The 72,089-nt window shown below is 35.8% G+C and overlaps 2 protein-coding genes and 1 non-coding gene across 5 annotated transcripts; 1 reads left to right on the top strand and 2 right to left on the bottom strand.

Annotated features, from left to right (window-relative positions):
• Positions 1–6,158: 6,158 nt before the first annotated feature.
• LOC112799764 (AUGMIN subunit 4) lies at positions 6,159–15,374 on the bottom strand. Of its 2 annotated transcripts, none has more exons than XM_025841797.2 (14): positions 15,012–15,374; positions 14,054–14,279; positions 13,907–13,954; positions 13,335–13,460; positions 11,566–11,907; positions 11,344–11,443; positions 11,169–11,217; positions 10,437–10,530; positions 9,911–9,982; positions 9,767–9,825; positions 7,207–7,275; positions 7,072–7,123; positions 6,764–6,841; positions 6,159–6,494 (listed from the first exon to the last, which is right to left on the bottom strand). In XM_025841797.2, exons 2-14 carry the CDS (start codon positions 14,180–14,182, stop codon positions 6,417–6,419), a joined length of 1,296 nt encoding a protein of 431 aa, XP_025697582.1. In that variant the 5' UTR covers positions 14,183–14,279; positions 15,012–15,374; the 3' UTR covers positions 6,159–6,416. The 2 variants fall into 2 exon arrangements, with proteins under 2 accessions (XP_025697582.1, XP_025697588.1); XM_025841803.2 differs by having other exon boundaries at positions 14,054–14,244; positions 15,012–15,225.
• An 8,343-nt stretch (positions 15,375–23,717) lies between these two features.
• On the bottom strand, positions 23,718–23,824 carry LOC112716492 (small nucleolar RNA R71). The gene has a single exon (XR_003160372.1). It is a non-coding gene; the product is annotated as a small nucleolar RNA R71 (small nucleolar RNA).
• A 23,165-nt stretch (positions 23,825–46,989) lies between these two features.
• LOC112799749 (calcium and calcium/calmodulin-dependent serine/threonine-protein kinase) lies at positions 46,990–53,268 on the top strand. 2 transcript variants are annotated; one of them, XM_025841781.3, is made up of 8 exons: positions 46,990–47,423; positions 48,077–48,847; positions 49,459–49,513; positions 49,887–49,997; positions 50,910–51,142; positions 51,590–51,797; positions 52,557–52,616; positions 52,706–53,268. In XM_025841781.3, exons 2-8 carry the CDS (start codon positions 48,138–48,140, stop codon positions 52,880–52,882), a joined length of 1,554 nt encoding a protein of 517 aa, XP_025697566.1. In that variant the 5' UTR covers positions 46,990–47,423; positions 48,077–48,137; the 3' UTR covers positions 52,883–53,268. The 2 variants fall into 2 exon arrangements, with proteins under 2 accessions (XP_025697566.1, XP_025697573.1); XM_025841788.3 differs by having other exon boundaries at positions 47,056–47,423; positions 48,072–48,847.
• The last annotated feature ends 18,821 nt before the right edge of the window (positions 53,269–72,089 follow it).

Genomic DNA, 72,089 nt, shown 5'->3' with positions numbered 1-72,089 from the left:
CTTTGACGAATCATAACTTGAGCCTCAAAGCTTAAAATTTAATGAAACTTGTTTTAATTAAAGATGGCTTTGGAAGCTTTAAATTGATATAAAGTTTGCAGAAAATGGATTTTTGTAGAGGAAGTTATGACCGTTTAAAGTTTGGTTTTAAAATCTAAATTATGTGATGTTGCAGAATTTTATAATTTATGGTTTGTGTGCGCACGCACACTGCTGTGCGCGTGCTCTCATCAGTGGCAAAGTTTGACTTGTGCATACGCATAGCCTTGTGCGCACGCACACCCTGTGTATTTTTGAAAACGTGCGTACGCACACACTTGTGCGCACGCACACACAGGGAGGTGCTTACTGTTGGGAGCACTAGCACACTTTGGTGCGCACACACACCCTGTGAAATCTGCAAGTTGTGCGTACGCACAACCTCGTGCGCACGCACACGGTGGAAGGTGCATTCTGTTGAGGGTGTTCGTACGTATCTGTGCATGTACGTAGAATGGAAAATTTTACTCTCTGTGCGTACGCACACGACCCTGTTTTTCAATAAACTTATTGTTTTTAACTGTTTTACCTTTCCAGCAATCTTGTAAACTTCCGTGACACTTATATAAGACTCTTTAGCTTGTTTTTAGGTGTCATAATATAGAGAGGGCTCGAGATGAAATTAATTAGATATTTTCTTGTAAAAAGTTTAGAAAATGGAGACTTAGGTTTTTGGAGTACTGAGGACAGATTTGATTGAGTGAGGAGGCGGAGTATTGTGTTGATGATCACTGACTGTGAATTGTGGAAATTATGAATTGATGGTGGTTAAGACGAGTCTGGGAATTAGAATGGAATAATGGATCCCTGATATATTGAAAAATGATTTATGAGAACCATTGAATCACTGTTTTATACTGAGATTGTTGAGACACTATGCGCCTGGTAGGGACGGCAGTTAATCCCGCCTATCGAGGTCACGATGTAAGGGCAGTGGTTAGTCCCGCTTACGTTGAGATGTGACGTTCGTGGCAAGAGTACCCCGCTTGCATCCCTTCGGAATCACTATAGTGTGCAGGCATTGACATCCTGGACCGTGATCCGAGCACGATATCTTGGGGGTTCCTATTATGAGACCAAAGGGCAACATCTCCATAGAGATTTGTCGAGTTGGTAGTTCAACCGATAATGTGATATCACAGCCAATAGGACATGCATTCATCATGTGCATCTTCTATCTGTTTGTTTGTTTTGTCGACTTGAAATTGCTTGCCTAATTAAATAACATGATTAATTGCTTCTTGACTTTCTTGATATACATGCTATACTTGTGCTTTACTTGCATTGTTATTACTTGTGTTTTCTACAGGAATTGAGGAGGTTCGGAAGGCGGTGGCGATGGCGATGGGATCGCATGACGGTTAGGTAGGCGAAGGCTGTGGGACAACGAAGAATTGTTAGTTTAGAAGTTCCTTAAGTTAAATTACCCGTTTTTCATTGTGGTTTTAAAGTTAACGTTTTAATTTTTTTTCTTTTTATGTTTTAAGCTTGAATTTCATGATAGATATGAAGCTCCAAGATTGCCTCTGGTGTCCACGAGTCTTATATCTTACATCACTGGGCACTGTTCCATACTGAGAACCTCCGGTTCTCATTTCATACTCTGTTGTTATTTTTCAGATGCAGGTCACAACCCACCTCGGTGAGTTGCTAGACGGTGACAGAGCGGAGGATCTTCTCTATGTTTTGAAATCTTTTGATTACTTTTTTTTAGCTTTTCTCACTTTTGTATTTATTTTTTCAAGAGGCTTACTTTGAGAGAAAAATTTGTATGAGTTGTTACTTTCAAAACTCAGTTTATCTGTATATAGGGCGGCGGCTAGATTTCTTGTTACTATTATACTTTGATACATCTATATATATATATATATGTCGTGATATTTGTACGTATATCTTATGCCTCGCTTAGTGTAGTTTTGTGTGACAGTTTGCGCTTTTCAAACTCTATTTTTGAGTTTAATTCTTCATCGGGCTTCTAGAATTATTATTTCTATATATATATATATATATATATATATATATATATATATATATATATATATATATATATATAAAGAAATAATAAGGGTGTTACACTTACCATACCTATTCCGCATGAAATTATACAGTTTATTTGTTGTCTGAAATATCCTAGATCGACTGAGTTGGTGCCACAGTGGGAGTGGTGGCCTGCAGCAACAAAAAAATATACTGCAAGGAAAGACTATATATGGTTATTAGAGAAAACCTTGAATTGGAATGCCAATAGCAACCAGAACTAGTTGTGAAATACTAACATTCCGGAGAAGTTTAAATTCACTATGTGGCTTGGCTTACATGATGCTCTACCGACTGAGACCTTTCGATTCAAGCGGCATTTAGCTTCTTATATGTGTAAGAGATGTAATAAAGCGCAGGAAACAATGGAGCATTGCCTTAGAGACTGTGAACGATCAAAGGCAATTTGACATATGTTGGATCCTAGTATCCTGGACTCGACGGCTGGTACTGCTCTTGAAGAGTGGTTTCAGAAGGCCTTGGCTGGTCAGAATTACCGCCAAGGACTTACAGATTTACAGGAATCGAAACAATGCCTTTAGGTCTCTCCAAAATCGCCTATGTCGAGAACCATTGGCAGGCAACAGTTTTAAAATTAATTGTGATGCAAGCTTGTATCCGGATTCAAATTTAGCGGGGTTCGGGTGTATTAGTAGAGATTCTAAAGGAGGTTGGATCTCGGGCTGCTCTGGAAGCATTTTCCCTGGTCTATCATTATATGTGAATTATTTGCTGCTTGGAGGGGGTTGGTTTTAACTTGGGATTGCGTTTTGAGGGATATTATATGTGAAACGGATTGCTTTGACATTTTGTTCATCATGCATGATCTTACAAGTGGGTATTCATCTGAAATAACAGATTTAGTTCACAAGATTCAGAAACTTTTATCTCAGTCCTTAGCTTGTTTACGTTGAGTGGGTGTCTCGATAAGTAAATAGAGCTACAGATTGAATGGCTAGATATGGTGCCAAAAGTAACTCTAATCATATTGTTTGGTTTGAGTCTTGTGTTGATCTCTAACAAATCATCTGCTCGAATATAAGATAATTTTTGCTTTATTTCTTTGCATGTTTAAACACAAAACAGAAAAATGATATCTAATCCAATAAAAAGGGATCCAACTATACTGATTTCTCATTAATTATTAAAAACAATTAATTAAAAATCGATTCAATTTTAATAGAATAATCAAATTATAAAAGTATCATATGTATACTAAAAGATAATTATTATATATTTATATAAATATATAAAATATATATTATTTAATTTATTTTTAATATATATTTTATATTTTAATATATATATTTTATACAAATAATTAATTTAATTATTGATTTTTAATATATACATATGAATTGATAATACGGTTGACAGAATGATCTAAATCCACTTACTCCCCTACGTATAATATCCTACACAAATATGTTTTGGTTTCATAATAAATAATTAAATATCCTATAATAATATCTAAGTTTATTCTTTTCCCACCACTTTTTTTCCCTCCCCATCATGCAGATAACGATGACATGGATGAAAAATAAGTCGAATCATTTCCCTGAAGCTGACGTGTAGCTAAACTTACATGTTGCGCCCACACACGCATGTGTGCTCTGTACTCATACGACCCCTCAGCCGTACAATTCAACACGAGCATGGCATATCAGTATCAAATCATAGCAAAGCTAATTCAGAAACAAGTCACATTAACCAACAATTTCTCCTCATGTGATTACAACTACAACTGCAAGATACACAAACCATTAAATATAATTCATATATCTTAAATATACAATTAAACACACAAGTTGTGCAAATAGTCCAGATTTTTATCATTAAAGCCGTTGTTAAATAAATTAACCTTTCAATTTCGGGAATAAAAGTACTCACTTTTATCCTAAAATAAATAAAGCTGTGTTGAAACAAGAAAGACAGGAAGATTTGCATTTTAATGAGGCTTGCAAATGTGTTTTAAAGTAAATTTTAAGAATATCATAAAAAATCATTTATTAAAAGTTACTAGAAATTAAATTATTTTATATAAAAAATTTTGAAAAAAATTATTATTGTATTCTTAAAATATGTCTTTAGAAGTTAGAACACAAGATAATTAAATTCTTAATTTTATTTATTGAGAATGTTAATTAAAAAATATAAAAAAAAACTTAAAATCTCTACTTTGGAGTGGTAAATAATAATACAATAATATAACCCCTCTTCAATTTGGTTTTTTAAAATTCCAATCCCCAACTGTGATTTCTGTAGATAATTTCTTTTTCCCCAAAATTCAGTTTATTGGTCATTTCTATTGGACTGTCACTTTTCGAGATGATGATGTGGATGATGATGCTGATTTTGTTTATTAAGATGACAACATTTTAAATTGGAACCTTGTGTTTGAAACAATGGGAGACATGAGCCTACAATAAATACTTGAAGACAATAAAATAGAAAAAGAAAAGAACCTGCAACTACAGAGGTGGTGCAAAGGATGGACCAAGTGGATCTAAAGCTTCAAAAAAAAAAGGAAAAGGAAAGACAGTAATTGTGGAAGAGGAAGAAGAACCAAAATTTGAAGATGAAGAGGACTCTGAAAATAAAGAAGAACAAGAAGAGGAGATTCGATTCAATAATACCGAATCAGAGGATGATGAGGGGCAGGGGACACAATAATAATCGTGTTAATTTGGATAAATTTGATGAGAGCTTAAATAATGAATATAGATGATTTATAGTTTTTAATTTTTTATGTTTTATATCTTCTATTTTATGGCTTGATTATGACTTTTGAGTTATGCTTTGAACTTGATGTAAGTACGATTTTGGTTCCTAAAGTTTAGCGCCAGAATCGATTTCGTCCATCTTCTAATTTTAGATTTAAAATCGTCCTTAACGTTTTTTTTCGTATTAAAATCGTCATTTTAATTTTTTTTGGACAAAAATACCCTCATCACTACCAACATAATTACTTCCTCTACCACCACCATTCCCAACACCAACACCTCCGCCATAACCTCCACCAACACCACCACCAGCACCACCAGCACTACCACCAACGCCGCCGCCGTCCCCCTCCCCCCTAAACCCTTTCCCCCTCCCCCCTCCCTGCCTCCCCTCCCCGTTTTCCCTTCTCCGCACCCCCACCCCCACCCCGCGTCACCTCCCCCTCCCCGTTTTCCCTTCCCCCACCCCTCCCCCCTCCCCGTCTTCCCCTTCCCCACCCCGCGTCCCCTCCCCCTCCCCGTCTCCCCCTTTCCCAAATCAACAAATCAGAAACAGAAAGTAACAATAATATTCCACAAATCAACAACAACAACAACAACAATAATAATAATAATAATAATAATAATAAGGGAAGAAGAAGAAGAAGCGGCAGGCGACAGTGCGGCGGTGGGGTCGGCGAGGCAGCGGGGCAAAGGCGGAGGCGAGGCAGAGGTGGAGGCGACGGATCCAGCGGCGGTGGGAACAGCCGAGGCGACAGCGACAGCCGCCGGCGCCGTCCCCCCTCCCCCCTTTCCCCCTCCCCTTCCCCCTCCCCCTTCGTATACCCTTTGCGTCCCCCCTCCCCCCCCCCAAAACGCATTTTCCTTTTTTTTAATTATATATTTTTTTATTAAAGTTAAAGTAAGGGTAAATTTGGAATAAATTAAAAAATTTTATTAAAAAGGACGATTTTAAAATGAAGTGCAACATTAAGGACGATTTTAAGTCGAAAATTACATCAGGGACGGTTTCGATTCTGGCGCTAAACTTTAGGAATCAAAACAGTACTTACCCCTTATATTTATTTGCTAAATTTGCTATTATATTTTCTATATTAATTGGATGTTTTATGACTAGAAAATTAATTATATAAATAGATTTTATAATTTATTATATTTGCAATTTTTCTGTATGTTTTTTTTTTTATATCTATGTATATTTTTTAGGTAATCCGCCATTTTCTGTAACGCCATCCACTATAACTTTATAACGGATTTTTGGCTCACCGCCATCCGCAATCAAAAACTATGTTATGCCCGTGCTTATAGATTCTTAAGCAACCACTGAAGTATGAGAAACTAAAAGTGAACAAAGTGATCTAACGGTAAAAACATCATTGTCATTAAAGTACAAAAGTTGTGTTTCCCCTTTCTACAAAAATTGAGAGTCATTCCTGGGAAATGTTTAAAGCACACAAGTTGAAAATTGCACAAAATCTTTAGAAGATGTAAGACATCATTCTAAATCATCGGTGACAAGTAACAATCACTGCAGAGTCATAACCAAAGAATATACACTTTTTACCATTTACAGAAATCAAACCAACCACTGTTAAGAGGCCAAATGAATAAAAACTCCTAACTGGTGGTGTTATCTGGTAAATGTTTCAGATCCATTTCAACTTGGTGGATTGTCCATTGCATATTCTCCAATTTCTGCACAACACCAATCAGACAATTTAAACAATATCATCGCTAAGGAGTATTGATATGAATTTTAGCTCCTGCTTTCTCAGAGTTTCAATTTTGTTCAACAGACGTATATTTCTCCTACAATTTCTTATTTCTGCCCCAAATTTTGCGATATATATATATATATATATATATATATATATATATATATATATATATATATATATATATATATATCTTAATCTAAAAAATGTAAATATAAAATATCATAAATTTTTAGCAAAATAAATCACCTTTACAATGTCATGATACTGCCTTGCAATGTTGTCAAAGTGAGGATCAACACCTTGGTATTCACGCAAGCGTGTTACCTGGTAAAATTGCCAGAATATCAACCAACACAAATATGATGAACAACCACAACAATGGAGGAAAAGACAATCCATAAGAGTCATGAACATAATACTATATGACTACCATTTAGCTGCAATCACATTCTGAAACCATTTAAAAGGTATAATTAAAATGAGACCACAAGTTAGGTGTTTAATTTCCAAAATTTTCAACCATGGAACTGGAGACATAGGGAGTAGGAACATACTACTTTATTATACGCAATCGACGCTTCTTCAGTTGCCTCAACAAGATATTTCCTGAGATAAAAAATGGATAAAAAATAGTTGATTAATACTATATCAAGAACTGCTTATGAACTTACAGAGGTCATCATCTGTACCTTATCTTATGAAGCGCAGGTATAGAGTCCTTTGTATAAGTTTCAAGCAGGAGAATATGTTCCAGAACCCTGATATGTAATGGCAAATATATCTTTTATTAAACAAACAACTTTCTACCAATAATAAAAATAATGAAGTTTAATTTACTTTGGAAAACCTCTCCAGTTTCACTTAATTTTCAGTTAGATGGGTATCAATTAAACATTTCTAACCAATCCCGTATACTGTACAAATGTTTTTCATCAAGTACGTTTAGATTAAAAATAGTCATATACCTGCATTCTACGAAATTTTTTACAGTATTGGATCTTGATGACAATACTTTTTAAACTAGAGGGACCTGGTTCAGAAATGTTTGTAATATAAAAACATGGTATAAATATTTATCTATAGCTACTTAATAGAAAAATTTAAGGAAAATAGAGATTTGATTATAAACTTTAAATACAATAACCTATTTCAAAATTGGCTGAAATTATAAATACCTTCAAAATAATTAAACCAAAATATAATATGGAATACAAGGCAAACCAGCTATTCTGTTAATTGAAATTTATGTCATTTTTAACTTTTAATGTTTCAAAATATCTGTTCATGTACAATATTTAGCTAACTTTAATTTTTGAGAAATGTTAGTGATCCTTATTTATTTTGTTTATTTATTATCTTATATTTGAACCACTAAAAGTGTTAGCTCCCTAGCATTCCCATTATTTTTTTTGAGTATATACCCATTTTGGTCCTCAAAGAATTTCAGACTGGACACTTTAGTCCCCAACTAAAATTAATTACTCGATTGGTTCCTAACAATTAATTCCGTCAGTCACTTAGGTCCTTTACTCCGTTAATTCTAACGGAGGACAAAATAGCCCCTGACAACTCTAACAGGGGACAAAATGGTCCCTGACCTCCTCTGTTCGGAAACGACACTGTTCTCTCCCATTTCCATCATATCTCGCATAACACTAACAGTCTAACACTATAACTTCAAACTACACAATGCACACTCTATAAATTTAATGTCCACAAGAAAAAAAATTTTCAACTTATTCTCAACCAATTCATACTCAGGAAACTAATGCCTATGTCTCTCAACTAGTTGTCGTCTTCGATGGATCCCATGAATCCAGACAGCAAGTCTGATTTGTCAACGTCCTTCAGCTTCTTCGAACCAATGTTCAGTAATCACTTCAGTTTCCATATGAGCGGCAACGGTGACATTGCTCGTTGTAATATCTTGGATGCGAGGTCGAAGCTATCTGCCACCTTGGACTCCGGGAAAGAAGAAATGAAGCATTCGGTGTCTATTTCAAATGAAAATTTGCATATGATGTCGAAGGAGAATATTCTCATGATGTCCTAATGTCTAACAGTCTATATTGCTTGCTAGAGAGTGGAGAAAGGCGTGCCCTTGGAATAGTTGTGGAACTTGGTCTTGAGGATGTCGCGGACGTTGTCGGGGTTGGAGGTGATGTTATCAAAGACGTGCAAGTGGATGCTTTTGGTGGGTGAAGTGCAGAGGAGGTGGATGTACCAGTCACAAAGATTTAGGAAGTGTGTGGTCCATGACATGTTGAGGTAGGTGCAACACGTGTGACAATTACACCATGGCTTAATCTTGGAGCTAAAGAGGAGGAAGGAAGAGATGGAAAAGAAGATTGTGAAGGTGAAGAAAGAGAGTATGAATGTTAGCATTATGCAAGATATGATAAAAATTGGGGAAGAACAGTATCGTTTTCGAATAAAGGGATCAGGGATCATTTTGTCCCTTATTAGAGTTGTCAGAGATCATTTTGTCCCATATTAAGAGTTTTCAGGGACCATTTTGTCTTCCGTTAGAGTTGACAAAGCCAAGGACCTAAGTGACTGACGGAATTAATTGTTAGGGACCAATCGAGTAATTAATTTTAGTTGGGGACTAAAATGTCTAGTTTGAAATTCTTTGAGGACCAAAATGGGTATATACTCTTTTTTTTCATCCATTCATAACCCTTGTTCAACAACATGCACAACAGATTCTGTTGCGGTTGAATAGCATGCAAGAAGGTTCCAAGGCACATTGAGGCACAATGGTGACCGGCACAAAATGCAACCACCTGGTTTGGCTGTGCAGATGAAGGCGACCACAGGGTCATCATCCAGGAAACACACAACGAAAAGAGCCATTCATGGTGGACACTAGTGGAAACACAATGAATAGTGGCAGAACAGCAAGGTGCGGTGATGGGAGCACAAGGTGGAGTAGAGGCTACCAGAATAGTCACAGCAGGGGAAGCACCAAAAAGAATGTTGGAGAAGTCATCAAAGAAATAATGTGGTGAATAGCCAATCATGGAATTTTAAAAAGAGATCGAATAAGGAAATTTTATAGATGAAGACTAGGAAAAGCTGAATTTCAAATGACCCCTACCAAGAAAATAGAGTTGCAACTTGTCTTTTTACCAAATGACTCACTTCTGTGATTTTCTATTATCATCTTATCATTTCAAACCAAACCCTCAAAGCAAATTGATATTGGATAATCATGACATTGTAAAGGGCGTATTTCAAAAAACAAACCTCAATTTTGCACTCATGGTCTCACATCTTTTACAGAGCCACGTCTTCTGCAGCTCATCCTACAAATATATTGCCACATTGGGAAAAATCAAGATACAGCCTTAACTATCAAATCATGGATTTTATCATATTATAGTCACTCACATGTTTATGCTGATGATCCAACTTCAAATCCTTAACAAGTTTGATAAGCACTCCAAGTATCTGCTCTAAGACCTGACAGAGAATAATGTTGTTAGAACTGGTATCCAATTAGTACGGTAGAGAAATGAAAGAAAATCCACTGTATAGTGTACAACTCTAAGAAAACTTGAGAATTTCTCCTCCCCCAAAACACGCCTATTCACCAGACATAATCCCTCTCCACCTGATGAACTTCCTTCAATTCAACCCCAACTACTAACTAACTTTCCCGCTCAAACTGTGATAAATCAATGGGCTCATGTCAGTTGAAACCAACATCCACCCCTTTTTCTGTTTTGTCAAAAACAATTTTTTTTCAATATGTAATCATCATGAGCATTATGCCAAAAAGCAAATCTTAAACACTCATACACTCTCCCTTCCTCCCTCCCTCTATAATGCGTGTGTGCACACAGACTCAGTAGAGCTATGGAAAATGTATCTGTCTGCAAGAAAGATGGTGGTTGTAATAAATGCATGTGTGTACATTATAATATTCAGCAAATTTCCTATCTGCAGAATATAGATCATCTCGCAGTGCAGCTTCTTCTCTTTCAATCTCCTCAATCAACAGTTTGACCCTGGAAAAAGAAGTGATATGAAGAGCATGAAGTCATAATCATGGATATGTACAGTATGGAACTTACATATACTGAATCAAGCAATCAACATATTAATGTTATGTTACTCACTTCATATTAGAAATTTCATTCAAAGCATGAATGTTTCTGGTTAGCATAAGACATGAGTAATGGCAAATATAAGCTATGTGATCACCTAGAAACCTAAATGAAACAGATTATTTTTAAAGGGAATAAAAATCCTCTATATTTGTAGTGCTAGAGAAACCAAGACTTGCATAACATTGATACTTGTTACTCAGACCAACAGAAGTAAAACAAATATTGAGCATTGATCATTTCATTAACACAATACAATCATTACATAAAATGTGATTGATATCTAACTTCGTACAACTTCTTTAACAAGTATCTAGACATGACTTTGCGGGCCACTGTATAATGCCAAGGTCGACTGTCTATAAAAAAACTAGCATGTCCTAACTCTGATGACATACGATTCAAACAAGGGTTTAGCTATACTTGTAGGTCCAATATATAACAAATTGCTTTATCCCGTAAAAATGATGTTTTTTAGGTAAAAATCAATACAGCTTGCCAACTACTAAAAGAATTAAGGTAATTTAATGAGATCAGACCTTTCTGGAAGCCGAGAACTTGAACTTTGAATTCCTGATGATGAAGAATCTGAGTGAAGAGAAAAGGAAATCAGCTGCAAAAAAATCACATGCCGAACCACACACAAAAAAAAAATATATATATCAGTTAACCTCAATCCCTATATAAGATCAGTAATATGCTGGTCAAACTTACCATTGTCATCCAAAACAAAGGCATTGGACAATTTATCACATTTCAGTTTCAAGTGGGCCTCTATCTCACGTGAGAGTGACATGTGATATTCTGTCATATCCTAGAAAGCGTGTTTCATGTGTCAATAAGGAAAACATAACCAAGTGAATCACATCAAAATATAACCTATCATAGAAAGTCCTTGCTTAGAAGCTGATTTTCATATTTTGCTAACTAGCATACCACAGATAATGTTGTTTGTTGATGTTGAGTTTGCCGTAAATAAGCAGGTGTAATACCAAGAAAACGATTAGGTACACCACCAACTGCAGCTTCCCCTGAATCCATAGCAGCAAGGGAAGAATTAATCCCAGTAACTGAACTATTTGGAGTAGCATAATTAATCGAAGTTGTGCTTGAGTTGTTCGTGGTGCTGGTGTTGGTACTGTCAAGGGAGCTTCGAGACATTACACTCAATTTTTCAATATCCTCAGTATGGACTTCTCCATCCTTGGAGATAAGAGGTAGTCTCAACCTTTGGGCTGCTTCAGCCACAACCAATTGATGCTCCAAAGTCTCATAAACCTGATACAGATGGATATGTAACTTTTTTTGTTAACTCAATGAAACATATTCTATCATAACATGATAGAAAAATATAGAAATGTTTCTATAAGAGCTAAATAAGTCAAGGTTCAATTTGGTCTCTGAAAATGCACACACTCTTTATTTTAGTACTTTAAATAAATCAATTATTGAATCTCTAATATTCCACTAGTCATGTAATGTTGACCAATGGTGTGGCATACACCACATCATCAATCAACTACATGGAAAGCTATGTGACATGCTGACATGTCCTTTGATGTGACACCTCAGCAAAATATGACTGTTGACTAATCATATACTGGCCAAGGACTAAAATGATCTATGAAATATAACTTCAGTAGCAAATAGTTAATTTTGAAATTTCAAAGACTAAAATGAAGCACACTTATAATGTTAAGGTTCAAAGATATATTCTTAGGTTTATTAAAGCCAACTACCAAAGAAGCAAATCTTTACCATTGCCAAGCAAATATTAATCCACAGGAAACACATTATTTAAGCTAATTCCTCTGCTAACAATAATGAATAGTATCAATAAGCAGAAGATAGACCCACATCTCATTTACAAAAATTCAAAATATTAGACTCAGGCTTTATTTGCTAAACAAACTGAATCAAGTAAAAGACTACCAAATGAAGCTCACGAAGAGGTGGTATATCTATCTTCTATTCTTCTATTATATATAATGGGGATATGGGAGAGACTTTGTGCATAACTTTCTTCCTAAAATACCCTTCATTTTATATAATCTACAGCAAAGAATTTTTTTGGTTACACAAGACCTCTTGATTAGAGTGTAAGCCACTCACCATCTTAACTAATTCCACATTTGTTAATTTTACACACATTTAATAAATAAGTGGGTAGTGTCTATTAATACACTAGTTTATTGTAACTCTACATTCCAATTTCCAACAAAGAACATTGGTAACTAATGCCTGAAGACACTTTCCACCTCTAATAAATTCAAGAGTGATTTTCAATCTTACATAAATGTGGCATTGCAAATGGGATAAGGGATAAATAGCTACTAGTTGTTCCAAAATCCTCCATCTTCTGTTTAATTATATTGAGAGCTTAGACATTATAGCACCTATTTCCTCATTTACTTGTGAAAGAACCTCTTAGATTAGAGCTAGGTAATTTCATGAAGAACTCAATAGTATCTTTTGTTATCAATTTCATAATACCTAAATTAAAATCACAGTATCTTAATTATACTGATATTCAAATATCAACCCCTGTAGCCTATCATTTAAGTTATGATAAGAAAGGAGACAATTCATGTAACAAACGATTCCCATAAGGAACAATTTGGTAGAGTGCAACCGTTTTCTCTGTATACATAACGTAAAATATTACAGGACCAAAATTGACAGAGTTACAATTCTAATAGTTGTACCTGAGGGGAGTTCCTTAACCCAAGCTGAGGATAAAGACCGCCAGTATCTCGAAGTCCACCAAGGCTAGACATTGAAATGGCTTGCTGATACTCTTCCACCACAGCAATGGCCTCAGAATATATTGCCTGAAAGTGTAACCAACACACGGTATCAGAACCACATATCAGTAAACCCTAATGCATCCTCTCATGCTAACTTTTCTCATGATTATGACCATATCTTGCGGAAAAAGAGACAAGACAACCCTTCCAAGAGTTTGTGGATCACACCATCCAAACATTTAGACCCAAGTCAAAATTGGTTTTAGAAAAAATCTCAATAGCCAGAATTGTTTGCAAGAAATCGAGGACAGGAACAACATAGCAGAATTAATAACCTTTAAATGAATCAGATTGAATAGGTCATGCCACTATGTCATTCAACCACCACCAGAATTTCAAAAAACAGAAAAGAAAAATGAATATATTATAACAGCTTCATACTATTGCTATTTTTTAAAATCATTTTACAGATACAAATATCATAGAATATAGAACTAAAACCCTAATTCATTCTATAGAAAACACTTTACCATGGCTTCCAAGTAACGCAGTCTTTCCCTACACATTTCCTCTCTGGCCTGCAAATCCATTCAGCGAGTCAATACCAAAGTCAAACATTCGTCAAAATGGGTCAAAAAATGTTGAGTCCTTAGAGAGAGAAAAAGAGAGAGAGATACGAGTTGGAGATCGTTGTAGAGAGGCTTGGAGATGAGAGATCCATCAGGAGCCAAGCAATGGCGCTCCAGCTGATCAACGACCTGTGTCACATCAGCAGGGAGGTTCTGGCCGTGGAGCCCCTTCACCATTGATGAGTTCAAAACAGTGACGTTTTGGTGGAATCGTGGGCGCTGGCTGCTGCTGCTGCTGGCTGAGAGAGAGGGGGAATGGGTTTTTGGCAAGGTTCTGAGAACCGGACCGGCAAAAAATCATCAACAAATAATCACAAAACACTAAACCTTCACCCAGCAATTACAAACAAAGCCAGCAATTACAAACATTAGCACATTATAAAACATTCCAAAACACTAAACCTTCACCCAGCAAAACCAGAAATTACAAAAACAAAGCCATCAGTAAATTTGAACAAAAATTTCAGACTAAATCAGTAAGTTTGAAACAAAGGAGTTGGAAGAAGATGCTGATAAAATAAGTCAGCATCAACAGGAGGTGCAGTTACTACAGGAGAAGATTAAAGAACACTTTGAGGCTGGCTCTCATACAACTCTCACTGTGACAGAAATGGCAGAGAAGATTGATGAGCTGGTCAACAAAGTGGTCAGCTTAGAATCCGCTGTTTCCTCACAGTCAGCTCTTGTAGCGAGATGGAAAGCACAAACTGATGAACTTAATGCTCTTATTAAAGTTTTTGCCAAAAATTTTAGACTAAATCCAGCAATTACAAAACAGTAAAACACTAAATCAGACTAACAGAGCCAGCCATCCATAAATTTGAAAAAAACAAAATTTACAGCCATCACCAACCAGCAAATACAAGACAGATCCATCAGCAACAGGCAATTACAAAAGATTACAAGAAAAATGGAACAACCATGATTAAACAACAATTTCAGAACTTCAAATGAAGAAGAAGACCGAACATTCAGAAATTAAAAGGAAGAAGCGGAGGCCACTAACCTTCGACGGACGGCAACCGGCGACCCGACGGCGAGCTACTCCAAGCCACGAACAGAGAAGCCAACGAAGATGAAGACGACGTGTCGAGCTACCTGGGTTCTTCAAAACGGGGAATAGGAAGAAGCGGCGGCGCTGAGGACATGGGGACAGCGGCGGCAATGAAGGGCCACGGTTTTGCACCTTTGCTTTGCTTCAGAGGTCTCAGGGAGTGCACGAATTGGGGGAAGGGCGGGGGGGTTGGTTGGTTTGGTTCGCGAATGGTTCTGTATTTTAATTTTTTTTTTTTTTTTTACAAATAAACAAAATGGCATAGTTTTATTCGAATCGGTTACCAATCCGGTCCAACCGTCTGTTTTTGACCAGGCTTTAAATGGTGCTCTTTCTAACAGTTATAAATAAGAGACTAGATTTCGGTTAAATCTGTTCGACCGACAATTTCGACTCGATTTTCAAAATCATAGTTTTTGGCGACAGAGTCAGAGAGTGAGAGAGAAAAGGGTGGCGGTGGGGTTTTGTGGGTTATGTTTAGTCGTTTTCTATTATTTTTAAAAGGTTAATTTTTATATTTTATTTTAAAATTAGTATCAAAATTCTTATTTTAATTAGCTCTATCTTATTTTACTATAAAATTTACATTTTTAATTTTCTTTATTAAAATTTGATTTGTTAATTAATTATTCGCTAATTTTACGGAGTTTATAGTCGCCTTGTCCTATTTTAAAATAAATAGGGACCGAATTGGGTGTTTACTCAATATAATTCATTTTTTACGAAAGACATTAGCCAATATTTATATTTAATAATCTTATTTTTTTTTAATGGAGGGTTCCACTAAAAACTAATTTACTGCGTCTATCACTTCCTGCAAAATTGCTATACCAAACATAAATACAAAATGCCATATATCAATCATAGTTATCAAAATTATACCGGATCGGCCGATTCGACCAAATAATCAGTGAACTGAGAGTCTAGTCAGTTTGGTTTGTTATTTGGACCGTTCCTTTAATTAATTCGGTCAACAGTAGTCAAATTCGTTAAAAATCAAACGGTTCGTATCGAACCAAAAGCGATCAACTGTTGAATCCGCACCTCCACCAGTAAACGCACAACATGTGGAACACCGTAGGATATCAACTATGAAAAGCCTCCAAAAAGAAAGAGCTAGAAAAAGAAAAAACTTTAATAATATCATGTTGTCACCAAGTCAAATAACTTTTCGATATATATAACACTAATAATTATATATATGATATCAACATATTTGATTGCCACACATTTTTTTATATACTTTATATCTGCTCATAGTTATTATAGGCATCTTTTATATATATATATATATATATATATATATATATATATATATATATATATATATATATTATGTCCTATTATATTTTATATATAATTAAATTAAATTAAATTTAAATGAAGATTTATTTTTTTATATTCATATTTAATTATGACCGAATCAATCGGTTCAAATTGTGACTTATTAATTAAACTAATAACCCAATAACTCAGTTATATGATCGGATCAATTACCGGTTTGATTCTGATAACTATGATATTAATAGGAACTAGGAAGTCTAGCAAACACATTTTTATACATAAGGAATAATTTTAGCTTTTACACCATAATTTTGACTAATTAAAGTCATCAAATTGCAAATTCTAAGCAATCATAAAGAAGGTTAAATTCATAAAATTTAATAATTTATCTAAAATATCCATTTGTATTTATTTAGATCGAATATACAGATATGATGCAACACAATTATTATCCATACTTATAGGCAAAAAATTATTATCAAGTATTATTGAAAATAAATTTTCTTAATTTTTTTCAATTATTTTGTAAAGTATGATGTTTTATTATTCAACATTTTTTTATATAATGTTTTTAATCCCATTTAAAAATTATAAAATAAGAAATCACAATTTACAAAATAATTGAAAAAAATAGAAAGATCCATCTATTAGTTATATTTGTCCTAAAAGCAGTATTATCAAACCGAGCTCAACTTGATCGGTTGGACGGTCATTCGGATCTTAAACCAGGTTGAGCCACCAATTAGACCAGACATGCAGATGCAATAGACCAACTTTGACCCACTTCAACCCGGTTGGTTTTTAAAATTTGGACCGGATCAAGGTTTGTGTTTTTTGTTAATCTTTCTCCAAACTCAAAAAATAATGTTGCGTTTTGCTATTTACCCTGTAAGTCAAATGATTCCTCCCTCCCTCCCTACTGGCCTCATCCTCCCCCAATTTCTCAGTCTCTTCGACTGAGTCTCACTTCCCTCCTCCTTCCAGTCTCTCGTCATCCTTTGGTTCATTACTGTCATTGTCATAGGTGTGGGCATCCGTTTCTTCTTTTTTTTTCTGTCTTCATCCACTCGTACTTCTTACCTTTGTCTCACCATCTGTCGCCTCTGGATATCCTGGTTTGTTGTGACCGTCCTTTTCTCTGTCGTCGTCGTGCTTGGGCTGGTTGTCTGCCTCTCCTACTCCTCTGCTAGAAAGCTTTGGGTCCTGTGTATTGTGGTCAATCCAGTGAGCATTTTTTCTTTCTTTAGTATTTTTTTGAGTAAACACCCAACCCGGTCCCTATCCATTTCAAAATAGGATAAGGCAATCCCTCACCAAAAAATTAACCCACGCAGGTCCTTGTCTATGCATAAAATAACTCATCGCGCCCCCTCCCATGTATCCTCCGTCCATAGTTGACTAAAAAGTCTAATGTGGCACTTACCGGCGTTGATCTGGCAGTTAGTCCAAAGTTAAGTGCCAACCTGGATTAGAGTAAATGGACAGGGGTCGATTTGTCCCCCCTGTCACATTCATAAACGACGTCGTTGCTAGGTTAAGAAAGAGCAAAAGTTTACTTCATCTTTTCGTTCCCCAACCTTTGCACAAAGTATTCATAGTCTAAACAATAAGAAAACCCTAGGGGACCATGGTTGGAAGTGGAAAAAGTTGCGCATCCTCTAACCTGCGAGCTGGTGATAGTTGGAGTTATAGCATGAACTCTAATGAGAGTATTGTAGGTAGAAGGAAGAAGAGATGGGTCTCCCCAAAATGCTGTTGCGGGTCTGATGCTGTTCTGTTCATGTTTGGGACCAAAAGTAATCCGGATTAGTTATTCTTACGTTGCCCTAAATTCAAGGTATGTACGAGGAAAATTTTGTGTTGAATGTGTTCGATTCTATACTTAGTTCCAGGTCTGTTCATGGTTTTAACCTTTTTGAATTTGTCTATATGTAGACTGCTGAAGGATATTGCTTGCTTTTTGTATGGCTAGATGATTATGTAGAATGAGCATGTTTCGAAGACAATATCAAAGGGGGTATTATCGCAGAACCATCATCGATTTAAAGGCCTTAGTGATACGGTGGATGACAAAGTGGAAGAGCTAGAAATTAGGTTGATTAGATTAGAAAATCAATTGGGAAAGAGCAGGAAAAAATGGGTGAAAGTAAATGCTTGGGGTTAGGTTGTAGTATTTTTGCATTTTTGATTGGGGTTATGGTTGCCTGTTTATTTAAGACAACTATATATGCAACCTAATGAATAATTTTAGGGTATCTAAGAACTGTGTGGCAAGATAAGATTGGATATGTAAACATTGTGGATGTAAGTTATATGAATATGAATTATTATAATGACTGTTTAAAGTTTGTTTCCTGAACTTAATGCAAATTAGAGCAGCAAATATTTGTGCATGTAACATAGATTGAAGTAAACCTTGTAAAGCATAGCAATTCATACCATTATATTCATATTGTCAAGAAACATGTAATTCAGATATTCACAATGATAATATCATTGCAGAGGCAACATGGCCCTAATCAAAACTTACACATTTGTAAATACCAAAATACCAAAAGAACAGCAAGACATTTGTTGACATAATTGTATCCTTCAAACTAAAGTCTCAAATACCAAAATAACAGTATCACATATCTCAGTATCACATATCTAAATCCCTATTATAAGTGTCACCCCTGCTTAGGAGGCCTGAGTCTTGGAGGCCTGTAGCCGTGTGTTGGCTCAAATTTCAAAAGTCATGATGTAGTAGTTGAATTTGCAGCTGCCATTGTCTCTTCAGAAATTGCATCATGACTGGTTCCTGGAGTAGTCTTCCCAGCTATTGAGTCATTTGATTGGAGCTGTGAGGCATCAGGTTTGGCGCTTGGGAAGGTTGAGATTTGAACCATAAGGCTGGCCCCGGTGCTGGTATGGGTGGAGGCACGAATCATAGAGCTGGAGGCCTAACAATCTGATGCTTCTCCCTAAAGGTTGTAGGGTTGTCATTGGAGTTTTCTCCTGCAGCCTGTAACAATGTAGGTTTAACAGTTATATGAATGAAAATTGTAAGGGATTGAGATCTAATAATTTCTTGGATGAAACAGGTTTTATTTTTTTAAACAATAGGAAAAAAGTACCTTCTCAGCTGGTGGTGTGATGCATCCATATTTGATGATAAATTTTGGATTGATTTGAGTGGATTTCATCATATAAACCCACATTTATTCACCTATATAGCATACTTTTGTGTTTTCTCTCTAAATTGAGCTTAATTGTGAAAACATGCATTTTTTGTGCTTAAATTGAGCAATTTAATCCTACTTTTATTCCATTCGATGCTGTGATATGTTTGTTGAGTGATTTCAGGTCAAAGAGGTAAGAATGGATATGTAAAAGTGGAAGGAAGCATGTACAAAGGGAGAAAACATGAAGAAAACAAGGAGAAAGCACACAGCCATGCGTGCATGTGCACAAGCATGCGTGCGTACGCACGAAAAGGAATTTAGCATGTGTACGTGCATAATGAGTGGATAATTTATACGCTTTTTGCCATTGTTTTTAGGTAGTTTCTAGTATGTTTTAGTCACTTTTTAGTATATTTTTATTAGTTTTTATGAAAAATTCACATTTTTGGACTTTACTATGAGTTTTTGTATTTTTCTGTGATTTTAGGTATTTTCTGGCTGAAATTGAGGGACCTGAGCAAAAATCTTATTCAGAGGCTGAGAAAGGACTGCAGATGTTGTTGGATTCTAACCCTCCTGCACTTAAAGTGCGTTTTCTGAAGTTACAGAAGCCCAATTAGCACGCTCTTAATTGCGTTGGAAAGTAGACATCTTGGGCTTTCTAGCAATGTATAATATTCCATACTTTGCTCGAGATTTGATGGCCCAAACTGGCGTCCAAACTCTCACCAGAGACCCTTTTTCTGGCGTAAAACGCCAGAACTGGCACCAGAACTGAAGTTAAACGCCCAAACTGGCACCCAAGCTGGCGTTTAACTCCAAGGATGGCCTATGCACGTGAAAGCTTCAAAGCTCAGCCCAAGCATACACCAAGTGGGCCCCGGAAGTGGATTTCTGCACTATCTGCACTTAGTTACTCATTTTCTGTAAACTTAGTTTACTAGTTTAGTATAAATAGCACTTTCTACTATTGTATTCGATGTCTTTGACCTTTTGGGAGTTCTTCGAACTCTTTTTGGAGGCTGGCCGTTCGGCCATGCCTAGACCATTTTGTTCTTATGTATTTTCAACGGTGGAGTTTCTACACCTCATAGATTAAGGCGAGGAGCTCTGCTGTTCTTCATGAATTAATGCAAGTACTACAGTTATTCATTCAATTCACGCCTACTTCTTCTCCAAGATATACTCTTGTATTTAATTCAATTAAGTCAGACTGAAGGGGTGACCCGTGACAATCACCTTCTATCTTCAGTACTCGCTTAGCCAAGATCCGCGTGCCTGACGACCACAAAGCGGTCTACATGATGTTCAACGTAGTCATTGGACGACAGCCGGAGTATATTCTCTTGGGTCTCTAATCAACGATTCACATCGTCTCTCCTGACAACAGAGCATCTGAATATGAGATTAGGATCTTCGTGGTATAGGCTAGAACACTAAACAGCATTCCTGAGATCCGAAAAGTCTAAACCTTGTCTATGGTATTCCGAATAGGATCTGGGAAGGGATGACTGTGAGGAGCTTCAAACTCACGAATGTTGAGCGCAGTGACAGTGTGCAAAAGAATCAATGGATCTTATTCCGACGCTAGTGAGAACCGACAGATTATTTGCCCTACGGTAGTTGTGCCTGGTATTTTTCATCCGAGACGAGAAATCCGACAGTTGATTAGCCGTACAGAGACCGTAGCCGGACCATTTTCACTGAGAGGATCATACAGCTTGCCATGGAAGGGAGGACGCATGATTGGATGAAGACAATAGGAAAACAGAGGTTCAGAAGCAACAAAGCATCTCCACACGCTTATCTGAAATTCACACCAATGAATTACATAAGTATATCTATGTTATTTTCCGTTTTTTTTTTATCTTTTAATTATCAAAACCTCATAACCATTTGAATCTGCCTGACTGAGATTTACAAGATGACCATAGCTTGCTTCAAGCCGACAATCTCCGTGGGATCGACCCTTACTCACGTAAGGAATTACTTGGACGACCCAATGCACTTGCTGGTTAGTTGTGCGGAGTTGTGAAAAGTGTGATCATAATTTCGTGCACCAAGTTTTTGACGCCGTTGCCGAGGATTGTTCGAGTTTGGACAACTGACGGTTCATCTTGTTGCTTAGATGGGGTAATTTTAGTTTTATTTTCGAAAAATACAAAAAAATTTAATTAAATCATAAAAACAAAAAAAAATTGTGTTTCTTGTTTGAGTCTAGTGTCAAATCCTAAGTTTGGTGTCAATTGCATGTTTTCAAATTTTCTCAAGTTTTCGAAAAAAAATTCATGCATTGTGTTCTTCATTGATCTTCAAGTTGTTCTTGATGATTTTCCTTGTTCTGATCTTTAAATTCTCCTATTTTGTGTCTTTTCCTGTTTTTCATATGCATTTTCAAATCCATAGTGTCTAAACATTAAAAATTTCTAAGTTTGGTGTCTTGCATATCTTTCTTTTCTTAAAAATTTTCAAAAATATGTCCTTGATGTTCATCATGATCTTCAAAGTGTTCTTGGTGTTCATCTTGATATTCAAAGTGTCCTTGCATGCATTACTTGTTTTAATCTTGCATTTTTATGTTTTATTTCGTTTTGTTGTTTTTCTCTCTCTTCATTAAAAATTCAAAAATAAAAATATCTATTTTCAAGTAAATAATACAGAGAAATGAAGATTCAGAACATACAGTAGAGGAATCATAGAGAAAAAGCTGGGCGTTTAGAAAAACGCCCAGTAAGGAAGGAATTCTGGTGTGTGCGTTAAACGCCCAAAGAGGTAGCATTCTGGCGTTAAACGCCAGAATGGATAGCATCCTGGGCGTTTAACGCCAGGATGACACAGAGGAGGTAATTTCGTTTCAAATCAAATTTTTTTCAAATTTTCATGTTTTAAATCATAATTTTAAATTCTTATCTTTCCACATTTTCAAAAATCCTTGCTAAGAATTAATGTTTTGATTCAAAAATTCAAGTTTGTTACTTTCTTGTTAAGAAATGTTCAATCTTTGAATTCTAGAATCATATCTTTTAGTTTCTTGTTAGTCAAGTCATCAATTTTAAAAATCAAATTTTTTTAATTCCCTTTTTAATTTTCTTTTCAACCATATTTTTTTTTTAAAAAAAATCAAATCCTTTTCAACCAGATCTTTTCAATCATATCTTTTTAAAAATCAAATTTTCTTCAATCATATCTTTTCAATCATATCTTCTTAAAATCATATCTTTTTCAATCAATCTTTTTCAATCATATCTTTTTAAATTTTGATTTCAAAATCTTTTCCTAACTTCTTATCTTTTCAAAGTTATTTTCAAATCTTTTTCAACTAATTACTATTTCTTATCTTTTTTCAAAACCCCCTAACCACTTTTCCACTTCCAATTTTCGAAAATCACTAACCCCTTTTTCAAAAAAAATTTTAATTAACTAATTGTTTTAAATTCTAATTTTATGTTATTTCTTTTAAAATTTTCGAAAACTCTTTCTCTCTCATCTCTTTCTATTTATTTTATTTAATTGCTAACATTCCTCCTCCACTCATCTAAAAAATTTTTGAACTCACCTCCTCTCTCTTCTCATTCTTCTACTCCTTTTCCTTTGACACATCAAGGAATCTCTATACTGTGACATAGAGGATTCCATTACTCCCTTTTGTTATCTTCTTTTTCATATGAGCAGAAACAGGGATAAAAACATTCTTGTTGAAGCTGATCCTGAACCTGAAAGGACTCTGAAGAAGAAGAAGCTAAGAGAAGCTAAAGCACAACACTCCGGAGATGACCTTACAGAGAATTTTGAAAAAGAAACAGACATGGCAGTCGAACCCAACAACAATGCTAGAGATGTAAGGAAGATGCTTGGTGACTATACTGCACCAACTTCCAACTTTTATGGAAGAAGCATCTCAATTTCTGCCATTGGAGCAAACAACTTTGAGCTTAAGTCTCAATTAGTTTCTCTAATGCAGCAGAATTGCAAGTTTCATGGACTTCCATCGGAAGATCCTCATCAATTCTTAGCTAAATTCTTGCAAATCTGTGATACTGTTAAGACCAATGGGGTTAATCCCGAGGTCTACAGACTTACGCTTTTCCCCTTTGCTGTAAGAGACAGTGCTAGAACATGGTTGGACTCACAACCTAGAGAAAGTCTGAACTCTTAGGACAAGTTGGTCAATACTTTCTTGACCAAATTCTTTCCACCTCAAAAGATGAGCAAGCTTAGAGTGGAAGTCCAAACCTTCAAACAGAAGGAAGGTGAATCCCTCTATGAAGCTTGGGAAAGATACAACAATTAACCAAAAGGTGTCCTTCTGATATGCTTCCAGAATGGAGCATCATATGTATATTCTATGATGGTCTGTCTGAATTGTCTAAGATGTCATTGGACCATTCTGCTGGTGGATCCCTTCATCTGAAAACCCATGCAGAAGCCTAGGAACTCATTGAGATGGTTGCAAATAACCAGTTCATGTACACTTCTGAAAGAAATCCTGTGAATAATGGGATGACTCAGAAGAAAGGAGTTCTTGAGATCGATACTCTGAATGCCATATTGGCTCAGAACAAAATATTGACTCAGCAAGTTAATATGATTTCTCGGAATCTGACTGGATTGCAAGCTGCATCCGATAGTGCTAAAGAAGCCTCCTCTGAAGGAGAAGCTTATGCCCTTGAGAATCCTACAATGGAAGAGGTGAATTACATGGGAGAATCCTTTGGAAACACCTATAATCTTTCATGGAGAAATTATCCAAATTTCTCATGAAAGGATCAACAGAAGCCTCAACAAGGCTTCAATAATAATAATGGTGAGAGAAATAGGTTTGGCAATAGCAAGCCTTTTCCATCATCTTCTCAGCAACAGACAGAGAATTTTGAGCAGAGCCTCTCTAGCTTAGCAAACATAGTCTCTGATCTATCTAAAACCACTCTCAGTTTTATGAATGAAACAAGATTCTCCATCAAAAATTTGGAGTGACAAGTGGATCAGCTGAGTAAAAGAGTTACCGAAACTCCTCCTAGTACTCTCCCAAGCAATACAGAAGAGAATTCCAAAAGAGAGTGCAAGGCCATAACCACATCCAAAGTGGCCGAACCTGGAGAGAGTGAAAAGGCAGTGATTCCCAGTGAGGAAGACCTCAAGGGACGTCCACTGACCAATAAGGAGTTCTCTATTGAGGAACCAAAGGAATCTGAGGCTCATACAGAGACCATAGAGATTTCACTGAACTTACTGTTTCCATTCATGAGCTCTGATGAATATTCTTCCTCTGAAGAGGGTGAAGACATTGTTGAAGAGCAAGTTGCTCAGTATCTGGGAGCAATCATGAAGTTGAATGCCAAGTTATTTGGTAATGAGACTTGGGAGGAGGAACCTCCATTGCTCATCAATGAACTGAATACATGGATTCAGCAGACATTGCCTCAAAAGAAATCGGATCCCGGAAAGTTCTTAATACCTTGCACCATAGGCACCATGACCTTTGAAAAGGCTCTGTGTGACCTGGGGTCAGGTATCAACCTCATGCCACTCTCTGTAATGGATAAACTAGGGATCTTTGAGGTACAAGCTGCAAGAATCTTACTAGATGGCATACAAATCAATGAAATAGGCTTATGGACTTGTAGAGGATATCTTAGTGAAGGTTGAAGGCCTTTACATTCCTGCTGATTTCATAATCCTAAACACTGGGAAGGATGAGGATGAATCTATCATCCTTGGAAGACCCTTCCTATCCACAGCAAAAGCTGTGATTGATGTGGACATAGGAGAATTAGTCCTGCAACTGAATGAGGACTACCTTGTGTTCAAGGTTGAAGGATCTTCCTCTATAACCATGGCGAGGAAGCATGAAAAGCTTCTCTCAATATAGAGTCAAGCAGAGCCCCCATACTCAAACTCTAAGTTTGGTGTTAGGAGGCCACAATCATGCTCTGAGCATTTGTGAAGCTCTGTAAGAGCTCACTGTCAAGCTATTGACATTAAAGAAACGCTTATAGGGAGGCAACCCAATGTTATTTATCTATATTAATTACTCTTTTATTTTATTTTCCATTGTTAATATATGTCTTCTTTAAGTTGATGGTCATATGAAGTCACAAAAACAACTGCAGAATTAAAGCAGGAATAAAAAACAGCATAAAAAATAGCACACCCTGGAGGACGAGCTTACTGGCGTTCAAACACTAGTAAGGCTAGCAAAGTGGGCATTTAACGCCCAGTCTGGCACCATTCTGGGCGTTAAATGCTAGAAATGGCACACAGACTGGCGTTTAACGCCAGAAAAGGGTGTCTGGTGTCTGGCTGGCGTTAAATGCCAGTAAGGGTAACAGAATGGGCATTTAACGTCCAGTCTGGCAGCATTATGGGCATTAAACACCAGAACTGATAGCCAGACTGGCGTTTAACACCAAAAATGGGCAGCAGCCTGGCGTTCAACGCTAGAAATGCCTCACAGAAGGCGTTTAAATGCCAGAAAGGCGCAGGGATGAGAAATCCTTGACACCTCAGGATTTGTGGACCCCACAGGATCCCTACCTACTCCAACTCACTCTCTCCCTTCTTCACACTCTTCCCCAAACACCATTCACCTATCAAATCCTACCCTCTTCCCCATAATCTCTCCACAACTCACATCCATCCACTATTTCCGAAAATAAACCCCACTTACCTCACCATTCAAATTCAAAACCATTCCCCTCCCAAACCCACCCCTTCTCACACGAATTCCCTATCTCCCTTACCCTATAAATAACCCTTATCACTCCTTCACTTTCACACATTATAACCACCTAAAACTTTCCTTGGCCGAACCACTCACCCCCTCTATCTCCTCCTCCTTTTTTTTTATTCTTTTGCTCAAGGACAAGCAAACCTTTTAAGTTTGGTATGGAAAAAAAGTATTGCTTTTTTTCCATAACCATTAATGGCACCTAAGGCCAGAGAAACCTCTAGAAAGAGGAAAGGAAAGGCAGTTGCTTCCAACTCTGAGTCATGAGAGATAGAGAGATTCATCTCAAAAGCCCATCACTAAAAAGAGGATAGAGCAAACAAGAGAGCCCACTCATGGACCTCAACAAAAGCATGAGGAGATTCCTCACCAAGAAATCCCTGAGATGCCTCAAGGGATGCATTTTCCTCCACAAAACTATTGGGAGCAACTCAACACCTCTTTAGGAGATTTGAGTTCCAACATGGAGCAACTAAGGATGGAGCACCAAGAGCACTCCATTATCCTCCATGAAATTAGAGAGGAGCAACAAAGGCAAGGAAGAGATATTGAGGAGCTAAAGCACTCCATAAGATCTTCAAGAGGAAGAACTAGCCGCCATCACTAAGGTGGACCCGTTCTTTAATTTCCTTGTTATTTGTTTTTCTATTTTTTTATTTTTATGCTTTATGTTTTGTCTATGTTTGTGTCTTTATTACATGATAATTAGTGTCTAGTGTATACGCCTTAAAGCTATGAATGTCCCATGAATCCTTCACCTTTCTTAAATGAAAAATGTTTCTAATTTCAAAAGAACAAGAAATACATGAATTTCGAATTCTATCTTGAAATTAGTTTAATTATTTTGATGTGGTGGCAATACTTTTTGTTTTCTGAATGAATGCTTGAATAGTGCATATTTTTTATAGCGAAGTTTATGAATGTTAAAATTGTTAGCTCTTGAAAGAATGACGAAAAAAGAGAAATGTTATTGATAATCAGAAAAATCATAAAATTTATTCTTGAAGTAAGAAAAAACAGTGAAAAATACATAGCTTGTGAAAAAAAATATAGGCAAAAAAAGAGAAAGAAAAAGGAAAAAAAGTAAGTAGAAAAAGCCAATAGATCTTTAAACCAAAAGGAAAGAGAAAAAAGCCAGTAACCTTTTAAACTAAAAGGCAAGTGTAAAGAGGATCCAAGGCTTTGAGCATCAGTGGATAGGAGGGCCCAGAGAAATAAAATCCTTGCCTAAGCGGCTAAATCAAGTTGTCCCTAACCATGTGCTTGTGTCATGAAGGTCCAAGTGAAAAGCATGAGACTGAGTGGTTAAAGTCGTGATCCAAAGCAAAAAGAGTGTGCTTAAGAATTCTGGACACCTCTAACTGGGGACTCTAGCAAAGCTGAGTCACAATCTGAAAAGGTTCACCCAGTTATGTGTCTGTGACATTTATGTATCCGGTGGTAATACTGAAAAACAAGATGCTTAGGGTCATGGCCAAGACTCATAAGTAGTTGTGTTCAAGAATTAACAAACTGAACTAGGAGAATCAGTAACACTATCTTAATTCTGAGTTCCTATAGATGCCAATCATTCTGAATTTCAAAGGATAAAGTGAGATGCCAAAACTGTTCAGAAGCAAAAAGCTACAAGTCCCGCTCATCTAATTAGAACTAAGCTTCATTGATATTTTGGGATTTATTGTATATTCTCTTTTTTTTATCCTATTTTGTTTTTAGTTGCTTGGGGACAAGCAACAATTTAAGTTTGGTGTTGTGATGAGCGGATAATTTATAAGTTTTTTGGCATTGTTTTTAGGTAGTTTCTAGTATGTTTTAGTCACTTTTTAGTATATTTTTATTAGTTTTTATGAAAAATTCACATTTTTGGACTTTACTATGAGTTTGTGTGTTTTTCTGTGATTTCATGTATTTTCTAGCGGAAATTGAGGGACCTGAGCAAAAATTTGATTCAGAGGCTGAGAAAGGACTACAGATGTTGTTGGATTCTGACCCTCCTGCACTCAAAGTGGATTTTATGGAGTTACAGAAACCAAATTGGCGCGCTTTTAATTGCGTTGGAAAGTAGACATCTTGGGCTTTCCAGAAATGTATAATATTCCATACTTTTCTTGAGATTTGATGGGCCAAACTGGCATTCAAATGCCGATCAGAGACCATTTTCTGGCGTAAAATGCCAGAACTAGCACCAGAACTGGAGTTAAACGCCCAAATTGGCACCCAAGCTGGCGTTTAACTCCAAGGATGGCCTATGCACGTGAAAGATTCAAAGCTCAGCCCAAGCACACACCCAAAAGTGGATTTTTGCACTATCTGCACTTAGTTACTCATTTTCTGTAAACCTAGTTTACTAGTTTAGTATAAATAGCACTTTCTACTATTGTATTTGATGTCTTTGAACTTTTGGGAGTTCTTCGAACCTTTTTTGGAGGCTGGCCGTTCGGCCATGCCTAGACCATTTTGTTCTTATGTATTTTCAACGGTGGAGTTTCTACACCTCATAGATTAAGGCAAAGAGCTCTACTGTTCTTCATGAATTAATGCAAGTACTACGGTTTTTCATTCAATTCAGGCCTACTTCTTCTCCAAGATATACTCTTGTACTTAATTCAATTAAGTCAGACTGAAGGGGTGACCCGTGACAATCACCTTCTATCTTCAGTACTCGTTTAGCCAAGATCTGCGTGCCTGACAACCACAAAGCGGTATACATGATGTTCAACGTAGTCATTGGACGATAGCCGGAGTATATTCTCTTGGGTCTCTAATCAACGATTCACATCGTCTCTCCTGACAACAGAGCATCTGAATATGAGATTAGGATCTTCGTGGTATAGGATATAACACTAAACAGCATTCCTGAGATCCGGAAAGTCTAAACCTTGTCTATGGTATTCCGAATAGGATCTGGGAAGGGATGACTGTGAGGAGCTTCAAACTCACGAATGTTGGGCGCAGTGACAGTGTGCAAAAAAATCAATGGATCTTATTCTGACTAGTGAAAACCGACAAATGATTTGCCCTGCGGTACCTGTGCCTGGTATTTTTCATCTGAGACGAGAAATCCGACAGTTGATTAGCCGTACAGAGACCGTAGCCGGACCATTTTCACTGAGAGGATTATACAGCTTGCCATGGAAGGGAGGACGCATGATTGGATGAAGACAATAGGAAAACAGAGGTTCAGGAGCAACAAAGCATCTCCACACACTTATCTGAAATTCACACCAATGAATTACATAAGTATATCTATGTTATTTTCCATTTTATTTATCTTTTAATTATCAAAACCTCATAACCATTTGAATCCACCTGACTGAGATTTACAAGATGACCATAGCTTGCTTCAAGCCGACAAAATCCGTGGGATCGACCCTTACTCACGTAAGGTATTACTTGGACGACCCAGTGCACTTGCTGGTTAGTTGTGCGGAGTGGTGAAAAGTGTGATCACAATTTCGTGCACCAGTGCACACAAGCACCTGTGTACGCACAGGAGAACATTCAGCAAAGTGTGCGTATGCACAGGTACCAGCGTATGCCTCCATTAAAAAGTCACGTGCTGCGCGGTTTTGGGGGTCTCTAGGCCTATTTCTGAAGTGCTGAAGGCTGGTTTGAGAGGCTATATTAAAGGCATGTCAACACATAACAAAGGGGAGCCATCTTAGAATAGGAAAACACATAGTAGAAGTAGGATTGGGGTAGTATAAAAAATTCTCTCTTAGGGTTTTAATTAGGGTTTGTAGAATTTTACACTTTAAGTTTGATTTTGGATTCTAGCAATTTTCATTGTAAGTATTTCCTTCATTTTCCTTTTATTGCACTATTTGTTCTACACTTTCATATATTTTACTTTCTTTTGTTGATATATATATATATATATATATATATATATATATATATATATATATATATATATATATATATATATATATATAGTTTTGCAATTTTGATTTCTAGTTGGTTAATTTGATGTTTGATGCTTATTTTATTTTTGTTTGAGTTGCCTTTATTGATTTTGATCATTTATAGTTCATAGTTTTTATCATTTTCCCAATTTTCCCATGTTTTATGTTTATGCCCACTATATGTTTGATGAAATGTCAATTTTGATTATGGGGTAATTTCACCCCTTGACTTGGGGAAAATGAGTTTATGGATTACTAGAGCCATAATGTCCAACATTTAGTGATAATTCTTGGGTTGTTAGTTGTAATTATTTCCACTAACGCTAGCTTTTTACCAATTAATTTGGTAAGTTAACTAGGATTTGTGGATTAATAACAATTATGCTCACTTGACATTGATAATGTTAAGGGTTGACTTAGTGAGATTAATCCATCATAATTATCATAGTTATGGTTATGGCAAAGAAGGGATTCCATAACTCAGCTCAAGTCAAGGTTTCATTTATGTTTTAAACCATTTTCCATCACTTTATAGCATTACTTGTTTATATTACATACTTAGTTCTTTCATTCCTTTATTAGTTTATTAATTGTAATTTTTGTCTTATTCTTTAATTCCTTTATTTCGTTTGCTTTCATCACTGAAAACACCCCTTTGATTCTCACAACCAAAATTGTACGCACTCTTTGGCATTCGTTCCTTGGGAGAATGACCCGGGAGTCGAAATACTCTCGGTTTATATTTGATTTGAATTGTGACATCTTTAGGATTATAATTTGATTGATGATCAATGGTTGGGTTTGGACTATACTTGCAACGAAAATCTATTTTATGAAAAATCCGAAACTACGTTTGGTCTTCTATCATAGTGGAGATTGTGTAACTGAAATTTCTTCTCTCCGATTTTTTGGTAGTTTCTTCTTAGTTTTTCTGGCTTTGCTCTGTGACAAAATTCAATATATTATAGAAAGCAAGTAGCAAAAGACAATTCTCAAACACAGCCATTGTACATAACACAATCATTCTCAAGCAAGCAACATATAAACCTAATTAGTACATAACACAGCCATTGTACCTCAATTCTCAAACATAGAGTAAAGAAATATTGTTTAGGACAAGTCAATTTTTAAAGCTAACACATTGTACCTGATTAGTGTTTGGGGCTGGAGCAGTGTTGACGCTTTGCTTAGAAATTTTCTGTTTATTCCCATGGCACCAAAAGAGAGGCGAATCATCTTCACGGAGGAGCACAACCTGAAGAATAAAGCAACCGCTAGGATAACTAAGGTGGTTGAGTTCCTTTCATTTTTATTCCTTCCCTCTTTTTTCTATGTTATGTTCTGGCTTTCTACTATTTTGCTTTGTTTGTTGCATGATCTTTTATTAGTTAAGATTCTAGGACTAGTTTTTTTTTTAATTTCTTTAATGCTGAAAAGATGTTTCATGTACCACTCACTGAACTTGAATCTAAAAAGAAAAGAAAAAGAAGTGATGTATTGCATGAGAAATTGAGTTTAATTCTAAGAATAGTCTTCTTTACTTAAATGTGGTGGTATTTTTTGTGATTTTTGAATGCATGATATGAACAGTGCATATTTGAATTTGAATCAAGGGATGTGGATGTATAAGGAACAGGAATTTAGAGAATTATTATGCCTTCTCTGAAATAAATAAAAAATTTAATCCTTGAAGCAAAAAAAAACAGCGAAAAAAATAAATAAAATAAAATAAAAGCAAGGTCCAAGGCTCTGAGCATCAATGACTAGGGAGGTCAGACATGATTAAAAGCTCAAAGAGTTGTTTCCCTAGTCATATGCTTGTGGTGTGATTGTGTCAAGTAATCCTTGAGACAGAACACCTAGAGTCGAGATCAATTACATTTAACAGAGTATGCCAAAGGGTTTGAGCACCACTGTCTGGGAGTAACTGAAAGAAAAATCAGAACTCAAAGAGAGTTCCCCAGTTAAGTGCTTGTGGTGTTTCTGTGTCAAGTAATCCTTGAGACAAAACATTTAAAGTCACGGCTAGGCTCAAGTTGCAAAGCACCAAGGAAAAATAAATTAAAGTAAATTTTGCTATGTTCAAGGATTAAACTGAATTATAAAAGATCAGAGAATTCATAATATTATCCGGATTCTAATTCCAGATGACTGTGACATTCTTCTGATTCAAAGGAGAGTGAGATGCCAAACCTATTCAGGATTACAGTTATAAACCCCACTATAAAAAGAGACAAGATCTTAATCGAACTCTCATTCTCATGCAAATTCACATCCTAAGCCTATATTAGTTTTGGTTGCTTGAGGACAAGCAACAGTTTAAGTTTGGTGTTGTGATGCGTGAGCATCTTATCTATCTTTTCCTAGTGAATTTGCATCTAAATTGTTGAGTTTATTTTAGAATTAATTATATTTTAGCCACTATGGATGCTATTTTGAGTTTTATGCAATTTTATTTATTTCAGGCAGCATTCGGAGGGATTTGATGAAGTTTCTACAGAGAAAAAGAAGAAACCAAAGAGATGACCAGCGAATACCGACGCGGACGCATGGCTCACGCGACCGCGCGGAATGGAGAAATTGCAATGACGCGATCGCATGCCTGACACGAACGCGTGGACTGGAATCTGCACAAATGACGTGAATGCGTGGATGACGCAGACGCGTCACATGCGCGATCTGCAAAAATACAAATGACGCTAGTTACGATTTCTGGACTGTTTTTGACCCAATTTCCGGCCCAGAAAATACATATTAGAAGCTGCAGAATGGACAATTCAAGTGGTCCCCACCCATAAACTGAAAATCTGTTAATTAATTCGAATTTAAATTCAAATCTTATCTTTTAGGAAAAGATATTATTTTTAATTTTTAATTTTTAAACCTATTAGGATTAGTAATAAATAGAAACTCTGTACATTTAGACAGGTACAAGGTTGTTACCAGAACTCTTATTTTTCTTCTCTGAACCATGAGCAATTAATCCTTCATTGTTAAGGTTAGGAGCTCTGTCTATTTGTAATAGATTAATTCGTTTGATCTTTCTAATTTATTCATGTTTTGATTTATATTTCAATAATTGTTTTCGCTCTTAATTTAATGAATATTGGGTGGAACGGAAGTATGATCCATGTTCCAATTGAGTTCTTGTAAAACTTGGAAAAGCTTTTTACTTGAACAACAGGTTGGAAACATATTATCCTAAATTTTAATTATTTGGATTTAATGGGATACGTGACATATAATCTCCTTATTTTTGGGTAATTAGAATTTTTGTGGCGTATAAACTGAAAATTGATTTTTATCCCCTAATTGGAATTAATTGACCAAGGAATTGGCAGTTAATGAATTTTAGAGGAGACTAGGAAGGTCTAAAGAATTAGGGTCTAGTCACATATAGTTTGCCATGAAATTATATCTTGCATGATTAAATTAGTTAGTAATAAAAATTAATCCGGAAAAATAGATAACTCTAAAACCTTAACTATCTTCTCATTATATTATTCCCAACTTATTTATTTGTCTGTGTCTAATGCTTTTTGAACACCAAAACATTCTTTTCTGCTTGCCTAACTAATTCTATCAAATACTATTGTTGCTTAATCTATCAATCCTCGTGGGATCGACCCTTACTCACGTAAGGTATTACTTGGTACGACCTGGTGCACTTGCCAGTTAGTAAGTGTGGGTTATAAATTCTGCATCAAGTTTTTGGCGCCGTTGCCGGGGATTGACTGTGATTAACAACTACCAGTTATTTGATTGCTTAGATTAGGCGTTTTAGTTTTAATTTTTATTTAAATATTGTTTTATTATTTTTCAAAAAAAAATTAACATAAAATTTTTCTTTACGTTGTTAACCAATTTTTTTTCTTCTTTTCCGTCCAGTACCCCTTCCCCCCTTTTTCGTTTTCTTTTTTCTTTTATTTAATATATATATATATATATATATATATATATATATATATATAATATTTTTGAATTTTTTTTTAAAAAAATATAGCACCAATATTTTTTTTAATTTCTGAAATTAAGTTTGGTGTTACCTATTTATTATTTTCCTTCTATTTATTTTATTCAATATTTTTATCTCTTTACACAGGTTACCTCACTGGGAATTCTCTGCACTCTGACGTAGAGATTCCCATTCTTTCTTGTTTTCTGGTTGTTTATGCATAGGAACAGAGACAAAAACATCTCTTAGACTTTGATCCTGAACTTGAAAGGACTTTCAGGCGGTGTTTACAACAAGCAAGACTTTACAAGGTTACAGAATCCACTATGGATCCCAATAATAATGCTAATGTCAATATGGCAAATCCGAATGGGGATGATCAACAAAGGAGAGTGCTTGGCTCTTATTCTACCCCTACTGTGGATCTTTATGGAAAAAGCATTGTGGTGCCCCTTATTGCTGTGAACAACTTTGAGTTGAAGCCTCAACTGGTCACCCTGGTGCAATAAAACTGTCAGTATCATGGTCTTCCCCACGAAGACCCAAATCAGTTTATTTCTAGTTTTCTGCAAATTTGTGACATCGTGAAAACAAATGGAGTAAACCCAGAGGTGTGCAAACTCATGCTCTTCCCGTTTGCTCTGAGGGATGGAGCAAAACTATGGCTAGATTCTCAACCAAAGGACAGTTTGGATACTTGGAACAAGGTGGTTACTGAGTTTCTCACAAAATTTTTCCCACCAAAGAAGCTGACTAAGCTTAGGATGGAGGTTCAAACCTTCAGACAGAAGGATGGTGAAACTCTGTATGAAGCTTGGGAGAGATACAAGCTACTGACTAGGCAATGCCTTCCAGACATGTTCTCCAAATGGACACAAATAGACATATTTTATGAAGGCTTGGGTGAAATGTCCAAAATGTGCTTAGACAATTCTGCAGGAGGTTCATTGCACAAGAAGAAGACACCGGAGGAGACTATTGAGCTGATTGAATTGGTTGCAAGCAACCAATATTTATATTCCTCTAACAGGAATCCTGTGAACTCTGAAACCCCTCAGAAGAGAGGCGTGTTGGAAGTAGATGCTATTAATGCTCTTTTTGCTCAGAACAAGCTGATGTCTCAGCAAATAAATCTACTTACTCAACATATGGGTGGCATGCAAGTCTCAGCTATCAACACCCAAAATCCACCACAGAAAGTCTCCTATGACAGGGCAGGTAACTTTATGCAAAATGATAATTATGATTATGCTCAACCCTCTTTTGAACAGGTGAATTACATGGGGAGTGGTCCTAGGAATCCCAACAATGATCCATATTCTAAGACATACAACCAGGGATGGAGGAATCACCCAAATTTTGGATTGAGGGATCAACCTCAGAGACCTCAAAACTTCAACAATAATTCTCAGGGTGGTTTCCAATAGAACAATGATCTGGAAGCAATATTGACAGGTTTTAGACAGGAAACCAGAGTATCCATCAAGAACCTGGAGATTCAAATGGGTTAAATAGCCACCAGAGTTAATGAAATTGATCAGAGGACCACTAATAGCCTTCCTAGTAACACAATTCCAAATCCAAGAGAGGAATGCAAGGCTATCTCCGTGATAAGTGGACAAGTGGCAAGTACAGAAGCACAAGTTATACAGGAAACCAGAGCCTCCATTAGAAATTTAGAGGTGCTAGTGGGCCAACTGAGCAAACAAATACTTGAGAGGTCCACAAGCACATTTCAAGGTGATACAGTGGTGAACCCAAGAGAAGATTGCAAGGCTATTCAATTAAGGAGTGGTAAAGTAGTTGATTCTGAGACCAAGGTCAATGAAGAGCTAGTTGAAAAGGATGCTCCAGAGGAGAAGAAGGAAGAAGTTGAGCACGCCCCTCCAAAGCGTGCGGACAATCCATTCCTAGACTCTCTTGACACTTATCCTACACTGCCAAAGGCTCCTGAGTACAAGCCTAAGATGCCATATCCTCAGAGACTTCAAAAGGAGACCAAGGACAAGCAGTTTTCAAAGTTCTTAGAAATCTTCAGAAAGTTACAAATCAATATTCCTTTTGCTGAGGTTTTGGAGCAAATTCCTATCTATGCCAAATTCATGAAGGAGCTGTTGTCAAAGAAAAAACGTTTAAAGGGAGATGAGACAGTAGTCATGACTAAGGAATGTAGTGCTGTCATTCAGAATAACTTGCCAAGGAAGATGCCAGATCCAGGGAGCTTTCAAATTCCATGCACCATTGAGAGCACAACCTTTGAGAAAGCCCTATGTGATCTAGGGGCAAGCATAAATCTAATGCCCCTATCTGTGATGAAGAAACTGCAAATACAAAAGGCACAACCCACAAAGATAGCATTGCAGATGGCAGATAAATCTATGAAGCTTGCATATGGATTAGTGGAGAATATCTTAGTCAAAGTGGATAAGTTCTTCCTCCCAGCAGACTTTGTGATTCTTGATACAGGAGAAGATGAGAATGCCTCTATAATTCTAGGAAGACCATTTCTAGCCACTGGAAGAGCTCTGGGTTGATGTAGAAGTGGGTGAATTAGTGCTTAGAGTGCATAATGAGCAACTGGTCTTTCATGTCTTCAAAGATATACATCCAACAGGTGAGGAAGAGATGTGCATGCAGGCTGAGCTTATTGATCCAAACCTTCAAAAACTGCCTGATGATACACAGCAGAATCTGCAGCTCAAACCTCCCTTGGTAACAGTCAATAAAATTCCTCCTGACATCAAACCTAAATTTGGTGTTGGGAATGCATCATCTACCAAGGAAGAGGTTCCCAAAAAGAAGAAAGTACCTAGAGGATGGAGAAACAAAAAGATCCCCACTGAAGGTTTCTCCCCAAGAATGAAGGTAGTGTTGACCAGCAATCCAGCATGGGTTTATACAGTAATCAGAATCCTTTCTCTGGAGCATATCGAGCTACGTTATGGAGACACAGGAAAGAAGCTCAAAGTAAGGGGTGAAGAGCTGAGCACCTATGATCCTCCTCCTTAGAGGAGCTGACCGTCAAGCTAATGACGATAAAAAAGCATTTGTCGGGAGGCAACCCGATAATTTCGTATCCTGCACTATTTTTCGTAGTAGTTTTTTTCTTAGTTATTTTATTTTTATTGAGTTCTTACTAATTTTCTGATCATGCAGCTATGTTCTCCCAGGAACCGAACACCTCAAGCTATATAAAAAAAATGCCACGCGACGTGACCGCATCAGCGACGCGTCCGCATCGCAAGGAGAGGGGAGAAAATAAAAACGAACAGAGAGTCATGCTGGAGCGTGGCTGGAGGCGTGCCAGTGGCACAAATCTCCCCACGCGACCGTATCACCGATGCGTTCGCGTCATTCCCTTCTGAAGCCACTCACGCGATCGCATGCCCCACGCGATCGCGTCACCCCAAATTTGGCAAATATATAAATTCGAACAGAGAGTTGTGCAGGTGCGAGGCTACACTCGCGCCAAAAGCATAACATGGGTCACGCGTTCGCGTGACCGACGCGACCGCATCAACTAAATTAAAGCGCAATCATGCAAACGCGTGCCCTACGCGGCTGCATCGCTTACGCCGCCCAGTTTTCTCTCTCTCTCCCAATCCTTATTCTCCCTTATTCTTTTATCCTTTTATTTTTCTTTCTTCATAATAATTTATCTATTTCTGTTTTCAGTTCTTCTTTGCTTGAGGACAAGCAAAACTTTGAAGTTTGGTGTTGACGCTTTGCTTAGAAAATTTCCATTTATTCCCATGGCACCAAAAGGGAGGCGAATCATTTTCACGGAGGAGCACAACCTGAAGAATTAAGCAACCGCTAGGATAACTAAGGTGGTTGAGTTCCTTTCATTTTTATTCCTCCCCTCTTTTTTCTATGTTATGTTCTGGCTTTCTGCTATTTTGCTTTGTTTGTTGCATGATCTTTTATTAGTTAAGATTCTAGGACTAGTTTTTTTTTAATTTCTTTAATGCTGAAAAGATGTTTCATGTACCACTCACTGAACTTGAATCTAAAAAGAAAAGAAAAAGAAGTGATGTATTGCATGAGAAATTGAGTTTAATTCTAAGAATAGTCTTATTTACTTAAATGTGGTGGTATTTTCTGTGATTTTTGAATGCATGATATGAACAGTGCATATTTGAATTTGAATCAAGAGATGTTGATGTATAAGGAATAGGAATTTAGAGAATTATTATGCCTTCTCTGAAATAAATAAAAAATTTAATCCTTGAAGCAAAAGAAACAGCGAAAAAAATAAAATAAAATAAAAGCAAGGTCCAAGGCTTTGAGCATCAATGACTAGGGAGGTCAGACATGATTAAAAGCTCAAAGAGTTGTTTCCCTAGTCATATGCTTGTGGTGTGATTGTGTCAAGTAATCCTTGAGACAGAACACCTAGAGTCGAGATCAATTACATTTAACAGAGTATGCCAAAGACTTTGAGCACCACTGTCTGGGAGTAACTGAAAAAAAAATCAGAACTCAAAGAGAGTTCCCCAGTTAAGTGCTTGTGGTGTTTCTGTGTCAAGTAATCCTTGAGACAAAACATTTAAAGTCACGGCTAGGCTCAAGGTGCAAAGCACCAAGGAAAAATAAATTAAAGTAAATTTGTTGTGTTCAAGGATTAAACTGAATTACAAAAGATCAGAGAATTCATAATATTATCCGGATTCTAATTCCAGATGACAGTGACATTCTTCTGATTCAAAGGAGAGTGAGATGCCAAACCTATTCAGGATTACAGTTATAAACCCCACTATAAAAAGAGACATGATCTTAATCGAACTCTCATTCTCATGCAAATTCACATCCTAAGCCTATATTAGTTTTGGTTGCTTGAGGACAAGCAACAGTTTAAGTTTGGTGTTGTGATGCGTGAGCATCTTATCTATCTTTTCCTAGTGAATTTGCATCTAAATTGTTGAGTTTAATTTAGAATTAATTATATTTTAGCCACTATGGATGCTATTTTGAGTTTTGTGCAATTTTATTTATTTGAGGCAGCATTCGGAGGGATTTGATGAAGTTTCTGCAGAGAAAAAGAAGAAACCAAAGAGATGACCAGCAAAGACCGACGCGGACGCATGGCTCACGCGACCACGCGGAATGGAGAAATTGCAATGACACGATCGCGTGCCTGATGCGAACGCGTGGACTGGAATCTGCACAAATGACGCGAACGCGTGGATGACGCGGACGCGTCACATGCGCGATCTGCAAAAATACAAATGACGCTAGTTACGATTTTTGGACTGTTTTTGACCCAATTTCCGGCCCAGAAAATACATATTAGAAGCTGCAGAATGGACAATTCAAGTGGTCCCCACCCATAAACTGAAAATCTGTTAATTAATTCGAATTTAAATTCAAAACTTATCTTTTAGGAAAAGATATTATTTTTAATTTTTGATTTTTAAACCTATTAGAATTAGTAATAAATAGAAACTCTGTACATTTAGACAGGTACGAGGTTGTTACCAGAACCCTTATTTTTCTTCTCTGAACCATGAGCAACTAATCCTTCATTGTTAAGGTTAGGAGCTCTGTCTATTTGTAATGGATTAATTCGTTTGATCTTTCTAATTTATTCATGTTTTGATTTATATTTCAATAATTTTTTTCGCTCTTAATTTAATGAATATTGGGTGGAACGAAAATATGACCCATGTTCCAATTGAGTTCTTGTAAAACTTGGAAAAACTCTTTACTTGAACAACAGCTTGGAAACATATTATCCTAAATTTTAATTATTTGGATTTAATGGGATACGTGACATATAATCCCCTTATTTTTGGGTAATTAGAATTTTTGTAGCATATAAACTGAAAATTGATTTTTATCCCCTAATTAGAATTAATTGACCAAGGAATTGGCGGTTAATGAATTTTAGAGGAGACTAGGAAGGTCTAAGGAATTAGGGCCTAGTCACATATAGTTTGCCATGAAATTATATCTTGCATGATTAAATTAGTTAGTAATAAAAATTAATCCGGAAAAATAGATAACTCTGAAACCTTAACTATCTTCTCATTATATTATTCCCAACTTATTTATTTGTCTGTGTCTAATGCTTTTTGAACACCAAAACATTCTTTTCTGCTTGCCTAACTAATTCTATCAAATACTATTGTTGCTTAATTTATCAATCCTCGTGGGATCGACCCTTACTCACGTAAGGTATTACTTGGTACGACCCGGTGCACTTGCCGGTTAGTAAGTGTGGGTTATAAATTCCGCATCAACTGCTTTAATGCAATGTTAATAAGTTGCTCTGATGGTTTTTATAGTTAGCCACTTATGCACAAAATCCTCAGCCTTAAGACCCATTTTAGCTAGTGCTGCAACGGCATGTCTACAAGGCATTCCTATGTACAATGACGAATTGATGCAGAATCAGAAAAAGATATGGACAGAGAGTGATAAACCAAAAATTATAACAACTAAATAATTATCCAATAACTATATAACCAGACTTACTAGTCAACTGCCATACATTACATGTACATGTCCTCTTGTGAAGATTCACACCCACTTTATGGTTTTGGGAATGAACCTCAAAGAGGACTCTTTCCGAATCACCAGCCCATATAGATCTCTATTTATGACTCTTAGGCTTGATAAATTGATCCAACTTCTTATGTTGGACTGGTGCAAGTGGTCTAATGTGAGCCTCCAACTTCTTCTTGTGCGTTGCCATCTTTCTCATTATGTAGCACCGCAGCCCTTCACACATGGTTAGAATAAGCTTTTCCCTATGCTCCACAATCTTTGCATCCCATACTTCTTACATATTATTAGTTATGTTGTCCACTTTCAGCCCATGACTAAAGTACGCCTTACACCATACAGCTGGCTCAAATTTTTACATATACTCCCATGCTGGTGCACTTACTCGCTTTAACTTCTCCATCGCAGCAACTAATTCGATGTGTGTGGTGCACCTTGCACATTCCCAAACCAATTGCTTCATCTTTTCATCTTTGATGTGCTTGATGAAGTTCTTCCAGATATGTAGTACACAATTCATGTGGTGAGCTCTCAGAAATATCTCCTTCAAGGCCAATGCCAACCCCTGTATCAGTCCAATGACATGATATGATTAAAAAATTCTAATTAGTAATGAACCACACTTCAAATGCTAAGACTCAAATTAAAGTAACTCAAATTAAATACAATATCTAATCAAGGAGCTGCCATACAACATATTTAATTATCAATTGATGATGAATGAAACAGAGTCTTAGCTAACATAAAAATTAATTTATCAACTAATAAACTGAAAAATAAAAAAAGTTTTATCTTAATGGAACATAGTAACCAACCAAAGCAGAGCGCAGAATTATATATAATTATGATCAAATCCATAGTAGATTAGTACAAGTCTATGATACACAACAGAGTACATCATACATAAGTATTCAACACAAGTAACTAATTAGCAGGGTTTATAGTTGACCTTTTGTTGATCAGAGATAAAATTCAGTCCCAACTCAGTGCAATCCCCTAGATCCTACTTCAATATTGACAAAAACCAGCCCCAAGTGTCTTTACATTCGTTCAAAACCACAGCATATGCAATGACAAAAAAGTGGTTGTTGGCATCTTGCCCCACTGCAAATAATAGCTGTCCACCATAGTAACCTTTGAGGAAGCACTTGTCCAACCCGATTAGAGGCCTGCACCCATCTTTGAACCCCATTTTACATGCATCCAAACTTATATACAATTTGTTGAACAGTGGCAGTGACTCTGGTTGAGCTTTGACATCAATCATAGCTGTGCTCCTTGGATTACTCCTGTATAGTTCCATCAGATAGTCGTTGAGCTTTCCATACTGAGCTTGTTCGTTGCCTATAACTATCTCTCTGGCAACCTTCAATCCCCTGCTTATCATTTTCTCACTAAAATGTACATTGTACTCCTCAATCATATACTCCCTGGCCTATTTAGACTTTAACTCAGGCTGAGTCAGTAGCCTCTTCACCAACTTTGATGTCACCTATTCTCTGTTAGCTAGATTACTGCCAAAATTTCTAGCACAGTTGTGCTCATTAACTAGTGTCTTCACCTGATAACATCCCCCAGCACTGTTCCAAGAGGTCAGAATCAACCAAGGACAGTTCTCTCCTACACAAGTAGCCTTCACCCTCTTCTTTTTTCATTCTTTAGATACATCACATCCTTCCCTTCATACACAAAGTAGTCCTTTAGTGCATTCTTAAAACTTTTCATTGTGATGAATGTTTGCCCCACCTTAAATTCAACTTCCTCATATTCTGTCTCCTCATTGAAAGCATCAAATGCAGTCCTGTTTTCATCATCATCAAACACTGAGCTGTTAAATGCTTCACTCTCATATTCATAAGGCTTGTCATAATCTAAGTCTAGCTCTTCCCCAACAATATTAGAATTTGATGCCATTGTATTCCCATCCAGTCCATCTCTAGCCTCCACACCACCACCTGCTTCAGGCCCATAAACTACTGCACCTTCTGTCCTAGTTTTTCCATCCCTTAGAATATGTTTCTTCCTCCTACCTGAATACCTCTTGGAAGCCCGTTTCTTGGCTGTCTTTGGAGAATAACATGGACCACCTTTACTTGGTCCAGGCTTATCCCTATTTTTTGGGCCACCCTTGCTTAATTCCCTATTTAGGTCAGACTTCACCTCACCATCTGGTCCATCCTTCACCTCACTAACTGGACCAGTTTTTACCTCCCCAGCTGGACCCTGACTAGCTCTCTTCCTTGGTGACACCATTTTTTCTTCTTTTTCTTCAATCTCTCATTCCTTTTCTGTACCTCACTATCGTCACTGCTATGAGTCTCTTCATATTCTAGAGGAGGTAGCTTATATGGCTTGTCCTCAGTTGTTTCATACCCATCACCTGAGGAAGATGAGTCACTCATAATAACCTCCTCAGATTGCATCTCCTCATTCACAACTTTTGGCACACTAACCGGGTGATCAAAGTAGATATAAATCTCATTTGTCCCCTTGTTTTTAAGCTTGTTATTCCTCATGTCATTTATCTTAGTATCACCCCTCATAACATGTAAGCCAGATTCCAAGTCAGGTGCCATGCTATCAAACTAAAACATCATCTTATACTCTGTGTAACCTAACTCCTTCAGTAACGTTTCAAAATCAAAGAAGTTCACCAAATCAATGTCTAAAGTTGTCTACTTCGTGATGTTTCCATCAACATATTCTAATTTACCCTCTGCATTCCTCTTAAAATTTCCTCCATGATGGAAAATAGGAACTACTTCAAACTCATCCATCTGGAAATTATTTTTACTAATCAAAATCCAAGTCATGACAGTTTATCTCAATGTGCCAATCATCTAAACTACTGACAATTAACATTAAAAATTTAACAAATTAACTAAAAAAATTCAAAATCCATTCACGTCCACAATATTTTTAAAAATAAACCAGGTAACCCATTTCAACCTACTCAACACTGCAACACCAACATGCAATTTAGGAACAGAGATTGGATTTCAATAATGTTTTACATGCCCAAATTCGTTATTAACCTGAATGTCGACACAAGCTACCTCCACTGCACGACGTCAGTGACTCCGTCAAGTGCGGAGTTAGAGGAGTCCTCCGAGTCCTTCCTGGTGGCCTTGTCAGCACCCTTGTTAGCACCAACACTTGCTACTTTCACCATGCTTTGTACTATCGCGCGAAGAAGGTTGAGGAGTTTTGGTTATTTTGTAAATATGAGTTAGGGCTTGGGGGTTATCAGGGTGGAAATGACGTTTGCTCCTTCTTAATCTAGCAACGGCGTTGTTTTTGAATGTGATAGGGGGACAAATCGACCCCTGTCCATTTACCCTAATCCAGGTTGGCACTTAACTCTGGACTAACTACCAGATCAGGGTCGGTAAGTGCCACATCAGACTTTTCTGCCAACTATGGACGGGGTATACACGGGAGGGGGCGCGATGAGTTATTTTATGCATAGACAGGGACCAGTGTGGGTTACTTTTCTGGTGAGGGATCGTCTTGTCCTAATTTGAAATGGACAAGGACCGGGTTGGATGTTTACTCTATTTTTTTCTAACTATTTAATAATTGGTTTACAATTAAATTGTCTTCCAATTCATTTTTGAAGAGGCTATCAGCCTCTTGGAAGTGATGCGATGTATTAATGATGTGAAGGGATCACATATTGGAGGCAAAAGAATTTGATGTTGAATTTGTTGCATGAGATTAGACCTCTTATATTAAATTTTGAAAATGCAAAAATCTTCAAATTATGGTGTTCTTAGTGTTGAGTCCAGGTGCTCAGTTTCTACCTTAGCTTACTGATGCATCTGCCGTAGGAATGCCATGTGGAGGTTTGGTGTCTTGCTTTAGGTGTTGGTTTTTTAAGGTTCTGAAAATCAAACCGACCATTCAACCACTCTAGCTACTGGTTCATTGGTTTATAGATTCAACCAGTTTGACCGTGGTTGAACCGAAAAAACTATTTATAATAAAATAATAAATAAAAGATAAATAAGCACACTAAAACTATATGATCTTATCAATTTACAAACTCAAAAATCTTTTTAAAACACTCTTAAAATATATGTTTCCAATCACTTTTGTCATCATCATCTTCAGCTTTACACTCATCACTCAATTAAAAAACCCACAACCTTAATCTTCTATGATTTCTTTTGGAAAAATAAAATATCATTCAATAAGAAAACCATAGCTTTAAGTAATTGAGAATATTTATGAGACTCAGCACCAAGACATGAAACAAGTATATATATAAAGCAGTATCAAACAATCCAATTCTCAATTCCATGAATCATAAACAAAAAGGTGTCTAAATTTCCACAGAATCAATCAAATTCAGCATTAAAAAGCATCAAAAACCAAATTTTGCAGTTAAAGAATGAAGTGAAAAATACTAGAAAGAAAGTGGCTTGAACCACTGTCTTTTATATCAGAGAAATACAATACCATCATCATCATCACTTCCAAGACCTCCAACAACAGCATCATCTTCATGATTTCCTTGCTTTAAATCAATAACATGGGACATCTGCTGTTTCTTAATTTTTTGAAAGCATCAATTTGGTTTAAAATTAAAACATAGCAACAAATAATCACCCTTAAGGTTTAAACTCTGAAATCAATAAATCTATCAACAAAAATTCAAAAACAGCATACTCATAAATTAAAAAAACAACAGCAGCAGAGTAACAAATCCATTTTTAGCAATAATTTCGACAACACAAAATCAATTTCTTTGATTGATTTCACATTCAAAAAATCAATAATCAGATTCAGAACAGACTCAATAGAGCAATAACAATACAATCCAATTACAATATCACAGCAACCCACTACCCAATATCTCAACAAACAACATCCAAATAATTAATCATGCTTCAACAATTAATCATTTAATCATGCTTCAAGCAAATAGTTTTTCAACAATTAATCATGCTTCAGCCTTCAAGCAATAGCTTCAACAATTAATCATGCTTAAAGCAATAAGCTTCAACAATTAATCATTTAATAATTCTTCAAATGGGTGTTGACCCGGTGTGTGCGAATGGTGCTGATGAATGTAGAACCAACAATTAATCATACTTCAAGTAATGACAGCAAGGTTTATAAGTTAGAACCAACAATTAATCATACTTCAACAATTATTATTACAACAAATTAGATTTATACCTAGGGTTAGTGGAAGATAGGGAAGAATGCAGATCTGACGGCGACAGGGACAGTGGCTGGGTTGGAAGGGTCGAACAGAGCTGGCACCGGTGGAAAGACACACGCGATGGCAACTGGCGCTGGTGGTGGCTGCGATTTTGACGGCTGAAAGGAAGGGTAGCTGAGCGAACAGAAAGCTGGCTGAAAGAAACTTGCGACCGTGAGTGACTTCCACGAACCATGCGACGGCGGCGGTGGCTGGACGGAGGTTTCACCAGAAGTTCGAGGTGGAAAGTGGAGACTGGAGACGTCAGAACTGAGAGCGAGAGGTGACTGGTGAGCGTGGAGGGCTGGGGCTTGGGAGTAGTGTGCTGTGGGTGTCTGGGTGAAAGCCAAAGACTAGGGTTCCCTTTTAGCTACCAAGTCCAAACGCCGCGTTTTTCACAATTTTGGCAAAATTTTAAAAACCGACCGGGTCACAGTTTGATTCGACCGACCGATTTCTGACCGGTTCAACAGTTCAAATTCGGTTTTTGAAGTTGACGATTTTCTCTTTTGTCCAAATCGTTCTTGATAACGGTTTTTGTTTCGACCGGCCAGTTCAAACTGGTTTTTAGAACATTTTTTTATGATTTGGTGTTGTCTTATCTTCTATTTGTTAGATGTGGATCATAACTTATATTTTGCTAAGGTTAGATATTGTATTTAGGCGTATGTTTTAGAACCTTTTGTTACCTTGAATCTCCCCGTTTCACGTCAAGAACACATAAAACTATTGGGAAAAATAAAACAATTAGTTGATAATTAATTTATTGGCATTGGTAAAGATGTAGAACAAGAGTCACAAAGCTTGGAAGGGAAGAATATATTTTGGCTATAAGAATGAAGGAACCATGTCTGTATAATAAAAGTGAAAAAATATTTCCTTTTGCTCCGAGTCCTTTTCTATTGTTGTGAAACTGAAAAATGGAACTCTATGAATGAATTGAATATGCAGAAATGAGAAATGGAATTCTTGGAATGAAAACAATCTTCATAAATGAATTGAATCTGCCTTATCTATGCAAAAATGAAAAAAAAATGAACCTTTGAATTTGAATCTATTGAGAATTGTAAAAAAACCTATCGAGAATTCTAGTATTTTTATTTTTTATAATGATAATATATGAATTAATTGGTGATTAGTGAAAATATATTATTTTTTATATTCATTTAATTGTAACTGAGTTAGTCGGTTTAATCAATAATTCAGTGGTTGAATTAATAATTCGGTTTGATTGTCGGTTCGATTATGGTAACTACGCCAAAACCAAGTTAACAATTAAAAAACTTGCCTTGTTCAGGAAGCTCAAGTTTGTCGCATCTCACGCACTCACTTCTGCCGGCCACCTTAAGTCAACTCTCTCTGGCCTCTCGCCGTCTGCCTTCCTGTGTCTCACACAACGGTACTGCTGTCTTCAGTTAACGCTCACGCTCTCTTCGCACTCTTCCTCTCACTCAATGACGTGTGCGTCTCCGTGATATCTGTCTCTCTCGCTCGTTCCATCTGCCAACACTCATCCTGCTCGAGGAAGAAACAAAGACGCCGTCGCAGGCGCAGCATCGACACCGCTGCAGGTTGAATTCAGTTGATCCTCCTCTTTTGCTCCTCCATTCCAGGTGGTTTCCTTTTCCAGAATCTGTTATGCTGAATTTGCTGAAATTGCATGCTTTTATAAATAGAAAGATGCTTATATTGACTAGATTTTACAATCTATTACATTCGCAAATTTTTTTGTATATACATGTATTTTTAGTCCATCCGCCATTTCTGCCGTTTGGCGCAACGCCATGAGGCGCCATCCAGAATAAAAAATTATGCCAAGGCGTCGATGTTAAGACAATCTGAGCAATAAAACTACCCCATATTTCGTATACAACTCGTGCTTTCGTACGGATTGTAGGATATTTGTCTAACATTTGTCTCTGTCTACTCCAACCTTGATTATATACATTCCCACTATTTGGCCATGTAGCATTGCTGCTTTGCTCATTTTTTTCCAAATTGTAAGTTGTCTGCTGTTAATTTTCTTTCTTGGTTATGAGATATGGTTATTGTTATGAGCCTTTGCCTCTTATTTCTTTCTGGGGATTTTGGTCTTTTTTCTAGTGGTGAATGTTTCAGTGACATGATTATTGTTTGGACTTTTATCTGTTGTAGTTAGATCTGGAACTTTGCTTAGAAGGTTTCTATCTTTTGATTCCAACCCTTTTTTGTTTACAATTTGCTGAGATGGTGCTCTTTGTTTTCATGATGTTTAAAATTAGCACAGACTTCGATTTCAAGAAGGACGGACCTTGTTTTGTGCAACACATACATCACGAACAACTACCATGGGACATGAATCCCGAAAGCTCTTGGATGAATATGAGGTGTCAGAGATTCTAGGAAGAGGTGGATTCTCTGTTGTTAGGAAAGGCATAAAAAAATCAAGCAGTGATGAGAAAACTCATGTTGCCATAAAGACACTAAGAAGAGTAAGTGCCTCTACTACGACCCCTGGTTGTTTACCAAGAGAGAGGAGCAACATGGGGTTTCCCACATGGAGACAGGTTTCAGTATCAGATGCTCTTCTCACCAATGAGATCCTTGTGATGAGGAAGATAGTCGAAAATGTGTCGCCACATCCGAATGTGGTTGACCTCTATGATGTTTATGAGGACTCGAATGGTGTTCATCTTGTTTTGGAGCTGTGTTCTGGCGGTGAGCTGTTTGATCGCATTGTGGCACAGGATAGGTACTCAGAGACTGAGGCTGCGACAGTTATTCGCCAGATTGCGGCGGGCTTAGAGGCTATTCATAAAGCAAACATTGTCCATAGAGACTTGAAGCCTGAGAATTGCTTGTTCTTGGACAAGAGGAAGGATTCTCCTCTAAAGATCATGGATTTCGGTTTGAGCTCTGTTGAAGAGTTTACTGATCCAGTTGTTGGTTTGTTTGGTTCCATTGATTATGTTTCACCGGAGGCACTTTCTCAAGGAAAGATAACAGCTAAGAGTGACATGTGGTCTCTAGGGGTAATTTTGTACATCTTATTATCTGGGTATGTTAATCTAATTCATGTTTGGTACAGTTGCACTTTGTTCAGTTAACGGTTAATGCTTACTTTGGTATACATGTGAATCATGTTGGTCTCATAGGTTTTAATGAGTCAAAATATTTTCTGTAAATAATCGTGAGTCAAGTTAGCCCCACATTTGATTAATGAAGGACTAATAAAATAAAGTGCTAACTTGACTCGCATTTATTACTTAAAGGGAACTATTTTAACTCTTCCAAGTAACTTTGTACATCTTTCTGTTTGGGTATGTTAATTTAATTGATGTCTCGCACAGTTGCATTATGTTCTATTTTTCGGTGATGCCGATATACCTTGTGCTTAATGCATATGGATGATCGTACTTAATAATCACTTTTAGATCTAGAAATGAAAAAAAAAAAAAGTTGCAAAGTGCCTTGGCATGAGTTACTTCTTCTATTCTATATTTAATATGTCAATTCTAACATTTTGAAGTATTATTGAGTCAGTGAATTTAAATAAATTGATTCAAAATGTACTAAAAAGTTAACTTATACAAGAAAACTAATGGAGTAATTTGTTTAGGGTTTAAAACTCTTGGCAAACAATTAAGGGATTGTTTACATGTTTTGCAGATATCCGCCTTTCATTGCTCAGTCTAATCGCCAAAAACAACAAATGATAATGAATGTAAGTAACATTTGCACAGATTAATGTTGATGACTCAAGAAAGTATAAGATATCAATTGGTTACATATCATCTAATATATCATCTATTTTCCCTCTACATCCTCTATGTCTTAGAGATGTTACTCTAGTGCAATGGTATTAGCATCACCACTTTTGCCACATAAGTAATTCAACTAATTGAGCATTTAAATTTTGCCAAATCCAATGACCAATAATTTCCAACACTATTTAATAGATAGAATTATTACCCCTATTCAACCATAGAACCGAAATTTTCACGTGTCACAAGGGGGTGTGTAACATGGCTAATACAAATATCATAAACTCATTGTTTTATTTTGTGTTAGTTTAACAAAATTAAAACTTGAAACAGGGGAACTTTAGCTTCTATGAGAAGACATGGAAGGGCATTTCTCAATCAGCAAAGCAATTGATTTCGAGTCTTCTGACAGTTGATCCTATTAGGAGACCTAGTGCGCAGGAGGTATTGTATACCCTACCAAACTTAATAAATAACTAAGGTTGTGACATATTTGCAATATAAGGAACCATATCTTTCTGCATGAGGATATATTGCTTGGGGAATTGGTGTAAAATTATACATAAAATTTGTTTAGGTAGAATTTAATCTGATTTTCACCTTTGAACCAAGACAACTTTTTTTTATCTTAAAAGCTACCCTTACAAACAAACACTATGGTATCACCCAACACAAGACAAGAACCCCCCCCCCCCCCCCTTCTTTTTCCCTCCTCCTCTGGTCCATTTAATTTGAAAATTACTCAATGCACAACTATTTCTTCAAGCTTCTATTGCCTTTTATTTTTGTTTTATTTTTTCCGTGGGTCAAGTTTTCTATATAAAAAGAAAATTTTGTTTTCCTTCTTGTTCCTATACAAACAGTAGCCATCTATTCTTTCAAAGAATACATTTCATTTCATATATTGTAAATAACACACAACTAAATAGTATGTACTTGATTTTTTTAAAAAATATATTATTCTCTAAATAAAGGGGCAACCCAACAAGCACGGTCTTGTTGAGTTGCTAGTAAATTAGAAGCTTGCCAAAAAACTCCATAGAAACAAAGGGCAATCTAACCTAATGCAAGAATTGGTAATTGATTACATGACTTGAACTAATGATCTTGAAATCACATGGAGACAACTCAACTGATATTTTAAGGTTTTCATAATATACACAATATCTCACTGCTGTACAAGACAACAATAAAGCATTGTGATGCCTTCATAGGTCCTAATTACGTCTCAAATTCGGTGCTAAATTATTTTCAATAATTTTATCATATTTCAAGCGGATTAAAGTTTTCAGATAGTATATTAACATAATCAGATAATAAGAACTCATAGCTTCATTTCTCTATGTCTTGGATAAGCTCCTGAGTCATCCATGGGTCATAGGTGATGTAGCGAAAGATGATCAGATGGACCCTGAGATTGTCTCAAGGTTGCAAAGCTTCAATGCTCGTCGCAAGCTCCGGGCAGCTGCAATTGCAAGCGTATGGAGCACCACAGTGTTCTTGAGAACCAAGAAACTGAAATCCTTGATAGGATCCTATGATCTTACAGAAGAGGAAATTGAAAATCTTAGGATACACTTCAAGAAGATGTAAGTAATCAGAATATACACCGAAAAAAATATTTACTAGAGTCATTAATTGTTGAAAATTTATTAGTGCTCAATAAACTTCACCTATTTAACTAGTTTTTGAGGTTTATGGCTACTTATTTTTTATGTAATATTAAATTCTACATTTATAAACTTTAGTCTTCTGATGTTTAGTCCTGGACTTAAAAAGGTATGGTATTAGAAGTCTCTCAATTACTTAAAAATCTAACCGTGATCATTTTTCAAGTATTTGGTAATCCTCATGCCCTTAAAGATTATCTTTAATAGGGATTGAGATAAAATAACAGTTTTTTTTTTATTTAATTTTAATCCCATTTAAATTGTCCCACATTACATGAAACAACTTGTACCATTTCAATGTCTCAACACATTCAACTATATTAAAGCTCATCTAATTCTAATATGACTGTGTTTAACACTTAACAGATGTGGAAATGGGGACAATGCCACGCTCTCTAAGTTTGAGGAGGTACTGAAAGCAATAAATATGCCATCACTAATTCCTCTAGCACCACGCATATTTGACTTGTTCGACAACAACCGTGATGGAACGGTTGACATGCGAGAGATTTTATGTGGGCTTTCCAGCCTCAAGAATTCCAAAGGAGATGATGCCCTCCGTTTGTGCTTCCAGGTTAGTGTTTTAAGGGTTTTGTGTGTGTGTGTGTGTGTTTGCACACACACGCGCGTGTGGGTGTGGGTGTGCGTGTGTGTATTACTAGTCATATTTTTTGAACTACTCATGATACCACTCATCCCAGAGGCTTACGCTGATGGGAAAAGGTAACACTTTATATCTCTAATACTTCCTAAACTTCCATTGTCCGCATTGTACAAATATTCCATTGGCTCCCCATACTTTCCCTATTTTATAATTCCGTAGAAGTGTTACAATTCCTGAAGTTGAATTTCAGAAATATAACGTAAGTTAGGATTGTTTTACAAAGTTGGATCTAGGGAATAGCAAAATTAAATTCCACACAACTCAGAAGGGAGCAGAAGAGAATATCCTAAAACAAGGAAGTTTAATAGAGTTCTTCACAATTCACACTCTTTAGTTTCCATTCCCAATTCACCCCCTCCCCGGCGGCGGCAGCAGTGGCAGTGGTCTCTCTCTCAAGTTGATCTCCTATTTGGGTCCAATTGGGCTTTTAAGTCCCATAATCCTAACAAGAAGCCACCTGATACGTTAACATGTCATGTAACATGGTATGATAATGAAAACATGATGGTGCACATTAATGAAAATAGATTTAGACACTAATGTAAATCATGTTTTCCAAATTCAGAGCCTTAAAAGGTTTGTTTGTTCTTTTTCTTGTTTCTTAACTCGCCTATAATTTCATATATAATATGTGCTAATTTTGGTTGTTCGGTTTTCTTGGAGCACCAGATGTATGATGCAGATCGATCCGGGTGTATCACAAAGGAAGAAGTAGCATCCATGCTTAGAGTAATAAACCTCTCTTCCAATTCCTTAATTTCTAAAGCCTTCTCCTTTGGCATATTCTTTAAACAAAAATAAACAATCCGTTGAAACAGGCTTTGCCGGATGACTGTCTTCCCGTTGATATCACGGAACCTGGCAAATTGGACGAGATTTTCGACAGAATGGATGCCAACAGTGATGGAAAAGTCACCTTTGAGGAATTCAAAGCTGCTATGCAGAGAGATAGCTCCCTCCAAGATGTAGTCCTTTCTTCCCTTCGCCCACTATAGTTTTTCCATTTTCCATCCAACCAATCACAATGTTTGGGGCTTTCCTTTTACCTATGTTCATACTGATGGTCTCTTTTGAGTCCACTATGTGTATTTTTACTTGGTAAGATTTACTCTCGCTTTTATTCTCCAACCAAACATATCCTTGGAGAAAAGAGAGGGAATGCAGTGTTGAATTGTTTGAAATGTCTAGATTTTTCTGTGACATTTAGGAACCTTTGCATTCTCTAATTATGTTATTGAGTACCAGAAAGGCAGAAAGCTAACATGTTCATCATAAATACTGTAATTAAACTAGAAAAGCCAACACTTTTCAGTCATTACATCCAATGTGTGATATAGGTAACAGATACTGTAATGGAGATGCAAAGTTTGGTTTGAGAGAAGTGAGAAGTTGCAGGGTAGACTCTTTTTTTTTCCCTATGCTATTTCCCAGTTTGAGAGATCAAAGATTAATACGTTGCGAATCTAAGTTTCATTTAAGGTCTATCGTTGACCAATAAATTATTATATATGCAAGATGTGATTCGAACTTTCGACCCTTGTTTAAGCAGATGACTGAATTGACCATTCTGTAAAACTTAATATAATTTTACTGTTATAATTTTCTTTCATGTAATTTCCTTTATTTTATCATTTTAATTAAATATTTATTAAACCAATAAAATAAGACACATCACAAACATGAGACATCATATAATAATATAATTTTTTACATTCTCTCACTTGGCTTATGTGTCATTATTCCTATTGATGGTTTAAGAAATATTTATCATAATGCGCATTTTTAAGCAATTACTTGCATAACTTAATTTATCATGATAAGAGTAAAACTAGCATGAGTCATAGCGGTTGTCCGTCACCTAATCGACATAATCCCTTCTATGTACTACAAAGTTAGCCACATTCTTAACATGAGCCATAATTAGGAAGTATATAACATAATTAGTCCAATAATAATGTCTTCATTGTAAGACAATACCTGATTATTTTAATTCTGTTATGTATACAACAAATTGAAAATTAGGTAATACAGAAACATTAATTCATTTGAGCTCAAAATGTCAATATTCATACATCACAAACTTCATTAAACATACTTTGATCCTATAAACTCATAATACCCATCCTTTCAACATGACTAGTAAATGTTTTGGGCGGTAACCCTTTGGTCAAAGGATCAGCAACCATAATATTGGTGCTAATGTGCTCTATTGACACTCTGTTTCTGAACTTCTTCTTTAACGACAAAGTATTTCAATTCCATATGCTTAGCACCTTTGGAATACTTGTCGTTTTTAGAAAGGAAAACTGCTGCAGAGTTATCACAATAAATTTTCAGCGGCCTAGCAATACTGTTAACAATTTCAAGCCCTGAAAAGAAGTTTCGCAACCACTTAGCCTGAACCATGGCCTCAAAGCATGCCACAAATTCAGCTTTCATTGTAGAAGTAGTAATTACTGACTGTTTCGCACCTTTCCATGATATTGCTCCTCCATCTAAGAGATACAAATAACCAAAAGTGGATTTTCTTGTATCTACACAACCGGCAAAATCTGAATCTGAATATCCAATCACCTCAAGGTGATTAGATCTCTTATAAGTAAGCGTGTGTTCTTTTGTCCCTTGCAGATACCTTAGAACTTTCTTTGCAGCTTTTCAATGATCCAATCCTGAATTACTTTGGTATCTACCAAGCATACCAACTGCAAAGCTGATATCTGGCCATGTGCAAGTCTGAGCATACATCAAACTCCCAACAACAGATGCATATGGAATTCCTTCCATCTATTTCTGTTCCAAATTATTCTTTGGACATTGCATGAGACTAAACTTGTCTCCTTTTTGAATTGGAACGGGTAATGCTGAGCATTGTGCCATTCTGAATCTCTCTAATACTTTATTAATATATGATTTCTGAGACAATCCTAATAGTCCTTGTGATCTATCTCAGATTATTTCTATTCCAATCACATAATTTGCCTCACCGATATCTTTCATTTCAAAGTTATTAGAGAGATATTGCTTAGTCTCGCTTAATAGACCAAAATCACTAGATGCAAGCAAAATATCATCAACATATAGAACTAAAACAATGAATTTACTCCCACTAACCTTCAAGTATATACACCGATCAATGGTGTTTTCCTTAAATCCAAAGGACAGAATGGTATCATTAAATTTGATAAACCATTGGCGGGATGCTTGTTTAAGTCCATATAGTGATTTCTTAAGTTTACACACCATTTGTTTTTTCCCTTTAACCAAAAATCCTCTTGGTTGATCCATGTAAACATCTTTCTCTAAATCCCCATTAAGAAAGGTGATTTTTACATCCATTTGATGTAACTCTGAGTCATAATGAGCCACCAAAGCCAAGATGATCCTTAAAGAGTCTTTTCTAGAAACTGGTGAGAAAGTCTCTTTGTAATCAACGCCATCTTTTTGACGGTTTAGAATTTCACTAATGAAATCTCATTGTAAAGTATAGTCTCTAAACCAACAATAATCCTTTCATACAAAAATTTGTTTGTCACAAGTACAAACCCCTAAAATCTATAAACCGAAGTATTTAAATCTCGGGTCGTCTCTCAAAGGACTTGCAGGGTAGTGTTCTTGTTATTGGTTATGGCCTTGTTTATTTTGGGGTTTTGGATGAGAAATATGAATAGTAAATGGTAAGAAAACTTTATTAACAAAATGGTCTTGGCAAGGTTTGGTTTTCAAGGGTCTTCATCATTATCACTAGCCACAAGTATGGTAGTTGCAAGGATTAATCCCACTTAGTCATCCTTAAATCAATTAACAAAGGAAAGTCAAGTGAGTTATATCAATCCTAGTCCATAAATCCTAGCTTTCCACTAATTGGATTAATGAAGGCTAGAGTTAATGGCTATCAACTATTAATCAATTGGACACTAGTGACTCAAGAAATCCTAAGTCACCTTCTCAAGCTAAGAACATAGAATTCTACTCTAACATCCTCTCAAGCATTTCATCAAACACTTGGAGGGTAATGAAAGAAAGCATTTTTATTTGTAAGAATAAAAGGAATCAACAACTAACAATTACAAAGGATTAACAAAACAACAATCAACAACATCACAATCACATGAATTATCTCAATTTGCATTATTAAAAGAAAACAAAAGAACAAAAATATCTCAATTACAAAACCTAGAAACAAAATAAGAGAAATTACAACAAGAGGATAGGGATAGAAAGAAGAACCAAAGTGTAGCAGTCATCAATTGAAGGTAGAAGTAGAAGGAGACTTGAATTAAACCTAGAACTATGAGATCCTAATCTAACCCTAATTCCTAATCCTAATTCTAGAGAGAAGAGAGAGCTTCTCTCTCTAACTCTAACTACTTCTAAAACTAAACTATAACTAATGATTAAAAGTATGAAAAGTATGTTCATTCCCCTTCAATCCTTGGCTTAAATAGCATCAGAAATGAGTTGGATTGGGCCCACAAGGCTTCTAAAATCGCTGGCCACGTGTTGCATTAAGTGGGTCATGTGCCACCATCGGCGCGTCCGCGTACCGTGCGCGTGCGCGCCCCTATGCGCGATGCAACTATGGAAAATCTTATATCATTTCGAAGCCCCGGATGTTAGCTTTCTAACCCAACTGGAACGGCATCATTTGGACCTCTGTAGCTCAAGTTATGGTCAATTAAGTGCGAAGAGGTCAGGCTTGACAGCTTTTTGGTTCCATCATTTCTTCATGAGTTCTCCAACTTTACATGCTTTTTCTTCATTCCCTTGATCCAATCTTTGCCTCCTAAATTTGAAATCACTTAAAAAACATATCAAGGCATCTAATGGAATCAAGGTAAATTACATTTAGCTATTTTAAGACCTAAAAAGCATGTTTTCACTCTTAAGCACAATTAAAGGAGAATATACAAAACCATGCTATTTCATTGAGTAAATGTCGGTAAAAGGTGATAAAATCCCCTAAAATCAATACAAGATAAACCCTACAAATGGGGTTTATCAACCTCCCCACACTTAAACCAAGCATGTCCCTATGCTTAAGCCAAGAGAGAAACAAAGGGTATCAACATTTATTCAATGTAAATAAACTATATGCAACCTAAACTATATGCAATTATCTAAATGGATGCAACTAAATGCCAAATGGTTTTACCTACTTGGTTAAAAATAAATCATTCCTCCAAGGCATACATGCACAAGTGGGGCCAAGATCATATAATGATTCATGAGTCCTACCAATTGAAGTATAAACATGAAGTTCACATAGACTTGCAAGAAGAACGCTCGTGAAAGCCGGGAATCAAGGAATTGAGGATCGAACCCTCACTGGGAGTGTTTGCACTCTAGTCGCTCGGTGTTTGGAGTTGATTCTCTCAATTCTCCCCTAATCATGCTTTCCAAGATTTATTTTTCATCTAACAATCAACAATTATTCAATGCACGCATACAATTATCATGAGGTCTTTTCTTTAGGTTGTAATGGGGCTAGGGTTAAGGTAGGATGCATATTTGGTCAAGTGAGCTTGAAGTTTGAATCCTTGATAGGCTTAGACTTCCCACCTAACCTATGACATCCTATACAATTAAATTCTAACCTAACTACCCATTTTTCACTTTTTCACATACTCATGTATCCCTTTTCATTTCACAACACTTATGCATTGATCTTTATTGGACTTTACTTTGGGGCATTTTGTCCCCTTTTTATTTCTTTCTTTTTTTCTTTTTTTTCTTTCTTTTTCTATTTTTTTCTTCTTTTCTTTTTGATATCTACATTTTTTCCTTTTTTTTTTCTTTCAAGCTACATACAAGAGCATCAATGCATAAGGTCTATACGTTTTAATTAATACATGAGTATGTACCCAATTCCCAATATTTTCAATAAAAATACAAAACTACCCTTTTATTCACCCAATGTCCCAAGATTTCCACACTTGAATGTTAGACACACTAGCCTAAGCTAATCAAAGATCCAAATAAGGGACAATTATTTTTTTCACTTTAAGGCTTGTAATGTGCTAAAATAAGAACAAAGTGGGTTAATCGTAGGCTCAAATTTGGCTAACAATGGAAGATAAAAGGTGAGCTATTTGGGTAAGTGAGTTAATGAAATGATGGCCTCAATCATATAAATGCATGAATACACAAAATAATGGACATAAAGAATCAAACAAATCAAAGATTACAATCATAGAAAGAGAATAATGCACACAAGAATGGAAAAATAAGTGGTTATAAGATGTAACCACACCAATAGGCTCAAAACTCGCAAGCTTGTGTTCTTAGCTCAAAAACCATGTTCCAAAATAAATTCTTTCAAGCAAGTTCTACAAATTTTCTTTTTTCAAATTGGTAGGGTGCCCTAAAACAGTTTCTTGGAAAGAAAATCATCACCCTAACCAAGTAGTCCTAATAAGAAAGAAGTGGTAAAAATATGTACAAATTCTAACTAACATGCAACCTATCATGCAATGCAATAGCTAATCTAACAAAGAAAATAAAAAATTTGGTGTTGAAAAGGAAATTTTTACCCATGGAGATCGGTCGAACGACCTCCCCACACTTGAAGATTGCACCGTCCTCGGTGCATGCAAAGAAGAGCAAGGTGGATGGGTGTTACAATTGATGAGCTCCTTCAAAAGGTTGTGCGGATGACTTGTTTGTTGCCCCATTTAGAAACTCTTCCTTTTTCTCTTTCTGGTGGCCAACCTAAAAGGAAAGAAAAGGAAAGAAAATTAAGCCTATAACAAAGATATCAAGGCAATTAGAACATAGGCGGGGGCTAATGCCAAATAAAGGTATGGTTCTGTACTACATGGTAGCAAAGCATGTAAAAGAGAAAACAATATAAGCCACGGCATATCAACTAACACTTGATGCAAGAGTAAAGTTAAAGCATGAAAAACATATTGAGCATCAAGGTCAAATAAGAATTGACACAAACAAGATTAGTGATAGGCATGAGGGCATTTGGTCCCAACTTAACTCAATGATGAAAAAGCACAAAAACAAAGGATAATGAGGTAGGACGGACTAAAGCACTACCTTGTGTGTGGAACAAAACATTTCAATTAATGTTAAACAGGTCACAAAGCACCAAGATAAAGCAAGAGAGTCTCAAGAATTGAGTATAAGACTTCAACACCATTATTGAAATGACTTAAAAAAAACGAAAACATGCTACAAAAACTAAATGAAAATGGGAAGAGTAGAAGTATGCGAATGTGATAAGCAAAAGAAAATGGAAGGGGAGAAAAAAAAACTCTTTTTTTTTTACCGACGCGTGCGCGTCATGCACGTTTACGCGTCAATGGGCATATTGGTTGAAAGACGCGTGCGCGCACCGAGTTAGGCCAGAGGCATAATGTCGGCCCAAGTCTGGCACAACTCTCGGGTAAAAGTACCAGGAGTGTGGATCGTGCAATCGACGCGTGCGCGCACAGTGTGCGTGCGCGTGCATGCCAATTTAAGATCATGTGCGCGTACGCGCCAGGTGCGCTCACGCGTGCATAGACTTGTGCCTTAGGCCCAATGTTCGCACAATGCAGGCCTAACTCTCGGGTTTTTGGCTGGAGGTGAAATTTTGCATCCACGCGTACGCGTACAATGCGCGTCCGCGTGGATGGTCGAAAAATGCTCAGGTGCGCGTACGCGTTAGGTGCGCGCACGCGTGGATGGTGTTCTGTTTTTCAAAATTTTTCTAAGTTCTTGCACCAATCCAAGCCTTTCAATCCTCCAAACAGCTACCAAAACACCCTAGAACCTTATTCAACATACTATACTACTAACTAAACTCAATAAAACAATAAAAACAAGAAATTAAACTAATTCTACCAATATTTACAAAAGATAAAAATGAAAATGAGAATCTACCTACAATGGCAACTCAATTCACTTATTAAACAAAACTAAAAGAGGATGGAAAGAGTTTACCATGGTGGGGTGTCTCCCACCTAGCACTTTTAGTTTAAGTCCTTAAGTTGGACATTTTGAGGGGCTTATTGTCATGGTGGCTTATGTTTGTACTCATCCTTGAATCTCCAAGGATCTTTGCTCCTCAATTGGTTGACAGAATTTCCAACCATCTTCATCAAGCTTGGGCAAAGTTCTACCCAAGATATGAGTCCCCATAGTTGGTCTTCACATAGCGAACAGGGATCCCATATCTTATCTTCACACCCATCCGTTAGTTGAATTTCATGATTCAACTTGGGTGGTAGGCATATAGAATTCTCCTTTATGCACCAAATTCTCCTTCTAGACCCATACAATTTAGCATTCCTCTAACCATAGTATTTATGCCTTGAGGGTTTAACCTTAATGAGCCTAACATTCTTTTTCCAACCATTACACCACTCCCTCTTACTCTTAACTCCACAAAGAGCTCTAAGTTGCCCATCATTTTCAATCAACCCATATTCAAGTGAGAAAGTGAAGCTTAGGGATAGAAATTTTACCCACTTGAATGTTATGTTAGGTGATGGTGGCTTGGGAAGGGGGGCCTCCCCACACTTAGCCATTGCGATGTCTACGCTCTTGTGCTCTTCCCTTGTAACTTCCACCTCTTGACAACTTATATCAACTTCAACCTCTTCCTCTTGGTAGCTTCCTTCCAATTTGATATTTTCTTCGTGGCTTACCAAGGGTATGGGAGGTGAGGTATCTTCTTCCTTACCCTCTATGTCAAGCTCAATGGGAGAGGATTCAATTGTGGATAGGAACTCATCAATAATTGAATCCATCTCTTGATCAACCTCTTCAAAGTCTTCAACCATGATATGCTTTGGAGGTTGCGCACCCTCCTCAACATCAATGTCAAGCTTCTTGGAAGAGTTTTCCATGATGCTACATTTCCATGGACTCTCAACGTCTCCTAAATCTTCAACCACTTCTTCCTTTTCTTCAATAATCATAGGCTCCTCCAATTGTTCTAATACAAAATAGCCTTCCTCATTTTCCATCGGGTTTTCCAATCTCTCCTTCATGCTATGATCTTCAATGGATTCTTCACATGTGGTCACGGAAGCACCTTGAGTGTTCAAAACTTTGTGGGCTAAGGTAGACACTACCTTGGTCAAGTTAGTCACAAACTCTAGGGTGTTCCTTTGCATATCCGCTTGTCCTTGAAGTAGCAATGTGGGAGAGTCATCTATTGGGGCTTGAGGTGGATAAGAGGGTTCATTATTTTAGAGAGAGGGTTTATAGTAGGAGGGTGGTTCTTCTTGGTAAGGGTATGGAGATGGTGTGCATTGAGGTGGTTTTTGAAAGTAATTATGTTGGAATGGTGGTAGTTCCATGTATGGTTCATATGGCTCATAAGGTGGTGGGTATGGTGGATAAGGATTGGGGTCATATGGAGAGTTTTGGTGATATGGGGCTTGTGAGCAAGGTGGTTCAAAATCATGTTGAGGAGGTGGTTCATAGGCATGTGGTAGTGGTTGTTGACAATCACAATAAGGGTTACCACATCCATTAGATTGATATGCATTAGGATAAGAGTTATACCCATAAGGAGTTGGAGGTTGTTGCCAAGAAGGTTGATCAATCCCTTGAGGCTCTTCCCATCTTTGGTTGTGCCTAAATCCTTGATGCATATTACTATTATAGTTCCCATTTCCTATAACATAATTTGAGCCAAACTCATAGCCAAAGTGAGGATGAGAATTCATAATAGCAAAGAAAACAAAAATTAACAAAGATAAGCAACGAAGTCCTAAACCTAACAAAAACTAACAAACAAGTAAAAGACAAACATATTCACAATATTCACAATAACCAATAATGTAACACCATTGCAAGTCCCCGGCAACGGCGCCATTTTGATGATTGGATTTTTGACGGTTTAGAATTTCACTAATGAAATCTCGTTGTAAAGTATAGTCTCTAAACCAACAATAATCCTTTCATACAAAAATTTGTTTGTCACAAGTACAAACCCCTAAAATCTATAAACCGAAGTATTTAAACCTAGGGTCGTCTCTCAAAGGACTTGCAGGGTAGTGTTCTTGTTATTGGTTATGGCCTTGTTTATTTTGGGGTTTTGGATGAGAAATATGAATAGTAAATGGTAAGAAAACTTTATTAACAAAATGGTCTTGGCAAGGTTTGCTTTTCAAGGGTCTTCATCATTATCACTAGCCACAAGTATGGTAGTTGCAAGGATTAATCCCACTTAGTCATCCTTAAATCAATTAACAAAGGAAAGTCAAGTGAGTTATATCAATCCTAGTCCATAAATTCTAGCTTTCCACTAATTGGATTAATGAAGGCTAGAGTTAATGGCTATCAACTATCAATCAATTGGACACTAGTGACTCAAGAAATCCTAAGTCACCTTCTCAAGCTAAGAACATAGAATTCTACTCTAACATCCTCTCAAGCATTTCATCAAACACTTGGAGGGTAATGAAAGAAAGCATTTTTATTTGTAAGAATAAAAGGAATCAACAACTAACAATTACAAAGGATTAACAAAACAACAATCAACAACATCACAATCACATGAATTATCTCAAATTGCATTATTAAAAGAAAACAAAAGAACAAAAATATCTCAATTACAAAACCTAGAAACAAAATAAGAGAAATTACAACAAGAGGATAGGGATAGAAAGAAGAACCAAAGTGTAGAAGTCATCAATTGAAGGTAGAAGTAGAAGGAGACTTGAATTAAACCTAGAACTATGAGATCCTAATCTAACCCTAATTCCTAATCCTAATTCTAGAGAGAAGAGAGAGCTTCTCTCTCTAACTCTAACTACTTCTAAAACTAAACTATAACTAATGATTAAAAGTATGAAAAGTATGTTCATTCCCCCTTCAATCATTGGCTTAAATAGCATCAGAAATGAGTTGGATTGGGCCCACAAGGCTTCTAAAATCGCTGGCCACGTGTTGCATTAAGTGGGTCATGTGCCACCATCGGCGCGTCCGCGTACCGTGCGCGTGCGTGCCCCTATGCGCGACGCAACTATGACAAATCTTATATCGTTTCGAAGCCCCGGATGTTAGCTTTCTAACCCAACTGGAACGGCATCATTTGGATCTCTGTAGCTCAAGTTATGGTCAATTAAGTGCGAAGAGGTCAGGCTTGACAGCTTTTTGGTTCCATCATTTCTTCATGAGTTCTCCAACTTTACATGCTTTTTCTTCATTTCTTTGATCCAATCTTTGCCTCCTAAATCTGAAATCACTTAACAAACATATCAAGGCATCTAATGGAATCAAGGTAAATTACATTTAGTTATTTTAAGACCTAAAAAGCATGTTTTCACTCTTAAGCACAATTAAAGGAGAATATACAAAACCATGCTATTTCATTGAGTAAATATGGGTAAAAGGTGATAAAATCCCCTAAAATCAATACAAGATAAACCCTACAAATGGGGTTTATCAGTACTTCTTGTGACTCCTTTTTTTGTGTGTTTTGTTTGCTTTCCTTTAATACAATCTACAAAAATATTGAGATTAGTGAAATCCAAATTTGGAATGATGTCATTCTTTATCAACCTATTCATTCTTTCTTTAGAAATGTGACCTAAACGTTTATGCCACAAGTAAGCAGAACGTTCATTCACTAAACCACGTTTAGTGCCAACTTTATGATACAAAGTCATAAGTGATTCAGCATATAAATCATCAAGATTAAATTTATATAAACTATAAGAAAGTATGCCAGATCCAATCATATAGTTGTGCTTAAACAAACTAAAACAACTATTACCAAAATTAAAAGAGTATCCAGCAACATCAAGTTTAGATAAAGAAACTAAATTCCTAGAAATACATGGTACATAAAAAGTATCTAGCAAATCTAAATGATGTCCAGTGTCGAGAATCAAGCGATAAGTCCCAATAGCTTCTACTGGAGCTTTATCTTTATTTCCCATGTAGACAAACTTTTCATTTGGCCTTATGGTTCGGGTTGTAAGGAATCTCTGCATCGATTTAGAAACATGAATCGTACCTCCAGAATCAATCCACCATGTATTACGAGGAACTTCAACTAAGTTTGATTCAATACATACATAAGCATAATTAAGCTTATTACCTTTCTTTTCAAACCAAGCCTTCCTCTTTGGACAATCATTTTGGAAGTGTCCAAGTTTCTTGCAGAAATGACACTTATCTTTCTTCTGGATTTTGGAAGAGGACTCAGCAGTCTTTAATGGTCCCTTTCCCTTTCCCTTTCTATGTTTCTTTCCAATTTTCTTTCCAACTCCTTGGTGGTTCAGGTAATGGATGAAATGATTTCTTTGATTCTTAAGTCTGGTTTCCTCTTAAACTAACATACTATGCAACTCATGCACATTCTATTTATCTTTCATGGTATTATAGTTCATTTGAAAATGACCATACTCAGACGGTAATGAGTTTAAAATAAACTGCACAAGAAAATTTTCATCCACTTCCATCCCCAATGACTTAAGTCTTGCTGCAATATTTGTCATTTCAATGACATGCTCATGCATAGTACGAAAACCATCAAATTTCATGGTGGTCAAAGTACCCATTAATGTCCCAGCATGAGACTTATCAGCAGTTTGGGAGCACTGTTCCACAAGTTTCATAAATTCTTTAGCATTATCAGACTTGGAAAGAGCTGACTTGATACTGTTTGCTATGCTCATCTGCATAAACATAAGACTAAGTCTGTTTGACTTTTTCCAAGCTTTATAATGAGCTTTTTCTTTATTGCTACTAAGAATAGTAATAGCAGCAGGTTTTTGAACTTGAAGTGCCAGATCAAGATCCAAGATACCAAGGTGAAATTGGAAATTGGACTTGTTCAGACCAATCAGAAAAATTCAGCCCATTAAACATTGGAACAGACGTAGCATGCGAATGCAATGCGACAGGAAGAATTGCTGCAATTATCACATACTTAATATTAACACTTTGAGTCATAAGATAACACATTCAGATTCAAAGAGCATTCATAGAAACATTCAGAGTATATTAATATTCTCCTTTGGGTGATATATCAATAGACAATAACACAATGATGCTAATAAACTTAACTTTATTTAGTAAAGATATATGCACCAATTAAAAATATTTAATATCTTTGGATATTTAAATACTAATAACAGTACATATATATGCTAACAATCATGTTCATTAATTATAAGATCAACTAATCAACCTTTGGGTGATCCTTAAATATCTCATAATAATGAACTTCAATTAACATATAAATAATTATCATATAGCATCTTTTCTTATATGTAATTGATACAAAATAATAAACATGATATTAACTAAAATTTTTAGATTTGACCACTTTGGTGATTAACAAACCTTAAAATTTTAGTACAAAATTTTATTTTATTGTTACAAAAATAAAAGATATTGTTTACTTTTGGCTAAAATTTGAGTACTTTGTTACACAAATTGGTAGAAAATTAAAGAAATTGAAAGAGGTTTCTCATTACCTTAGATTAAAAAAATTGCTGTTCATAGATGTGCAAGCATAATAACGCAGTGCGCAACTATGGAAACCAATTTCATAATAAGGTCCAGTAGCTAGAGCGTTGGTCTTATGAATAGAAAGAAACCAATTTCAATATATACAACCATAATATCACAGCATAATAGCAATGCCTTGATCACTTATACATACAAGCATTATCCATTATAATTATACATATATCCATACATTAAACAATCATGCACGAAACTTCATGAACTGAAAACATAATTACAAGCTCTTATAACTGCAGATTTCATGCTATATCAATTTTGCAGTAAAATTTATTTTTATGGACAATCATAAATTTCACAACCTAAATGCTCCGATACCACATGTAAAACTTAATATAATTTTACTGTACGTTATAAAATTATCATTCATAGGAAAAATCTTGAAATTTATGATTATCACAAATAGAAATGAGAAGAGTTACTAACCTTGATTCATGATGATGATGGTACTAGGAAGAATTTACTTTGTTTATTCTTTTGCCTTCTTAATTTTTTCTTCAATTTTATTATTAATGGTGAGTGAAGAAGAAAGACTTCATAGGTAGGAAGAGAGGACTGAATTCTGATATGTTTTCATAAAAACCAACTTCCATCAAGTTGGTTACATTTCAAAATAATAATGTAACTTTCTTTCATGTAACTTCCTTTATTTTACTATTTTAATTAAATATTTATTAAACCAATAAAATAAGACACATCACACACATGGGACATCATATAATAATATAATTTCTTACACATTCAACCAACCTAAATTGTTTACAGAGTAAGCTTTTGATAAATCAAAAAATCGGTTTTGTATTATGGTTAAGCTCAACTGTGCCATAGAAGTTATCTATTTATATAACAGTCCTAACTACAATAATCTAATTAGAGTAGTTTGTTATCTTAACCCTGCTTCTAACTAACTAATGCTAGCATGCAACCGCATTATTAGAATCAGCCAACTAACTTGGCTAATAACTTGTTTGCCAACAAACTCAAACCCTTCCAATTAACTATTTTTGCATCAAGCAATCATTGTTTTTATACATCATTATAAAACTTCATGTAATAGCCCCTTAGCTTGTGATAAAATGACAAGTTGTTAGAACTATGTGTAACTTTAACTAATGAGTCCGTTATACTCGAATTGTAACTGTTATTAGCAAGAAAATTATCGTGTACCTTAACCTTATAATTTTCAGAAATGCTATACATTCAAGTGATTTCACTAATCAAATTCAACTAAGTGATTTAGAGTCACGCGCCACCTATAATAAACTTTTAATGTAAACCTCCCCTTTTCGTTCCTCTTTAACGTAAACTTTCCATTCTTCTCTGATTTTTGTATTTTCGTCTAATTATTGTCTTTTTTCTTCAGGTTTTTGTTTTCTTCTTCGATTTTCTTGTGTTCTCCTCTGATTTTATTTTCTTTCTCTTCAGATTTTTTATCCGCATTTTTTTTTGAAATCGAACAGTGTAATTAAAATCGCTTAGGTTTTGCGTATTCTAAAACAATGAATGATTCAAGTTCAAATCAGTTGAATGAGAGCGATTTGGATTATTCTTCTGAATTGAATCAAATGGGCGAGGTTTGGATCGTTCTTAATTTTATCTAGTTTCATTGTTCAACAATTTTGAATTGAATAGAAAGGAATGGAATCTAATACAATTGAATAAAGTGATATTGAATAATTTCATTCTTCTTTACTAAAATCAGTGTTGTTTATGAATTTGAATTTGGATAAAATGTAAGAGTTTCTGAATTTATAGAATGCACAATTTTCAGTTCATTTGTTGTTACAACAATGGTGTTGTTATAATAATATCTCGATTCATTTGGAGTCCAGGTGTGTTGTCAATGAACAATTTGTCACAAAGGTTGGGATGACTTTCAAGACAAATTGAATGGAATAGAATTGAATTTAATGTAGTCGAATAAAGTGATAATGAATAATTTTATTCTTCTTTACTAAAATCAGTGTTGTTTATGAATTTGAATTTGGATAGAATGCATGAATTTCTGAATTTATAGAATGCACAACTTTCGGTTCATTTGTGCGAGACATTCAATGATATGTCTCAGTACACCAAATCCCATTTTCTCGACGATAGCTTTCTTTTGATCACTCATGTTGGCGAATACATCAGCTATCGTTCTCGTTGAGCATCTCAAATAATCGTGAATTTTCTGCAAGGATTTGAAAACTTATGTTATATGATATATTTATAATACAAAAAATAATTGATTTAATGTGTATATGCTTACATCGTAAAGTGGCTTTTTCTTTTTTGAGATGGTCTTTGTTATTTTGGCGGTAAGGAATAAAAAATTTGGTCAATACTTAACAGCAGTATCAAGTGAATCTCAGTTAATTTACAAATGAACCAAAATTAATTCAGATTTGAACAAGCAGTCAAAAAGATCCAATCATCAACAAAAACACATCGAATTCATTTCTGAATCTAAATAAACCTCAAATAAACTAAGAAATGAACCGAAATTATTTAATGATTGGACAAAAAAATCAGAACCAATAAATATATTAGCAAAATATTACAATAAAAAAAACTTTATATCCTAACATTCATTAAAAAAGAAAATAAAAATAGTTACCAAGTACTAAACATATCATTTGATAAAAATTGTGCATTGTACACAAATCATGTTTCTCTGCCATTATGTGAAATATAACACAACTATAGTAAAAGATAAAGTTCACTAAGACCATCACAGAAAGGTGTGGTACTTAATTTACCATGAACATTAAAATGATCCCAAAGCTTTCCCTAAAATATATTCACATAATTAGTAACTATTAGTAGATCGGATTGAAGATATCCAAATAGCAGAAAATGCTCAAATTATTAAAATAAAGAACTACTTTCTATAGCTAACAACACAATTTTCATGAACAAAGAAGAATCTTACGAAAAAATGGAAACCCTTAGCAAAAAACTTGAAATATGACATTATTTTTCTTGAAATGAGACGAAATTATTTATCAAAATTAATAAAGATGTTAACAAAATATTAAGTAAAAAAAAACTTTATATCCTAATATTCATTAAAAAAGAGAACCGAAAACATTACCAAGTACTAAACATTTTCCTTGACAAAACACGATTAAAATAATGACTAATGAGTGATAAGAAAATCACAACCAACACATATACCATAAGAAAAATTGCATCTTATTATAAAGGATTAACCACAAAAAACGCATTCGCATTATTCAAATGCTGACAAAAATGTATCCGAATTTTACTATCGAAAAAAATATCTTCAAATAATTTAAAATGAGACAAAAATGCCCAACAGTAAATATGTATTTTCAAAAAATACTTTAGAGATTGAATGTTGATGCTATTTTTTTCAAGTATGACTAGAAAATTGAGATATTATTATTCTTAAAATTTGATAATTTTTTTGCTGAGTATATATTTTTTGGTAATTTCTTAAAAGTATTATTGGTTGTTAACAAAAAATTACAAAAAATATATACTTAACGAAAAATCACCAAATTTTAAGGATAATAATATCTCATTTTTCTAATCATACTTGCAAAAAATCGCATCAAAATTCAATCTCTAATATATTTTTGAGAAATACATATTTAATGTTAGATAATCTTATAAAAATCTAACATTAAATATATATTTCTCAAAAAATATATTAGAGGTTGAATTTTGATGTGATTTTTTACAAGTATGATTAAAAAAAATGATATATTATTATTCTTAAAATTTGGTGATTTTTTGCTAAGTATATAGTTTTTGTAATTTTTTAAAATTATTATTGATTGTTAACAAAAAAAATTAAAAAACAAATATACTTAATAAAAAATCACCAAATTTTGAGGATAATAATATCTTCCTTTTATGATCATGCTTGCAAAAAATCCTATCAAAATTCAATTTCTAATCCATTTTTTGAAAATATATTTACTGATGGCCATTTTTGTCGCATTTTAAAATTATTTGAAGGCCTTGTTGTCGATAATAAAATTCGATGCATTTTTGTCAACATTTAAATAATTCGGTAGTATTTTTTGGTGGTTAACCCTATTATAAATTATTCAAGTGTATAAAACTAACAAATATCAGAACTATTGCTAACTAAACAAACACACATGAACAAGTTCAACAAATTCAAACGAAACGAAACCAAACGAATTTCAATTAAACTAAGAAATAAACCAAAATTACTTAATGAACTGAAATGACTGAATGAAACAAAACCAATTGAACCTCAATTAAAATGCAGCACAACTACTATAGTTTCATTTGATGCCCTAGTTACAGAGAAAATGAGAAAAACATTGAATCAGAGAAACTCGATCTACTAAGAACGAACTCGACCACTAAACCCTAAACTGAACTAGTAGAAATGTGAAAAATGCGAAGGAGAAAATAGAAACATAATGAACAAGTAGTTTTGTCAATACCGTGAGAAATTTTTATTGTTCTTTTTTCTCTGTTTTTTGTTGATGTTCTCAAATGCAGTACCGGATTTTTCTGTACTTTTTGCAGAGAATTTGAAAGATTTTTGAGAGATTTTGAGGGAGATTTTAAATTCTTTTGTTGCAGTTTTGAGTAAGAAATATGAACAATTTTTTATATTAGACGGAGTACCTCTTACTTGAAGTTTCGGATGCGTGTTACATACTCTTTTAATGAGAGTAATTTTTGTTTATGTTGGGTCTACTTAATTAGACTTAAATGACAGTAAAACTTGGATGTGTAGTAAATTTGTATAATTTTATCATATAGCTAGTAATAATAATAACAATATGATGCTATAAAATTTGTATTATTTGGGAGTGTAATAGTTAACGTCGTGTCCGACGTGACAAACTAGGTATAGTGGATCTAGTTAACCGTTGGAAGCAAGAAAAAAAAAAAAGAAAAACAAAATCAGGTCCAATAAATAAACCCTAATCCCCCAAAGTTGTTGTTCTTCGTCTTCTGAGAATGGCTCCTCAGTCTTCTTCCAAAGGTTCGCGTAGCAGCAGCAAGACTCGTGGGAGAAGGAGAACGTACTTCTGTGAGAAAAGACCAGTGTTGTAAACATCATCTACAGCGAAGAACCCAGGAAGAAGATTATGAAGATGCGTCAACTATCAGGTTAGTCTCCTCTTTGCAGTCTCTTATTTTGAAACAGCGTTGGGTGCCAGTGTGTGGAGGGTTTGAACTGTTTGGTGTCCTCTTTTTGATTTTTTTTAGAACAGATCGGAGAAGAATGTGATTATTTTACTTGGGCAGAGGCTAAAGGGCTAGACCCACAAATTCAAAGACTGAAGAAGAAAGCAAGTGTGTTAAAGGAAAACCTGTAGAAAGCTGAAAGGAAATTTGCATTAGCACTTGCTGTTGGAATTCTTGGATGGATAATGGTTGGGCTGCTGCTATATGCTCAATTTAATTGAGGTTTAGGGGATTAACAATTATCTTTATTTATTTTGCTGTTGTTGTCCCTAGTTTGATAGGAATGTCAAATGTTGAGTGGAATGAAAAATTGACATACAGTTAAAGTCCTAACAACAATGTATTAAGGGATAACAAATTAGAACAGATATGTGTAAAGATATGTTCTGTAAACATTATCAATTATTAAGTGAAATGGAAAACTATGTGTTCCTGTATTTTGACATACATTATTGGGCATTATAACAGTTTAAATCAGTTTGATCAACCAATAAATAGAAGGCTCAAGTTGCCAATCCATATAATTATACTCCTGAAAATTCATTTTAACCATTGAGTAGGGAGAATTCTTAAAGTAGCTTCTCTTAACCATTACAATATCCAAACAAGTCTTAAAGATAACCATCAAAAGATAATAACACAAAAGATATCAACATGAAACTAGAAGTCTTAAAGTAGAATGTCTAAAGTATTACAGGGATATCACCCTTGGTCATTGCCATTTTCTCTACAAAACATAAAGTAAACATTAAAATATACTATAAATTCATCCCAATGCTTTCCAGGCCCTAAGTGGTGTTTTGGCCATGTACTTTAAGGTTCTTCTTAATGGACTACTAACTGTTGTTGTGGATGGCTGGGGTTGACTGGTACTACTGCTGCGCTTATCTCTCTTGGAGGAGACTTATGACTGTTGGGTCCCTACAACTTGTGTATTGCTCTTCCTCTTTGGCTGAAGTTTTGTTGCTGTTTTTGTTGCTGTTTTCGCTGCATTCTTGCTGCGTTTGGAGTCCTAGTTGTGTCAGCACTCTTCTTGGCTTGTGGAGCAGCGTTCTGCTACAACCAGTAACAATAAATAGTGACATCAACAGATTGGGTTCAACAAATTAGTAATAAACAAACCATACAAAGGCAGTCTAAATTGATATCAGTCCACGTTTAACTATTTTGTCGAGGCTTCCACCTTACGTTTTCTAGGGCAGGTTCTTTTGTTGTGACCAAGTGCAAAACAGTAGGAGCATTTTTGTTGTTGTCCAGCTCTAGATAATTTAGACAGTGGTCCATTCTTGCGTGACTCATCACCAGCCTTGTTCCTACTTAATTTTGGGCGCCCTATTGGTTTCCTAAACCTGGTGGCAGCACATCATCATTCTGAGTTCGTTCCCACAGATTTGGTCCATTCACAGGGTAGATTACATGTTGATAACAATCTATGTAGGTCTCTTTCTTATAGCACTTGTTCACATAGTTCTTAATATTTAAACACATTTTCCTAATGGAACTCATGGCATGCTCACAAGGATAACCTATTAC

Source organism: Arachis hypogaea, chromosome 1, assembly GCF_003086295.3.
Source record: "Arachis hypogaea cultivar Tifrunner chromosome 1, arahy.Tifrunner.gnm2.J5K5, whole genome shotgun sequence".
Lineage (NCBI taxonomy): Eukaryota > Viridiplantae > Streptophyta > Magnoliopsida > Fabales > Fabaceae > Arachis > Arachis hypogaea.
This window is presented reverse-complemented; position numbering and strand designations above follow the sequence as displayed.

Excerpts from the sequence above, each read along its gene's own strand:
- LOC112799764 (XM_025841797.2), bottom strand. The coding sequence starts at position 14,182 with ATGGTGAAGGGGCTCCACGGCCAGAACCTCCCTGCTGATGTGACACAG. Across the intron at positions 7,276-9,766 it reads ACCATGAGTGCAAAATTGAG|GGTTCTGGAACATATTCTCC; the intron begins GTTTGTTTTTTG and ends ATTACATATCAG. Across the intron at positions 7,124-7,206 it reads CCTGCGCTTCATAAGATAAG|GAAATATCTTGTTGAGGCAA; the intron begins GTACAGATGATG and ends TTTTTATCTCAG.
- LOC112799749 (XM_025841781.3), top strand. The coding sequence starts at position 48,138 with ATGGGACATGAATCCCGAAAGCTCTTGGATGAATATGAGGTGTCAGAG. Across the intron at positions 49,998-50,909 it reads GGAGACCTAGTGCGCAGGAG|CTCCTGAGTCATCCATGGGT; the intron begins GTATTGTATACC and ends GTCTTGGATAAG. Across the intron at positions 51,143-51,589 it reads AGGATACACTTCAAGAAGAT|ATGTGGAAATGGGGACAATG; the intron begins GTAAGTAATCAG and ends AACACTTAACAG.